This window comes from Centruroides sculpturatus, unplaced genomic scaffold (genome assembly GCF_000671375.1).
Source record: "Centruroides sculpturatus isolate CEXI.00-Female unplaced genomic scaffold, Cexi_2.0 scaffold994, whole genome shotgun sequence".
Classification (NCBI taxonomy): Eukaryota; Metazoa; Arthropoda; class Arachnida; order Scorpiones; family Buthidae; genus Centruroides; species Centruroides sculpturatus.
In genome coordinates, this window is record NW_019385346.1 from 125896 (window position 1) to 194704 (window position 68809).

At 32.4% G+C, this 68809-nt stretch overlaps 2 protein-coding genes across 2 annotated transcripts; both read right to left on the bottom strand.

Annotated features, from left to right (window-relative positions):
- Window positions 1–33234: 33234 nt before the first annotated feature.
- LOC111637921 lies at window positions 33235–37064 on the bottom strand. Its single transcript, XM_023383530.1, has 6 exons — window positions 36857–37064; window positions 36620–36706; window positions 36398–36560; window positions 35383–35465; window positions 33455–33574; window positions 33235–33367 (listed from the first exon to the last, which is right to left on the bottom strand). Exons 1-6 carry the CDS (start codon window positions 36922–36924, stop codon window positions 33235–33237), a joined length of 654 nt encoding a protein of 217 aa, XP_023239298.1. The 5' UTR covers window positions 36925–37064.
- Window positions 37065–37084: 20 nt separating this feature from the next.
- On the bottom strand, window positions 37085–60683 carry LOC111637922. The gene is made up of 7 exons (XM_023383531.1): window positions 60398–60683; window positions 43509–43759; window positions 43283–43406; window positions 42538–42625; window positions 38711–38805; window positions 38444–38617; window positions 37085–37104 (listed from the first exon to the last, which is right to left on the bottom strand). The coding sequence occupies exons 1-7, from the start codon at window positions 60681–60683 to the stop codon at window positions 37085–37087; spliced, it is 1038 nt and encodes a 345-aa protein (XP_023239299.1).
- Between the last annotated feature and the right edge of the window lie 8126 nt (window positions 60684–68809).

Genomic DNA, 68809 nt, shown 5'->3' on the forward strand with positions numbered 1-68809 from the left:
ACGAGAGCTAAAATATGAGCCACAAAAGATTTAGATTACGTCAATCATTTTAAATTATAATTTAAAATGATTGACGTAATCTAAATAATACAAAATATATGAGAAAGATTTTATAGTAAAATTTGTAAAAAAAAATGTTTTTTTACAAAATAGTGCATCTTCAATTATTTCAAATTTTTGTTGGTGTTTTTCCTGTAAAGCACCTCAGATCAGCATATAATAAAACTACAATCTATTATAGAATATATATATTTATGCAAACATGACAGCCCTCCTTGACTCAATCAATTATGCTTGAGTACAAATGGAAAATATATGGCAATCTAAATGTCATCTCTGTACTCTTAGGAATGCAACTAGGGTACACTAAATACTGTTGCTTTTTATGTATGTGGGACAGTAGGGATATGAAATCACATTATATTCAAGCGGAATAGCCTGCAAGAAATCTTGACTCTACCGAGAAAAATATTGTTGCCGAGCCTCTCATGGACCCAAAAGATTTTCTTCTTCCACCACTTCATATCAAGGTAGGTTTTGTCAAAAGATTAAACCAGAAAGGACAGGCATTTAAGTACTTAAGAGACAAATTTCCTAGATTGAGTGATGCAAAGGTTAAGGAAGGTATTTTTGTTGGGCCACAAATTCAAAAATTTGTAAAGGATCCTGCATTTGACCAAGTTTTGGAGGGAAAAGAAAANGTGAGGCAGTATGTTGAGCCGTTGGAAGGTGGCAATGGACCAACAATATCAATATGAATGTTTAAAAATCTAGCGTCTGGAATAGGAAAGGTTCCCAAAGGGCTAGCGACATGTCTCTGGATTTTCGACCGCTGACAAGAAATGCAGGTGCGAGACCATGTCTGGCAGTCTTTACTGATGGACGGCGAAACAAATTTTGCTTTTACTAATCTGGTTGAGCCCCTTACACCTGGATGGGACAGGTTATGGACAGTGTTGAAAGCAGTGCGACGATCTCTGGCGCTGGCGGCCACAACTTCTTTGCACCATTCTTTGATCTTTCCGTACTTTGCGTTATGTTATAAGAGCCAAGATATAACATAATTAATGCTATCACTTTTCAACTTTCCCTTCACCAGTGTATGAAAATTGAATGACTCTGCTTTCTTTTCTGTTATAACATAAAGTATTGATATGAGTCTCTTTATAATTCTTTGTAAAACTCCACGATTTCGGACCTCCCGAGCCCGGTTTTTCAAAAAACTTGACCTTGCGTTATAAGAGGGTTACCTAAGTTGTAATAATTTATAACATTGAAAGTTACTTACTTCGAAGAGGCCATTCTTTCAGTTTTATCAAGTCTTTCAGGAAGAGAACGGAAGACTTCGTGCAAGGTGAAGATACGTTCACTTCTTCGAAAATTTTCATCATATAAGGAAGACTCCGCTTGAAGACAGACTTCAAAGCGGTTTTGATTCGCATCTCCGCATTTTATAAGATCATTGACGTTTGTCGGAAATCATCGCCGTCCTCGGGATTTGTATTGTTGCATTTCGCGTAACACAAAAAAAGCGTCATGATTAAGAAGTAATTAAGAAATCTTTCGTACTGCATTTCTGAAGCTTTCTCTGTCTCGATGAACAACTTGTAAGTCTCTTTGCATTTACTCTCGTCATAATTTATCAGAAAATTTATAAAAAATGGTTACAAAAACTGGCTAATCAATGACAACTACATTCCTGAAACTTATTTAAAAATTATTTGTTCTCTCCAATACAAATAAATAAATAATTTTTGGATGTTTTAATTATTCTCGGTGTTGAAGTGAGTCGATTATTGTTTAAATATTAAAAGGAAAATTATAAACATTGATTTCATAATTCTAAAATAATATATTCTAAAATATTAGTTTATTTCACTATCCAAGGGCAAAGTGATTGGCTGGCAAATGTAATGTGTCGAATTGCGTGACAAAAATTTGTAAATAAAGTACTTCCTACTCTATTTTTTCAAAAGTTATTTGCAAAAAATAAATTACCGCACAATAAAATAATTTTCTCGAGTAAATGCTCTTTTAGGCAGATATTTTACACTAAATGCGTATTTAATATACACTATCTCTTTTTCTCTTAAAAATTGTTTGTGCAGGTAGTAAAATCTTGGAATTAAATAAGCAGATTTAGTGAATTTTACTTTAAATGGCGAGAGTTACACTGTTAGCCTAATGCCTAACGCGTAAATTCAAATTTCACTTCTCAAATTTATCAACAGAAAAACTTTCGATCATTGTCTCTTTCCTACTTCTTATTTAAAGACTTCATTACCGATCAAATATGCATTTGATTTGATGAATGAGTATAGGCTCGTGTGACCGAAGGGTCGGCATTTCTTTGATGCTTGGTAACCACCGACACGTCAGTGTCTGACGCGACAGCAATTGTTTTGGATTAGAAAGTTGGTGACGCGAGCGGCCGCGTATGGAGCGATTGGATTCGGCTGGAGGCGAGTGAGACAGCTTTGGAAGCAAAACACTCAGATACTAGGTTAATCAACCAAATACCCGTTCATTTTTCATACCAGATGTACAGGCTAACGGTAGGAAGACAATTAGACATTGAATTTGAGAGTGTCATGGACGCGTTCGCGAGAGAGAGAGTTTACATCGTTGTTATAAATGCATCCAATCTACAGAGAGTCTCTTTTATACGACATTATCGTTCAAACGTATTTTATACGTGAAAGTTCGGAACACACTGGAAACAGTTCGAAAAAAAATGTATCAAGAACAGGAGTAGAAAATTTCCTTGGGCAGAAAACCTGACAGAGGCGAACCGGAAAAGATGATAATTAGTTATCGGCAGAAAATCGTATTCTGTGTTCCTATAGAGAGACACGGGGTTTTTATAACGGGCAACAACCGCTTCATTACGCAAAATTTCAGAAATTATCGACCAAAACACAAGAGTTATAAAATTATAATTAGATGAACAATAACATCCCCCGCCCAACACACTAATTTATTTAAAATAACTTTCCTTTTTCATTTCTCTATGCATCAAAGACTGCCGAGTTCGTAAATATAAAAACCTTGACGAGGACGTTATCTGATCCATGTTCATTTTTTACCACTGTTTTATATAAACGCCGAAAGATTAAACAATAATATTTTAGTGAAAATAAATAATTAAAATTAATTATATGAAAATATTCTAGATCTTATCTTCTTCTTCGTCTGGCATTATGAGCCTTGGAGGTCCTTAACCACAGTCACAATCTTTCTCCATCTCATTTGGTTTATAGCCTGCCTCTGCCAATCTTCGATTTTGAGGTCTTGAAGATCTTCAGTGACTCAATCTATCCATTTTTTTCTGGGACGGCCTCTTGGCCTCTTTCCTTTTCCCTCATAGTGGAGCACTCGTGAAGCTGTTGCCATTATAGGAAGCCTTTCGACATGGCCTAGCCACTGTAATCTGGTTTTAATCCGGCAATCAGCAAATGTATTTATTTAATACTGGAGAAGTGACATACTTCCATGCCCCAACAAGAACATTCACTGCCATTGATCTATCATTAGCAACTCCGAATCTGTTTTCAGCATTTTCATGGGAGGTTGGATCTAATCCACTCTCTAGCGACCACTTCCCAATATTTTTAAAATATCAAGGCAGAAAAAGCTGTGAAACAGCTCGTCCTCCACGCTGGAAACTTGAAATGGCAGATTGGCCTGCATTCTCCTCTTTGGTTGACATCACTGAGGAAATACTGCAGATATCAATATGCAGTTGAAGTTGTCACTTCCAGTATTATTCAGGCAGCTGAAAAACAATGGGAAAAACATCAACTAGATATCCAAAACATCCAAAACCAAGGTGGGACCAAAATTGCAAGGCATCATTTAAAGCACAAAAGAAAGCATGGGAGATTTTCAGAAGATACCCCACTAGTAACAATTTGATTGCTTTTCAAAAAGTGAAGGCAAATGACAGAAGAATAAGAAGGCAAAGCCAAAGGGATTCTTGGAGGAAGTATGTTTCTAGTATAACATCTTCCACTAGCTCAAAAGCAGTCTGGGATAAAATCCATAAAATCAATGGGAAATATGCTTCTCACTCTCTGTCCATGCTAGAAAATAATGGCACAATAATCAGCAATATACAGGGTATTGCTGATATGTTGGGTGAAACATTTTCGTCTTCATCCAGCAATATTATGTATCCAAGGAATTTTTTGGCTTATAAAGCCCAAAGTGAGAAAGAATATTTAAATTTCCATTCTTCATCTAATGAGGAATATAATGTGCCATTCACTAGAATTGAATTACATACAGCGATCTTTCGCTCAGGGAATAGTTCTGTAGGCCCAGATAAAATCCACTACAGCATGATTAAAGATCTGTCAAACAATTCCCTTTCTAATCTCCTTTGTCTGTTTAACAGAATATGGTCAGAACATACTTTTCCTGACTTTTGGAGGCTATCTATCATCATTCCATTCCAAAGCCTGGTAAAGATCACAAGAATCCCTCTAATTACAGACCAATCTCTCTGACAGGTTGCCTGTGTAAACTCTTTGAGAGGATGGTAAACAGACGTCTGATGTATCTCTTAGAGAAAAATGAACACTTTTCACCACATCAGAGTGGTTTTCGTAGGAACAGAAGTACCATTGATAACTTAGTAAACCTTGAAACATCTATTTGTGAAGCGTTTGTTAGACGACAGCACTTAGTGTCTGTGTTTTTTGATGTAGAGAAGGCCTATGATCGCTGTTGGTGATACGGGATACTCCATGATCTGTACCAATTTGGATTGCGGGGTAATTTGCCAATTTTTATAAAAAACTTCTTACAGAATCGAAGATTCCAAGTCAGGATGGGCAACACTTTATCTAGGCCTTTTACANGAGAGTTTACATGAAATTGCGCCTTGTTATAAACACTATAAACACATCGAATCTATATGAATACCGAAAGAGTAAACAATAATATTTTAGTGAAAATAAATAATTAAAATTAATTATATGAAAATAAATGTTATAAAGAATTACAGAAACGTTATAATTAAAGAAATAACTCCACAAATATAATTTTATTTATTGCTAAAGTGTCTGAGATTTTAAAATTCGATAATAATTTACGTAACACGTTCCAAAGCAGATTATTAATTCAAAACAGGTGTTTTACTTTTTTATCAAAAACTCCGATATATTAAAAACTTTTGCATGAAGGAAATTTTTATTTTTTATATTCATAACATTTAATCAGACCTTGTAACAGTCGTTTCACGCAATCTACAGTGTAGTGCAGTTTTTCGTCGTTATACCAATTTTTACTAATTTTGTAATCTAATCTGTTATAACTTATATATATATATATGTGTATATGAGATATGGCCGGCTAGTCTTTACCTATAGCAACGAAAACATTAGTTGAACGTCATCTTTATATATTATTTATATTGTTACTTTATATGCAACTCAATTCTCAACGTTTATCCAGTGCAGTGCAATTAAATGCAGTGAAAATTTCATCAACTTCATCTTATTTATTTCAATAAATTAGTTTTTATTTTTGCAGCAATTATACAGAGGGAAATTGTAAAATCGGTAATAAAATTACCCCCAAGATACATTCATTTTTTGGTCTATCACATGTTAATGTTGAGAAATGAAGAAACAATAAGTAAATTGGTGTTTTCAATATACATGTATATGAGAGGGACGATTTTGTTTACCCGTTTTGAAGCTTAATAGCTCCCGTTCCTTTTTTATCGATAATTTTTAAAAATTGACAGGGAAATTTGTGTATTAAGTAGATTGATGTCATTAAATTTTGGTAGTTAAAGGTGGAAGGAATGGGGAAATGTAGGAAGCCACTTATTACATCTTGAAGAAATTTACTCGTTATAACTCTTGCAATTTTGTATAAAACTCGTCTCCACTCTGAAAATCAAGAATTTATTAGTAATTAGGCGTTTAAGAATTAATCTTTCGAAAGAGAGGAAGAAAAGGAATTAATTCATCGCAAATCGAAAGGTGAAGAGAAAAAGTCGTAGAGTGTCTCATTATATTAATGCCTACTTTAACACAGAATATTAATGATGATGACTATAACGATGAATTGACTTTAATATTTTTATTGTTTCCGTCATAAATGATGTCAACTTTTGTTTAAAATAAAATAAAAAGTTATAAACTGAAGTAGTAATTGAAAATTAAACAACTGGATGTCCTTGAATACTGAATGTTTACAAAACATAGAAGTCCACTCCCTTTATCAAATTTTATCTTTCGTCAGAAGAAAATAAATACAAGAGCAAGAGTTAAATTTTACTCACAGTTAATTTATTTTTATACGTTTTAAAAACAAATTATTTTTCATTTAGTTTAATTAATTTTACTCAGTGTTTCGATAAAAATAACCTGCTTCAGAAAATTTTTGTTTTAAATTTCTCGTTATAATTCGTTTTGTCTGAGAACTGAAGGATCTATTTTACCAACGCTCGATATCCTTCATTTACAGATTTAGAAATTCGCTGCGTCACACCGGTACATGTTCAACGCTAATTAAATACGTAAAGGTTGAACATTTAAATCACTCCATGAAACGTTAAATTACGTAAAATTATTTTTAAAAAAATAAGGCAAAAAAGTAAAAATTCTGTTTACTGTAGTCATTTTTAAAAACAATTTGTCTTTATTTTTATATTTTTTTCGAATAATGGCTCAATCCGTTGTGTGTTTGCGTGCAACTGAATGTGACGTAACAATATTCTTGATGTAAAACAATTTTCGGAATTTACGTAAAGTCTTATAGTTTTTGTTTATATTAAATTTAATTTGTTGATATTATAAAAGTGATATTTTAAATAATAAGAAGAGAGATAACACAGTTCACGTTACAGAGAGAACTTGAGTTATGACTTCTTATTAAAAACGGAAACGCTTTTATCTTATAAATGTAATGACAGATCTGCGTAATCGAGTAATACACGCGGAATAAATTAGAGTTTTGATATAAAACTAACACGAATAACTATAACACAAGGTTGAACGAACAAGAAGTTTTTTCATTTCGAAATAATCTTACGATTCCATTGATATAACGAACGAACGAATGAACAGGGGTTGGTCATGCAATTATTGTTTAAAAACGAATTTTACTACCTTTTTTATGTTGTAAATTATCTAGTACTACTTTAGACAACATATAAATGTAATGTAAATGACAGTAATAATTTTTATTATAGTAATTGTTTTTAAATATAGCTGTTATATTTATTACTGAATTAATTACTATTATATAAACTTATTAACCCTGCAGCAAATGGCATTGAAAAATTGACAGAGATAATTACCTTTAGTTTGACAAACCCACGCGAGTAAACTTGTTCGTATTTTTTCTAATGGTTTTTAAATTAGCAAAACGTATCAATTTTATTTACAAAAGATGTTTTATAAATATATAAGGTTTCTTTCGATAATCTCAACTTTTTCCTTGTATGAAAAATCATTTATTGAATTTTAATACAGCTGCAGCAAAATATAAATGCCTGATAAAGAGGTAAAAAAAACGTATGAAATTTATATAATTGTTTACTAGATTATAAGTATAAATTACGTAAAGAAAAAGCTGAAATAAAACTTACATACATATACAAAGCACAAAAAAACAATTACACGAATAAATGGCCTAGGTCTGTCAGATACAAATTGTCTGCTAGCCACGTCAGACAAGAATTTTTTTATTTAAATGCTACGTGAGTTTCTAGTAGCACCTTGAGTAGGAAGTCATGTGTAATATGAATTGTCTACCTTTATAAAAACAAAACAAATATACACTGCAAATGTCATGTGGGTCTGTGAGACCAAGACCTTTCTTTGCAGGAATAAATCACAAATACATGTTAAGAAAAAACACCTGTTAAAAATATACATTTCCGTGTAACCTAAAACAATTAACGGGCGTATCTTACACCTCTGTATTTAGTATGGGTGCCTTTTTGTTCTTTTCATGATTTGTAAACGCTAAGCTTGTAAATAGAGAGGTTGCAGCCGAAGTTTTTATATCTAAAATGTGAACGTCAAACGTCGAGCGCCACAATCTTGTAATCCTAGAAGTTCGAAAATGGCGTTTCAAACGTCGAGCATGGCGAGTAGAAGTTTGACTCAACCGTCTGCATTTTTCTGTGTTTTGGGTTAAAATTATGATGTATTTTGTAAATATAATTTAAGCATTCGTGAAAAATATTGTAATGAAACAGACGATTTTAATACAAGAATTATTTAATTTTTTAATATTTTTGCAAGTGATGCGAAGTGCTTATAGAATTTTTATACATTTTTGTTCATAACAGCTTGTCACAATACTGTAGAAGTAGATTTGTTCTTTCACGGCATCTTCTACCATGAACACCATAATACGTTTGTAAATTTTTAAAAGTAATTTCCTAAGCTGCATATGGATTTATTTAACAAGTAGGCCACTATTTTCCTCAACAAAAGTATATCGTGAGAACAGTAGCGTAGTGTAGTGGGGGCGGCAGGGGCTGCACGTCCCGGTCAGCACTTTTTACGGGGCGGCAAAATTTCACAATAAATAATATCAATAATATCTTGTAAGAATGAATCATTTTATTTCATACTTTCGTCCACCTACGACTCGGACCGATTGAAATGAGCACGGAATAGTGTTACCATCCATCCGGATAGTCCTGGGATACCGTGCGCAACCTGTTGACTATTTTAATTCTTTGCTTGTACGATTTATTCGTATATATATATATATATGAGGGCCCGGATTTAAGATTCGAATATTTTTATTAATTAGATTAAAAGTTAGGGTTAACACAAAAAGGGAAAAACAACCGACAAATTTTCTCATAAAAATCGCTCATAAAAACTCCGTTCCCACGACAATACTTCCCTGTAGAAGATGAGTTAACTGTTGTGTCATAAGTTTGTCACTTCGCCCACCATTGGTCAACGAAGATCATCACTTGTGACGTACATGGGGAAATCTCGAAAAGAGAGCCCCCATATAAAAGACAAGTGCGATGACGACACAGGGGGGAAAAGTTATTTTCTATACTGTGTGTGTGTGGATTACCTGCCTCTCGTCGCCACCGTCTTCAACAGACTTTGAACTTTGGACTATATTCCGAATCCAGGAGAACAAGAAACTACATCCACGGTTTAACTCGAGGTATTTATCCTACACGCGATGATATGTAAGTTCTCTCTCGCTATTCGACTATTCGAACCTCGCGGTTAGGGGCGCGACTACTTTATACTTTGCCGTTACTTTATGAACTATACGGATTGAACCTCCCAGAGGGATTTGTATTCCAACTATTAACCATGTATAAATGTACGGAATAAACGGGCATTTTGTTAACGAACGATTGGAGTACATTTCTTCCACCATTATCTCCTCCATACTGAACCCGAAGTCCTCGACGAGATCGCTCGTGATAATTCTCCCCATCTATCCGCGTATCTATCCGCGATAAATTGATAGATTGGTGTCAGATCCTGACAGGTGAAAGAATCTAACGATTCTTTCTCCTAACCCTTTTTTCTCCCATCCTTTAGACAAGCGAGACCGGACCTCAAGGTCTTGAGTCGAGTAAGTGGTAGGAGAGGCATCATCCTCGTAAACATCCTACACCCGATTAGTCTCACATATACACCTCCAATATCCAATGTAGCTAAGTCATACGTTACTCCTATCCAAGTCTCCCTAGTCGCTACCTGTAACTAATTAGTCTAACTTAGAACCGGCGTGCACCACACATTATTCTTCGCATTGCAAAATGACATACGCATGCGTCAGGAACTTCTATTCCAACAAACCTCACCTGCCGTCCGGGTCAGCGATTTTAATAAGGTTGCAACACTAGCACGGAATTTTTCATTACTTATTCTGTGACGAAACTGAATTTTAGTCTTTTAAACTCAGACATTTAAATAAGGGGGGCGAAATTTTTCTCCGTCCCGGGCGGCTGACACCCACGCTACGCTACTGCGTGAGAACAATCAAAATACATTGGAATTGCCCTACTACTATGTCGAACTATAGGAGACAAAACGTTAATTGAAGTCAAAAATAATTATTTGGTGTTATTAAACATCTTCTAAATATTTTGAAATGGTTTAATTTGTTTATTTACGTTCGCTGCTAACTTTCGTCGTTCTTAAATGTTTCTGCCATTTTTCAACAATGTCCCATGAATTAGAGCGCGACGTGAACGTGTGGCGCAACGTGTTTTACTTGGAGTTCAAACGTCGAACGTCTACATCTGCTTGCCGTAGAAGTTTAAATTTTAAACTTTGACATCTGTAATGTTTTGCAAATCTGCAAATCACTCTCACTTTTACATACAACTCAAAATTTGCATAACGACAGCTATTCCTAATTCAATTGCTCCTCAGTGTATATCAGTAAAAATATAAAAATTGCATTAAAATAACGCTGTTTAATTAGCGTCTAAAATAAAAGAGTAATTGAATCGAGTCCAGCATCCATATTTTCTGTGGCGCGTTAAATATATTAAAAATAAAACTTTCAAAAATAATGAAGTTTCTATGGTAAAAAGTGAGGTATGAGATCACGTAAGGCCCGTCTCTCCACCTTGTGTAACCAAAGGGATCCGTGTTGAAATAAAAGTATAAACTCCAGTAAAAGAAATAACGAACATTGGCTCAAGTTTACGACAATAAACTTGTACGGGAGCGAAGATGAAACATGATACCTTGTAATTTATGTTATTATTATATGTTACTACTTTCGGTTCGATAGAAAGAAGGGAATGTTGCGGAAGGACCGCAAAAGTCCGTTCTTTGTATCGGACCAGCGGTACGGTTACAATCGAATAGGAAAATTACATAATTTGAGGTTACCAGTGAGCACTAAATATGATTTAAGTGGTTTTACGAGAATGTCGAGTTGAAATATTTGGTATGTTTTTTCCGAAATTTAATTCGTTGACAGATCACCATTTTATATTCGGCTGTGAATGGTACTATTTCTTATTTATTTATTTAATTAGATATACTAGGCAGAGCCCATGATGCGGGGTATACAATAATTCGTTACATGCACATTACACACCAAAAAATATCATAATCCATCCATTATTACAGAGAAAATTAACATATACATAAATCAAAACGAAACAAATTATACAAGTATTATTATAAACAGCAAAATAAATATCTGAAAAATAAATATATAGAAACCAAATATCCAAATATAAACATATATCATAATAACAAAAAATCATGGGGAGAACTATCCAACCAAAATCATCATTATGTAAAGAAAAAAACATTAATTACACCAACCTATAAAAGAAAAAGGATTCAATTATCTTATCCAAAATGTGGATCCCAACACTTCTTAGCCACAAGCACACTTTTAAGGAAAAAACAAATGCCACCTTTCGGCAAAAACGAATACTCCAATATGCAAAATAAACAACGATGTACGTCACTCCGTACAAGGGATCACTAAAACAAAATAAAAAATCAACAAAGATTACCTAAAAAATAATTTAATCTTTTGAACATAATTGATTAAATCTAAATTACTTATATTAGTAATAAGTTCCAAAAAATTCTCCAACGTAAAACTTTTATTATTCCAATAGAAGTTCCAAACACACTTTCCCGAATTTTTTGTAACTTAGAGCATTAAGCAATCACGTGAAAAGCATCCAATAGCTGATCATCCTTACAATACATGCAAATTTCTTTGCGATAATTCTGTAAAAACTTAAGGGCATTACATCTGATTTGCATTACTGTGGCACCAATATTAGGAGAAAAATTATTGTTATAAAGCGAACAGTCAAAAAAAAATTTATTTAAGTGCTTGTACCAATCATTATAAGAGCTTGCATTAACTCGTTGATTCAAATTCAGAATAAAATTATCAAAATAATTTAATTTCAAAATAGAACAACTATCATGCTTATTTAATAATTCCTCAAAATTAATACCATTATTAACACAAATTTCCCTTAGACTTTTAGACCACAGAAAGTCTTTCTTATTAAGCACATAACACAAACAAATTCTACTCCATCGTTTTTCATCCAATGCAATAGTCCTAAAAGTCCAGTTCAAGCATTTATTCAATAATGTAAAAGACAAAGGTAATAACGAACATTCCATAAAGATCAAATAATTTGGGGTGCAACGAGACAAACCAAATAACTTTTTTATAAAATTAACCAGAACCGGATCCAATTCGTCATATTGGTATCCCCAAACCTCAGATGCATATAACATAGATGATTTAACAATTGAATTGAAAATCCTTAGACAATCTTTCAAATTTCGCAATTTCGCCGATCTACACATTTGAATAACTTTATCAGTTTTAACAAAGGCATTCTTTTTAACAGTCTGAATATGATATTTAAATTTACCATTAAATCTGAATACAACACCCAGATATTTATATTGGGAAACTATCTGTATTACATCATTCCTAAACCACCATTTATCCAATTTAGCAAGTTTACCACCATTACGGAAAACAACAACTTTAGATTTCATAATATTCAAGCTCATATTATTTTCTAGTAAATATTTATCCAAAATATTAATAAATCCTTGTAAGCCTCTAACTGAGTCGGCAATTAAAACTATATCATCTGCATAGGCCAATATTTTAATGTTAATGCCATTCACCTCGATACCTTCATAGTCAGAATTAGTTATTTGTTCAATTAAATCATTTAAATATACACTAAACAAAACAGGACTTAAAACACAGCCCTGTTTAACACCAGTAACAGTGAAAAAAGACCTAGAACATAGACGACCCCATTTAATCTTCACATTAGACTCTTTATATAATTCAGTAAGCAAGGAAACAAATTTAAAACTAATACCATATTTCAAGAGTTTTTTCCACATTAAATTCCTATCTACAGTATCGAAAGCTGAGGACAAGTCAACAAAAAATGCATAAACTTTTCTCCTTTTTTTCATTAATGTCTTAGTAATAAGAGTATGCAGAATAAAAATATTGTCCAGCGTAGAATATTTTTCACGAAATCCGGCCTGATTCTCAAATAAAACATCGTTTAAATTTAACCAGGTAATCAACCTATAATACAATATATTACAAAATATCTTTGACACACAGTTCAGCAAAGAAATTCCTCTGTAATTACTCGGGATCAACTTAGATCCATTTTTATATACTGGACATAAAATAGCACTACTCCAATCTTTTGGGACTTCCCCAGATCTTAAGATCCTATCAAAGCTTCTAAGCAATATCGGAAAAACAGAATCCATTCTCCAAAATTCAGAAGGTATCCCATCATCCCCAGGCGCAGTACCAACTTTAATTTTATTTAAAACATAACTCAATTCAGAGTTCGAAATAGCTGCATCCAAAATTTCATTAGACCAAGTTAAACATTCATTAAAAACAGACAAATCTACAATATAAGGAAGTGAAGAACCATATAAGGAGTAAAAATAAATAAACCATTCCTCCAAAGAGATGTTCACTCTACTACTATAATTTCAAATTTTACATAGGTTCCAGAACCATTTATTATTTTTACGGAAGATCCCAGAATTCTGAACCGTATACAAAAACTTTTCCTTCTTAGCTAAACAATTCTTTTTAACTAAGCCACGAAATAACACAAATACAAGTAATTTACGGTACGATTCCAAACCATTTTTCTTAAAAGCTCTCCAAACTCTGTTTCTGTTACGAATCATTAAACGACAATCTAAATCAAACCAATTATTAGTATTTATATAATCCTTTGGTTTTACATTCATATTATTAGCACTAACTATCTCAACAATTAACTTACTAACATCTGATAAAGAAACAGAATCACAGCCTAACAGACACTTCTCCAACTCAAACATATAACTATTTATAGACTCATCATTCCAAAAAATTCTTTCATGCCAGCTCCCATTATTATTCACCTTAGATTGACCAGATTTATTCAAACATAATACCATAGGAAAGTGATCCGAAAAACAACAATTATCATTCACAGAAAACGACTTAACACAACCCCATACAGAAAAAGTTGTTAAACCAAAATCAATAACTGAAGAACCCAAGCTGGACACAATTGTATATTCCCCAGCTTCATCGCTAGACGTTCTACCATTTAATATTAATAAATTTTTATCTGCACAAAATTGAAGCATCTTTCTCCCTCTGCTGTTTACAATCACATCTTTAGATTTCCTTTTTCTTTTAACCAAATCAATATCATAAACATTACCAATGTAGTCAGGAATAACATTTCCCTCGCCCATCCGAGCATTAAAATCACCCAAAATAATTAAATTTAAATCTTCATTGAAATCAAAATTATTTAGTGTCTCAAATATTTCCTGCCAACTATGTTCTTGCATATATACAAAACGTAACAAAAATTCCCCCACAGGGAATATAATATTAACCAAAACCACGAAATCATCTTTATAAAGTACTTTATAACAAAAGCAGATTTTTATAAATAGCAACCATCCAGCCTGAAATCTACCCCTACAACCGTCTCTAAAAGCATTACCAATAATACAATTATAATCCGATAAAACTTCCAGATTATTTTTATTACTTTTAGAAGAATACCAGGTTTCAGACAAAAAAACTAAATCAAATTGCGATGTATACCTCCAAAATGAATACGGTTTATTTTTAATACCAGCACAATTCAATATCATTATAGAGGTACACTGGGACTGTGGTTGCTATGAAGAAACAACAATAATTTTACCCGAATTCTCATCATATCCGTATTTCACTCCATCAATAAATATTTTATCATAAGTTAAACGGATTTTCTGAGCACCTTCAGATTTCTTCTGTTTTCCAAACATCCTTAACTTATACCTTATATCTCTTATTCGTTGAGAAAAGTCATCATTAACAAATACATTCAAATTACGGGACTCAAAAACAGCTTTTTTAAAAGATAATTTATCATTAAGAGACCCAAACTGACAAATTATTATTCTAGGCCTATCACCAAATTTCTTTCCAACTCTCCTAGCATCAACATATCTCAACACAGGCAAATTCAGCTTATTCATAGCAAAGAGTTTAACTGCCTCTAAAGTATCATTAGCCGATTCTCCAGCCCCTTCCTCCAAACCATGTATTATTACATTATTAATTCTTCGCTGATTATCCATGTAATCTATCTCTCGTTCCATTTTCGAGACTTTCGTACTAATATTATCAATAAGAGAAGAACTCACCGACTCCGATCCGCCCGAACCAATCCTGGCCTCAATATCCACTAATCTAACCTCAAAATCAACAAGTGCCTCATCCACATTCTTAAGCCATTCCGTAAGATGGTCGAGTCGCTTTATAAAATCCTCCACCTTGCCATTAAGAGCAGCATGCATACGTAATAATAAACGAACACCTTCTGATACATCAAAATTCGAATCTTGCAGTAATTCTGTAACCTCCTCCTCCTGACCTAAACTACTCCTTCTAGGTCTACTTGGTGTTCTCTCCGGTATAGTCGGTGAATAAGTCTTCCTCTTTCTGCCTTGAGACATAACAAAACAAGCAAACTTACCTATAAAAGAAAAAGGATTCAATTATCTTATGCAAAATGTGGATAGTCTCCCAACACTTCTTAGCCACAAGCACACTTTTAAGGAAAAAACAAATGCCATCTTTCGGCAAAAACGAATACTCTTATATTAGTAATAAGTTCCAAAAAATTCTCCAACGGAACAATAGAAGTTCCAAACACACTTTCCCGAATTTCTTCTAACTTAAAGCATTTAGCAATCACGTGAAAAGCATCCAATAGCTGATCATCCTTACAATACATGCAAATTTCTCTGCGATAATTCTATAAAAGAAAAAGGATTCAATTATCTTATTCAAAATGTGGATAGTCTCCCCTGGTACTATTTCTTATAGTTAACATTAGAAAATATTATGACATCTGAAAAGTTTAAGATATATTTTCAGTTCCCGTTTACTTGACCATTAAATTTCTGCCATTTCCTACCATCCGAGTATTGGCATAAACGGCAATACTTGGATGGCCGAAATAACCAAACTCTTTATATGGTTTTCGTTTTCGTGTTCGTTATAATATACTGCAGCGGTGACCAGCCTTTATGGAAGCAAGGGCGCAATTAAAAATTTTCACGAACGTTGCGGGCGCAACTATATGTAATGGCATCATATCTGTTTATTGTTAAAGTTATTTTTTTATTGTTAAAGTTATTAATTATTGTGAGATCCGAAAGGCCCCTGGGTCTAAATTAATATTTTATTATTTACGTTAAAATAATGTCACCAAATATTATTTCATTTTTGGTGAGAAAAATACTGTTTTAACGTGGGAAAAGGCAGATAACAGATGTTACTTCCTTTCACAGAAGAGAACATCCTCTGACTTTCCCTTATCTGGTTAAAATCCAGCTCAGATGGGAAATGGTTACCCCTCATTCATCCCTCCTTTCATCCGTTCTCACGAAAGAGTTACGGGCCGATGATTGGTCGATATTCCGAAGATATACAGGGAACTTAGCAGAATTCGAGGAGTTCAGCGACAGATCCGAAAGCATACAAACTCCACATACGTTTCCCTCTTGATGACCAACATCCTTAGACGAGTCCCATACAAAATAAGTCTAGAGTCTGCACGTAGGAAATATACTTTTATATGTGTGCACGTATTGATCTTCCATACGAAGAAGTAAATGAACTTGCATACAGAGAAGAAGACGAACGACATCTGAAACAGGTCGTATGTTTTATAACGATTTTTGTGAGCTCTCTCTCGATCGCGAATGGGATATAATATAAGCTTAATTATCTCCTGATTGTATATTATTGGTAGTGGTTCTGTCTTTTGTTTATCCACCTTTTGTATGATTTAATTTTTTGTTCTATTAAATTTATTATTTCGTTTTAGTTAAAAATGTCTTTTAATTGCGTGACCGAATCAGATCACATACGCGTGTTAATCCGCGTATAATAAGATTGATTAACTGGTGTCAAGGAATCCTGACGAGCATCTGAACTTCGCAGTTCGGATCAACTTTGATAACGCTCTCCTATTAAAGTTAGAGAACTGGTCTTACCGACTAGTGCCCGTAAGTGGCGTAGATTGAGACCTACGTCCTTGGCTACTCTCACATTATACCTTCTTAAAATTTTTTTTCATTTAATTTTTGTCATTTTTAATTTTGCTTTTTCTTTTTATTTTATTTTATAGGTTAAAATAATAATAAAAATTTGTAATAACAATTTTACTGAACGACATTTATTACATAATACGTAAAAAATTATTATTCGTAAATGAGAAGGTTGAGACTGTATTTATTGACGTAATTTTTCAAAATTAGGAGAGTAATTTGATACCGCGACTTGTCATTCTTAAACTGTCATTCTAATTTTCATCCGTAAGACGTCATTTAAACGTATTTTTGATAAATTGCATTGAAGAAAATGTGGCTACACTTAAGTAAGTCGATCTAAAAAATGATTTTATAAAACTTACCATATCTACTAAATCTTTATATTCACCTTGTAGTTGAAGATTTACCTAATTTAATTTTTGACAAATATCAGATTAAAAAGCCAAGTCACCTAGCCAATTAAGATCTTATAGTTCGTTATAAATTTCCCCTTTTCGCTCAAAAAATTCTTTTATTCAGTAATCAGATTAAGAAACCGGTCGAATATTTTGCCTTTGCTAAGCCACCTCACTTTTCTGTAAGTTATTAAATCTGAGAAATCTGCATTGTCATCTTCCAATAACTTTTTAAAAGTCTGTGCTGTAACGGAGCAGCTCTTATAAAATTTATAATTTTTGTTACGAGGTCCGAAACGTGCCTAAATGAAAAAAACCTTTAGTACGCAGAATTTGCTGACGTGTTATGCAATGGTAAGAAAAGTGATTTAGAAGTGATTCAACTTTTCTACATAAAGTTATAAATCCTCTATTTTTGTCGATCATCGCTGGAGCTCCGTCAGTTGTAATTGAAGATAATTTATGTAAGGGAAGTTCCGATTGCAAAATATAATTTTTAAAAAACTTGATAAATATCTTCACCTCTCGTTCTTTCTTTCATTGGTAAAAGGCACAGTATTTCTTCCTTCACAAAGTAGTCATCGAAAAACATTCTTGTTATTACTATTAATTGAGATGTCCCCGTTAGATCCAAAGAATCGCCCATTTGAAGTAAATACCAAGACCACCTATTCGTATCAGCTTCGAGTCGATTTTTAATATAGGTAGATATTGCCGCAGTCCTTTTTTTATTGTCTTGAGTGACAACTATAAATCGTTTATTGCCCTAATTATTTCTGGCTTATTAGAAAAAGTATCAAGGAGTGAATCGGCACCAATAAGTAAAGCTTCTTTAAATAATTCCCCATTTGAATATAATCTCTTGTTCTTCGCAAAAAATGTGCTATTTTAAACAATGCCATAGTTATATTTGTTTATTTATCTGTTATCTTTTTGAACAATAATTGTTGGTTCAACAATCACTTCTCTAAACTATTTATTTCTTCAGTTCGAATAGCACTATCAGGCATACATTTTTTATCAAAGTTTTCGTGTTCTAATTTAAAATATCTTTCAGTATTGTATTTTTTTAGTAGTTACGATGCGATTGCACAGAAGATATACACTATTTCCTTTTACTTCCACAAAGAACTTAGTTCTCTGTTACCAAATACTAAATGAAAAATTTATAAATGATTTTTCTTGGTGTCATATTTTAAAATATCAAAACTTAAACCGGAAATATATTATTGAAAATTCGCTGAATTTACTACTTCACTTCCTTCTAGATATTTGTAAACTCTTGACAATATGAGAGATAAAATAAAAAACCTTGGAAAATAATTAATACATTAAACTAAAAAGAATATGTAATATGAATTTACTGTATGTTTTTAAATATCCATATTGTATGTAAAATTTTAATTATTTTTCATACAGAAAACAATAATATCTGTTTTTGTACGAAGGACTTTTACTTATCAATTTTTCGTACTGACAGAACGAAGAATTAATTCAACTATCGTCATTATTTTATTTGTCCTTTTAAAATAATTAATAACAAATACACTGAAAAACGTTTTCAAAGAAGCCAACGTTTTGTTTTTATTGTTACGATAGAATTGCCATTAAAATTGATATTTCGTCGCAGCTTTTTTATAATAATTTCACATATCTTTAGGTACTAGTAATGGTAACAAAATTGCCCCTTCAATCCGATAAAAAAAATATTTTACATTCCTCATGCAACAAAATCTGTCATGGCTTGTAGTTCTAATTTGTGAATTATGCTTCCATTGTTACTCTTGAATCTCGAAATGGTCTTGATACTTTTCTCACAATATAACTGTATTTTAAAATATCTACAAATGTAAACTATTTACATTAACATATAATTTGTTTCACGTGTATACAGATTACATTTGTTAATTTTTTATATCTTATACTATACATCCACCATGGGCAAATGCGGCTCCGAGAGCAGCATGAAACTCTTTTTGAGTTACATGCGGCTCTTGCTTAAAGTGTTGATTTCTGCTTTTTATTATTATTTTTTACAATTTTATTTCCACAATTTTGTGAAAATACATTTACTAAAAAATCCAATATTTGTTTTATATAATATTTATATTATATAATAAAATCGCAGTACAAAATTAAAAAGTACAGAACTGCAGCTCCCATGCGTTTTGCAAAACCAACATTACAGATTCCACTGACCTCTTGCTTGCCCACTCCTGCTATACAAAGGTCTACGGATAAGACAAGTGATACTTAGCTTCGATGGAGAATTACATACTTTAACGTACAGTACATACATATATATTTTTACGCTTATAATCCAAAAAGAGTGATCAACAGGCAAAAGTAGACTAGTCCTATGAAGCACCCATTCATCAACTTTGTCCACACCTTCCTGAGCAGGCACACTTTTTTTACGGTCACACTCGTGCCTTTTCAAGCACACTTCTTAACATACTTTTTTTGACTCGACATAATCCGTTCTTTCAAATTTTTTGTTCAAACTATTTGTTGAAACCAAGTCTTTTTTCGGCTTTCCCCAACCAGGTTTACCATCCACCTTTTTCAATTATGCATTATGACGGTTGAAATATGTAAAAAAATCATATAAGTATATGAAAGCAGCAATAAAGGTCAATCAGATCTTCATGCCGCTAGCAAGACAAGTGATATTATCATAATAAATCATATACTAAATATATTTAAAGTTGTTTAATTAACAGTGTCTTATATTATAGACAGATATAATATTAATATAATTTGCAAAGTTTATCACACAACAAAAATTTTTGAATACTTGTCTGTCTTCATTTCTGTAATGTTTTGATTGAGAATTACTGTTTCTTGCGATGTTCTATTTCTTAGCACGTTGGACAGAAGACTGCTCAATGGGGACTCGAAGAATACAAAAAAGAACAAAGCAGCAATCAGTGACAAGAGCATAACAAAGGAATGTCCCATCCACTGTAAAAAAATAAACGTAATTAATTATGAATAACTTCTCAAAAGTGAAAACTCAAAGCCTTAAAAAAGCATTTTAAATGAGCAACAAAAATCGCAATGTTTTGCTGCTCAATTCAAGCAGACTTGGCATTGGTTCGAAAAAATTTTGGAGATATTCTAAATTTTATTGCTAAATTAGAGTCACTCAATATAAGCATTGGGCTCATCTGCCTGGTTGTAGCAGGAGCTTAGTACCCTGGTCATCACTCGGTGCCATATCTTTGGGAAGTGAACTTGGGTAGCTAATGATGTGGCGGCATTCGCGTAAACTATGATGAGAAGCATTTAGTTAAGATCTAAATGGAACCTAGGCGACTTATAAATTTTAGTGTCATGAACGATCTCATGTGTGACCTGGCAAAAAGTTCGTTGTATTTTAGTCTCGCTCCAGAACAGGAGGTCTCAGAGTCAATCGTTTATCTTCTTCCAGTACATTCTCGAGTATGGATTCCAACTCAATTTTCACTAAATCTAAAAGTAAGGTGAGAGATAGAGGAGGTGAAAAGGTAATGTTGGATGATCCTCTTTGGAACCGATTTAAGAGGATATGTTACTATTTAGTACTCAGGGTGTTATATCCGGTAGTGTTAAATGAGGTAGACAAGATGCATCAAATGATGCTACATATAAGTAAATTCTGCTGTGAACAAGTTAGCAGAAAAACATCAGAGCTTATTGAAGTTCAATGGCACTCCATTTTTTGTTAGATTAAAAATGTTTACGTTGCACAGGTTAAATGTGTGGGAAACATTAAAAAATAGCTGGTGAGTAAATAAATAAATGTACTAGCTTATCTGAATTGGCTACAGTCAATCTTCCCATATGCGATGAAGTACAATATGTAATACGTTGTAGACCCCCTATAACAAGGGTTCCTATAATTACGATTCCTATAAGACGGCGGGAAAATTGCGACGGTATCCGTACAAACCTGGTAAAAAACCTCCTATAATTCGGTAAAACGTCATCGGGCAGCCGAACTACTTTCCTTCGTCCAGCGCCACACTACGGAGAGTTTAGGCGAGTAAGTTGAGTTTACTATCATCTGTACAGTATGTAAATTAGGTACCATAAGTCGAATACGGCACTAATTTTATACATTTCTTGTGAAAGAAACATTTCTTATTAAACGGCCATAAAAATTATTTATATTAATGATGTCTCCAAAGTTCAACGAAGTTTTCGCGGAAAAATAACTTATCAGAAATCGCGGCCGCGGTTTGGTGTGTTGCTCTGGGACAAAAACAAGCTTAAGCAATGGCGACGTCGAACGGTGAACACTCGGTAAGTAATCATACAATTTTTGTTTATAGCATAGTTTATACGGATTATTCCCGAAAAATTATACTTATTTTGGAAATGTTAAGTCGAATTAGTCTAGGAATCGATTAATTTTATGGAGGAAAACCTTTCAAACAGCTGTAGTCCGTAAAGTGCAAACGTGTTGGGCTGTGATTGGCAAGGGCTCGTACGAAATCGATTCATAAAGAACGAAACGTATTTACCGTGTTATGGGGGGGCCGACTATAATATGAATATAGGTAAGGAAACTAGGCTGTTCTGTTAGTCAAAGGAAAGACTGACATAGGCAGCGATTTAAAAAAAAATCTCTTAAAAGAAAAATTTAGATACTAGAAAGATTAAAGTAAGATTAGGTAGCATATATAAGATGAAGAGATCAGGGATTATTGTGACCCTAGCTTCGAAATGTGACGTTGATAAGATTTTAATTAATATAATTATAAGGGTTTTATATTATGTACACGCCCGTCCATAATGCTTGTCTAACAGCCGATCGACAGCGCATGGGCNCGCGAAGCTAGCATTGATGAGCTACTAGTTATGTCAACCCGTAGCACGCTTGACTGCACACATTAGTCCCTCCCGCTCGATTTCCTCGCCCCCATTACGGCGCAAATCGGACCAGTCCACTGTAAACGCCTTTGATAACAGGTAGGATGTCCTGGATTATCAAGTGATCTTCTTCCGCCCATGCGCTGTCGATCGGCCGTTAGACAAGCATTATGGACGGACGTGTACGTTTCATATATAGTTTAACTGTACATAGTTTTTAAGAGAGGTTCTATAGAGTTTTATGATTTTCTCTCTTGCTCAGGAAAGGCACACTAAGAACAGCAGTGGCGTCCATAAACGTCGTGCTGAAATATTAACTTATTATATAGAGCGCACCATGCTCAGTATCTGGAGTGGCGTATAATACATCTGGTATGTGAATACCACTAATCTATAGGTTGACCTTTATCCGTGGGACTTGTTTGTATGCTCCTACAGATACACCAACAGTTCAGTAGCGTGCCATGACATTTGATGATAGGGAAGCTGTGTTTCTGTAAGAAGCCGATTAGCCGTACTATCTTGTTATCACTTTCAATATTTATTTTATATTGTTTATTAATGTTAATAGATTGTTCGTCATTTGTTTTTTAACTAATTTGTTTTACCACCAGGTGGTGACCACGGAAATTTCCAAAATTTACAACTTTTCGATCACTGTGATTGAACTGGAAAATTTTCTGTTTATTAGATCTAATATTACGAAAGAACCAGTTCCCACTGTACTCAGTTAGGTATTGGTTCAGTTAAGCTTTTAAGTAAAAATTCCTGCTCTTTCAGCCGGATTTTATTTATGTCCCTGATTCCATCATATTTTAATTATTTCACAACTTATTAAGTAGAAATAAGTTGAAACTGGTTGCTTTGAACTTAAATATTTTTAGTGTTGGGAAAGAAGTGGAAAGACAAATTTTTATGACAACGGATACATAAATTCTAGCGCGTTTTTTTTGGTACTTTGTGCGTCTCATTCATTAAATTTAGTTGTAAATGATGCTGCCAAAGTAATAGTTAATTTTTTCACATTGTGCAAGAATTGTACACGTTTCTTTCTGCTTCCCCTTATAGATGGGACATACTAAATTCTAATATATCTAATTTAACATTGAAATCTTTAAGTTATACAAAATGAGAGTGCAGAATAAATACAGTAGATTCTCTATAAAACGGGTTCATATAATACGGATTCGTATAACACGGAGAAAAAATTGCGATCGTATTCGTATACATATGCTAAAAGAGACGTGTATGATACGGTAAAACGTCATCGCCGACTCTTCTCACGACAGGATCGGTCGAATCTAGACCAATAGCTGATATTGCACAAACCGTTGAGTTTAAACGAGAAACCAACTTATTAAAAACCATTTATAATTTAACGGCCATAAAAATTATATTTATATTGATAATGTCTCCAAAGTTCAGCGAATTTTTTGTAGAAAAATGACTTATCAGGAAACACGCGCCCGGCGTTCGATGCGTCCCTCCACGACGAAAACAAGCGTAAGCAATGGCGTCCTCGAACGGTGCACACTCTGTAAGTAATCCTGCAATTTATTGTTTACAGCATAGTTTATACGGATTAATCTCAAAACATTATACGAGTACTTGAAAGGTTGAGTCAAATTATTCTAGAATCGAATAATTTTATGGAAGAAAAACTTTCAAACAGGTGTAGTCCCTAAACTGCACACTTGCCGCGCTGTAATTGGCTCATGTACTTAAGTGACTCGTAAAACACAAAATTCATATAATATGGAACGTATCTACCGTGTCATAGGGGTTCTATTTATAACAAATATTTTAATGAATTTTTTTAAGACTCTTGCCAACTATACACAATTAGCATAAAAACATACCAGTAAACTCCTATCGTTTGGGATAAGTTATAAATCTACTCGCGATTAACATAATGGGGCGAAGGCGGCCAAATATCTAGCAGGCAAGCGGCTAACAGCCCGGAACCACTCCTGAATAGAATCATTGAAAGCGTTATGGTGTGTAGCTTCCACCTGCTAAACCGTCATATATTGGTTCTCCGTATAGCGCATGCGCAAATACCTTTAATCTGGCTGCTTTACACCTTTCAAATATTTTCGCCCTGTAGGCTGTTCGATATTCGACAGTAAAGAGCTTCCGTTGAGAATATGCATATACGAATTTGTATTCGAATACAATAGCAATCTTATTGTTTTTCTCACATATAGTATAGAAATTTGTGATAAGATAAATAATTCAGTTATAATAAAATATTAATTTTAATTAATCTAAAATACGTTAAAATATGAAAATAATCGCAAATATGTATTTATTTTTTAGAAAATACAAGGGAAGCGGAGCTTCCATCGCTTCCAATTTGGGCGCGCCACTGCAACGTTTGGTGGTGGGACGACCAGGGACAACTACAGCTGACTATCCACTTGGAGCTGTAGTTCAGCTCCAAGTGGAATCGGTGCAATTAAGCACATCGTGCAGTGTTTATAGTCATTTTTTCTAATTTAAACACCAATGAAAAAAATGACCATTTCTACAAACTAATGTTGCAGCCGAAAGTGAACTTCTCATCACCATCGGAAGACTCGTAACAGAATATAAAAAGCCCTTTCAAACACGTGCGCAGCAAAGTTTTCATCAAATTTTTCAGTAAGGGTGGCCGCAACGATTGCGAATTCTGAAGTTTTTGTTGGCGAACTGCGTCACACTAATTTAGAGAAATTACCTGTGGTTTGTCGCAAAAACGATTTCGAAAGAGTTGTAATAAAATATAAGAAGTTTCTTTTGTCTGTTTCTTTGCTTAATTTAATAATTATGCAATATGCCGAAAATTCTATGAATAAATAATAGATAAAACAAATAATTGCTGCTTTCAGTATTAGCGTGTACTGATTTGTCTATTTTTAACTTTTATGTACTGTACCTATTGTTTACCTGTTTGTACCTATTTTTCACCCTTACACAAACTTTTACGCCTATATGTCCTACTCTTAAGAATAAGTAAAATTATCACGGGAATGAAAGTGCATTGGTCAGCTTGCGAATTATTAAAGGTCAGATTACTAAGTCTATTTCGTAACATAAAAATTTTCAACTTTACCAAATTAAACTGTGAAACAACTTCCGCCTTTCTCATAGTGCCACCAACGTAAAAGATAATTGAAAAATGAAGCAGATATATCCAAACATACAGACTGTTTAACACCACAAAAATACGAAGAGATAACAAACGATTGAGAGTTCCTGAAAATAAATAAACAACGGTAAAGTGATTATTTAATATTTTTCCAGTGACAAGTAAATAAAAATTTGTAAATAAATAGTCAGATTATTTTTGTTAAAACAGTTTCAACTATTTCGAAAATTAAACTGAAGTAAGTACAACTTCCAGGCTATAAATTTTAATTAACTACTAATATCCGTAAAAACTGTATCGGTAAAGTAAGTGAACTTGTTCATGTAATATAATATAGATTGGCTACAATATAAATATAGTTTACAATATTAAAGTAATAATTATCTAAATAACTCTAATTAATTCACTTGCCGTATTTATTTACTTAAATATAGTATATAAACTATGTATCATTTAAGAAATTGTATTTTACTTCAGCAAAAGGTTTAAACTAAGTTAACAAGGGCAATTAAAAATATTATAAATGTTAATATAAATTGTTAATATTATAATTTACAGTAGATTAAACAGAAAATAAAAAAGTACCGTATATGTATTTATTCATATCTATATTTAGATGAAAAAAATCGACCGTAAACACTAGTGTGAGATTCTGGACACCCCCCGAATTAATCGAAAATCGATGTCAAATACATAAATTTTTATAAGTAATATTTCTGATATAAATGAAAAACTTTTCAGTTAAAACGAAGGAAACTGGTAAAATTCACTTCCTTCTCAACGGAAGTTCTACATCCTTTTTGGTTTCCCTTACCTTTACAAATTTCGAGTCACATACAGTCCAGTTACCCCTCTGTAAACCCCACTCATCCTAAACACTTTGGAATAATACAATACTCTCATTGAAGAAAATCATAAAAAAAGGATTTTTTAGTATCATTCGGGTAGTACAAGATTCCACAAGATTCCATAGGAGTCTTTCTCCTATGGAATCTTATGGCGTACTACCCGAAGACGTATTCCATATGAGCTCCCTACGGCCAACGCCCATATTCGACTCCCATAGTTCATACAAAGTTTGTTAAAAACTTCCTTCTAAGTTATAGAAAAGGTCGATTGAAGTACCGCCAAAGAGTTAACTAAAGATAAGAACTTTCGTATTAATCAAAAATAAAGAAGATGAAAGAATATACTTTGAGGTAGTATGATTTTAGCTGAAATTGTAACCTCTCACTCCGCGATAAATATATATATTTGAAGGTCCATTTTGTATAATTTCTTTTCTGTTATTAAATATTCGTTTTTATTTTAAAGTAAGGTCTAAAATGTCTGAATCAAAATATTTCACAATCTCCATAACTATTCGTAAACGTGTGTTAGTCCGCGTGAAATAAAACTGATTAACTGGTGTCATCATTTTGACGTGGATCTGAATCAGTGTTGCCGTTCCTAGTACATTTGTACTTTTCTGGTACATTTTGACCTTTCCAGTAAATTGAAAGTACATTTAGGTTTTTAGTACATTATAATATTTCAAGTACCATTTACGGTACAAAATAATATTTCACGCCTTAACGAAAAAATTAGAAAAATTAGTTTAATAAAGTCTCATTAGTGTCACTGCTTGCTAATTTAAATTATCCAATCACAACATACAAATGGTGTGTGTCCGTCGATGTCAGCAACATAGATAGTTGCACGTGTAAACCGTCTTGACTCAGTGGTCTTCTTTCATACATTCAGTTGTCTGCACATTTTCATCAGGACCTTGACAAAATTTTTCATGCCACGTGGTCCAAACAATTCAACTCCGTCAAAAAAATAATGGACAGGTAAGGAAATCAATGATTTTTAAACTTTTGTCGTCAATAATATCAAAATATCCGTTAAGTCAAAAACAAATTATTACGAAAATAGTTTTGAAATTGTGCGAGTATAAATATTATAAATACTTATATATTATTTTCTACCACTATAATTTAATTCTTAAATTATGAACTTCAATTTTAGTAATCGTAGTAAAAGAAATAAGAATTAATGTTACGTATGGTTCCAAAATGGCCGCGCTTCCGACTGTTCCAAGGTCTATATAAGAAGGTCAGGACACGCGTGATCTACTTCTTGAGCTGCCATTTTGGGGTTTTTTCAGTTGCATGTTTTAAGCAAACTTGTACGAGCAGTCAGTTTTATATGACATTAATTAAACTAAAATTGCATAAATTCTGTAATTTCCAGTCAAAAATATAATAATAATTTCGGATGATTATGCAATCCTAATTTTATGTAACGTTTTCATCAAATAGTTTAAAAGAAACAAGCATCCTTATCTTTTGCTGTCATGATTGAAATTAATTAAATAGACACTAAAACTGATGCAATTACGTATATACTACTTCGTAAAGTGATGCAATAACATCAAAAAAATTTAAAGTATAATAAAGAATAAAATAATATAATATAACAAATTTATAATTATTTTTTTAAAGCACGATTGGTTATAAAATTAAGATGAAATTCAATAGTATTATTAATAAATGTTGTCAATGTAATGCTCATTTTATAATAAGTAATAGATGTGTAGATATATTTTTAATTTTAAATAGCTTTCAAAAAATTCCAAAAATAAGATTTAAAATTAAATTATTTGACAATAAACTATATATATATATATAAATTACGTGCCTATATATATTTATATATAGGTACGTAAACAAAGTATTCATAGAACTAGTACATTTTGAAGGAATATAGTACATTTTTTGAAGGCGCTTCAGTACGTTTTGAAATTTCATTGCTGCAACACTGATCTGAATCTCGAAATTTGCATTACTTTTAAACGCCCTTAAGGCCATTTTTCGACTAGAGACCGGATCTCCCGATCCGTGAACTCCCGGGTACAGATTTTATTTAATCTGTGCCGATTAAGTGGTACAAATTCTACGGATCTGTCCCTGGCTAACTCACACTAGATAATGAGAACTTCCTTACCTCCGTGACCTGTGACACAAGCCACTGTCAACCAAGCAAATCCCACGGTCCAAGCAAATGGAGCAATGCACTGAAAGGCGATGATTATAATTTCGTTGGCCATAATATTTTTCTTGTAACTATGCACTCCAAAAACTGATAATGTCATTAAGACAATGCATCCGGTCCAACAAAGTAAAATGGTAATCTAAGAATTTAAACGGGAAATTCTTAATAAACGGACTACCTAAAAAGTTTAATTTTAGTTTTGGTGATATTACTTTCTGTGAATTAAAAACTAAATGTTTAGAAATTTAAAGAAAGAACGTCTTAAATGAAAATTTTAATATTTACTAACATCACGAGTAACACTCCCGTGAACAGCAATATATCACGCTAGCAGCCTGCAGTTTATTAAATATTAAATATTTATTGAATGTAAATCTATCTGTTCTCTTCTATGCCATGAATTGTTATACAACGATTAATTCTATTCGTAAGATTTTACTATACGTTACGGGAAATGTGTAAGTGTAGCAATTGATTACGTGGAAAAGACGTCATATGCACGAATCTATCATATACGAAAAAAAGGACAGTTGCAAAATATAAGGTTATACCATTTTTTTATTACTGTTTATTAAATTAAAAAAATGAATAATTTATTTTCAATCAATATTTAACTAACAGTCACAATAAAAGGTACGCATTAATATTAATTTAGCTAAACCAGCAATTTTTTATACAGAATTTGTGTTGCAATGCCGAATTGTTCGAACTGGGAACAGTTCGAGTACCGCGACATCGCTGTATTTCGTTAGTTATTTTTACGAAAGATTTTTTACCTACGGCTAAAAAAAACTTTTTTAAAAATTTTTAAATGAATACAAAGAATAATCCATAAAATCAAAACACAGTGACAGACTTAGAGGCTAAAATTTGAAAGCAATGACAACAACCCTGGTTATAGGAAAGCAAAGAGGTAAAAAATCGTATGATTAATTTTTATTAAAGTAAACATAAAAAAAAACACATAATAAATTCAAAATGTCGATATTCCGAAATCCGTAGGCAAATTTTAGACAATATACGAGTACATCCTCATTTTAATAAAATATATCGATTAACGAAGTTTGCAGTTAAAATTGTCGAAGTTAACCAAATTCTCAAACCGTGTAAGAGCGAATCAATTGAATAAAACCTGTGTTGAGGGAGTAAAATCTGTATTGGAATAATGTCGAATTTGAGCATGCGGGTGTGTTTGCAAAAGTCTACATTTTCAGACTCAGAACCCAACAAATAAACAAGATAATTGGGATAATGTTATGTGAATATTTGTGTTGGAGTATTCGTGTGTATTGGCACAATTTCCTTTAATATCTCAGGATAGAATAAATATTAAGAAACGAAATTCGCCACAGTAACTTGTATATAAAGCTGATGTTTTTAAATTCTAATGGTTAAAAAAAAACGATAGAATGGAAAGATGGAAAGAAGTCAACTTATTGAGCTTTTTTTTTTTTTTTATAAAACTCGTCACTATTTTGAAAACTAAGCTTTTTGTCTTTTCAGTAATAATAATAAATGGTATAAATGCTATTTTTATAGCTTATTTTATCTTATTTTTATGAAACCAAAGATAAAGATTTCTAATTTGAGAATAAGTGTATGTTGGTCGTAAATTGGACAATGATACATCATATGGTCGACGGTGTCTGGGTTTACTGTAGAGCAAAAGCAAGAGACAGTTTCTGCCCGGTTATACATCGCCAGGTAGATTCTAAAATTACCATGCTCAGTAAGTAGTTGAGCAGTAGCAAATGTTAAATCTCTAAGTGGTGATAAGAACCTGCATTCAACACTAGGAGAATAGTCTTGTTAATGGTTCATCAGTGAAACTGCTCAACCATTGTTGATTCCATTTTCTCATAGCGTTGTCGTGAATATAATTTTTAAGGCTGCTACGTGAGAGAGGGATGCGAGTGTAGTCCAAGTGAATGTCTTTTGCAGCTGACTAAGCCTCAAAGTCGACTTTTTCATTTCTAAGTATGCCAGAATGGCCAGGAAAATATATAAAAGTTATCTTATTTACAAGGTTTAATACGGTGCTGGATATATGTGATTCTATTGCCATTGCAATCGGAATTTAATAGAGCTTTTAGGACAGACTGAGAATCGCTGTAAATGTCAATAGAGTTTTGTTTGGTAGTAAAGTGGCCCACTGAACATCTTGGTAGTCGTCATTTTCTTCAGCTTGATAGATGGAGGTATGTGGGAAGTACTCGTACCTTCTAACATATTTTTGGAAAAATATGTCAGTTAGGAGAAAGATACAGTTACTTGAGCCGAGACAAAGGGAGCTTTTAGAGCTATCTGTGTAGATATTAATGTCTGCATGGTTATCCATGGAGGAAGCAGATGACACTAAATGTACCATGGCGATAACCTTGTTTACAGGGTGGTGATCACAGATAGTAGGGTAATTGCAATGTGGTAGCATATGAACAGCTGTATATAGGAGTAGATACTGTTGTTGATCTTTAATGTTTGTAGTTGTGATGTAGTAGTTTAGAATATTTTCTACAATACATACTGGGGAAGAAGCGACGCTAGTATCAGAGGCATTAGTAGAAACAGTTATGCAGCGAATGAAATTCTGATAGCAAACTGTCTTTAAATAGAGTAATTTACTTACTACTGAATTTTTACTAGTTTCATGATTACAGCTAGAGGCTGCGTAAAGTAGCATTGGTTGCATTGTCCTATTATAAAGAGTTTTACAAGCTTTACGATTTAGTCCCGGGTGCGCCTAACACATTTTAGTTTATTTTATTGACCTTATACAAGATGTAGTTAATACGGCAATGGAATGTGGTTTTTATTCTCTGTTGTTTTATTTTGCATGACGTTTCTGTTTACACGTGCACTAGTAGTCGATCTGTGAAAGTTTTTGCGTCCTTTTGTGAAAATTAAAATTAATATAAAAATGAATATTATGATGTTGATTAATGAGAACAATAACAATAAAAAAATTGTTAATAATTAAAAAATAAACGTCTTACAATATCAATAAATTGTTCATTCGAATTCATAAAATTTTTTTTTTAAATCTTTCTAGAAAATCATGCCTAAATGTTACGTAAGAAAGAAAAGGGAAGGGGGATCAAAGAAAATATTACGGTTTCTTACACAGGGGTGGGTGGGGTCTAGAATGACCAAAATCTCCTTTACGGACGGCTTCAAACATCGGTTAATCGAAAACGTTCCAGTCGTAGTGTGACGTGCTGAATTTTTGTTTTTATATTTATTTTTATATTTTTTATATTTTATATTTACTTTGTTTGTAGAAAATAAAAAATAATTTTTAACGATACNCTGCATTATAATTCATTATGGAAAAATTTTAATAAGGCTTAATATCGATGAAAATTCAACGCGAAGGGACACACAGCGGATGAAAATTTAAACTTTAATATATGCCCATCAGGTACAGTAGATTACCCTATAACGCGGGTTTATATAACGTAGATTTCTATAACGCGACGAAAAAATTGCGATGGTATTCGTATAAAGACGCTAAAAGGGGCTCGTAAAACGCGGTAAAACGTCATCGCCAACTTGTCATCGTAAACGAGCAGCCGAACTACTTTCCGCCGTCCAGCTTCAGGATAAGGAGAGTTTAGGCGGATAAGTTAAGTTTACTGTCGTCTGTATAGTATGTAAATTAGGTACCGTAATTCTAATAGAGCACTAATTTTATGCATTTTTTGCGAAAGAACCATTTCTTATTCAACGGCCATAAAAATTATTTATATTAATGATGTCTCCAAAGTTCAACGAATTTTTCGCAGAAAAATAACATCAGAAATGCGGCCGCCGTTTGGTGTGCTGCTCCGCGACGAACACAAGCTTAAGCAATGGCGACGTCGGACGATGCACACTCGGTAAGTAATCCTTCAATTTTTTGTTTATAGCATAGTTTATACGGATTATTGCCAAAAAAATTATACGTATTTTGGAAATGTTGCGTCGAATTAGTCTAGGAATCGATTAATTTTATGGAAAAAACCCTTTCAAACAGCCGTAGTCCGTAAACTTCACACGTGTCAGGCTGCGATTGGCTCCTTTATTTAAATTAAGGATTCCAACAACGCGAAATTCGTATAACGAGAAACGTATTTACCGCGTTATAGGAGGTCTACTGTATATTAAAATTATGTATTTTTTCGTACATAATCGGTTATCAAAAAAATCGATTTTCCGACCAACTTCAGTCCCCAATTGATTCGGATAATAGACGATCTACTGTAATGATAAATAATATAATATTAGTATACCTTTCCAAATGTGACCTGCTTCTTCTTCCTTAATATATCTCCAATTAAAGCACCGAAACAATAAGTACCAAGATGAGAATAATATGGTTTAATGTAATTATAAGCAAAATATTTATAGGTTTCCCTAGAATAATAAATAAAATTCTAAAAATATGTTTATTTTACTAACAACCATCCATTATCAAATAAAAAATAAGTTAAAAGTTTATACTCAAAAACTGCAGGTATTCCAAGCATCATGTAATATCTGTTCGAAACTACATCAACTATATACATGATAATCCCTGTTAACATNAAAATTATGTATTTTTTCGTACATAATCGGTTATCAAAAAAATCGATTTTCCGACCAACTTCAGTCCCCAATTGATTCGGATAATAGACGATCTACTGTAATGATAAATAATATAATATTAGTATACCTTTCCAAATGTGACCTGCTTCTTCTTCCTTAATATATCTCCAATTAAAGCACCGAAACAATAAGTACCAAGATGAGAATAATATGGTTTAATGTAATTATAAGCAAAATATTTATAGGTTTCCCTAGAATAATAAATAAAATTCTAAAAATATGTTTATTTTACTAACAACCATCCATTATCAAATAAAAAATAAGTTAAAAGTTTATACTCAAAAACTGCAGGTATTCCAAGCATCATGTAATATCTGTTCGAAACTACATCAACTATATACATGATAATCCCTGTTAACATTGATGCAATTATGGCGAGTCTTCCAAATTTGGACAATCTGCAAAATAATATTCAACAAGAAGTAAAGGAAATCAAAATATCGAGTATTTGTTAAATAATAATATCTTAAACTTTTATTAATACCGAAGGAATAAAGTATTATTATCCAACTCCATCTAGACAAATCTTTAGGGTTTTAAATGCGACCAAGTTTACTTTGGTGTAAGATTTAGTAACAAACTAAAAACAATTCTTTAAAAAATTAGTATCAAATTTTACCACTATTGAGCTTTTGGCGCTAAAAGCAAAAAACATTATATTTGAGCCCAACATTCATGCAAACACACAGGCGATAACGCTGCAAAAGATACTGCTCAATATGTCTCCATTCTGAAGACGTAAAACTTAAAGAAAATGAATGACGTGTGTAATGGCCGAGCCTAATTTATCTGCCATTTATGATCGACAGTTTGGTACTATGTAAGCTGCCAAATTTTACAACTGGAATTCGATAAATTTCACTTTTCGAATATTACCACAACCTAAAATTACACGAATTAAGAACCGAAAACCCAAAAATGTACGCGACTTTGAGATTACACTCTTTAAAATCTACCACTTCAAAGAGAATCCATTTCAGATTTTTATGAAATAATTCCATACGTCCGATATTCTTGTAATTATTCACCAGCATCATTTATACCTAAACACGTTTCTTTGGGTATTCACAAGAACCTTCGTGACGAGTTACAGAGATGAACCGCTCAAAAATTTTCCTGGTCCATACAGCTGATCCGAAGTAGGATATTCCTATCGTGCCAATTTTAAACAGAAAAAAAAAACAGTTAGGATCTCTGGCGATTACAAAAATATTTTGAATAAAGACGTGAAATTAGTTTCTTATTCCATGAGAATCATAAGAGTTAGTTTAAACTTCATCTGCGAGGCTGCAAGTTTTTCAAATTTCACTTCGTGCAGGCTTGTCGGCTACATAGGGTAGATGGCGAAACAGCAATAGAACAAACAATACTAGCCAATGGTGGTGCTTTTAAAATTTATTGCTACTCTAGCAGTGCTCTAGCTGTTTTCGGAACGCCCAGCATGATTACACTGAGGTTCCAAACACCATTGTCAAACTTCTAGGTTTACAGGTAAACGGCGCTAAGTGTCCGACTTACACGTTTTCGCTTTGAAAACGTCTGCCGCAAGTTTTCTATTAAATCATACATTTTTGTTCGCATTTTAAAAAAGTACATACAATATTAAATATTCTTTACTTTATAAATCTTATAACAATCCATTTATTCAATGGATGGTGTAAAGCAGAAAGATTGTAGGCATGGGACAATGCCTACAATCTGTCTGCTTTACACCATTCAAATATTTTTGCTGTGGAAGCTGTTCCGTATTCGACAATACGGCGTTTTATTGTAAATTCGCATACACAAATTTATACTCGAATATACAATAGCAATCTTATTGTTTTTCGTTTATGAATTTTTAATAAAATATATAATGCGGTTATAATAAATTATTAATTTTAAGCAATTGAATATGCAATTAAATATGAGTTTTTTGTAAAACACGACAAACCAAAAATGAAATTTTGAGTTTGTCGTGTTTGTAAATAGTAAACAAATACATTGTGTAAGTCTGTACAGATGCATTTTACGAACCTAGGAGCGACCTGTACTGCCACTTTATGGACCAATTAAAATCATCCCATATAGATTAAACACGCCCAAAATAGTTGAAACACTTTATTAATGCTTATCTGATCGATTTAGCATTATATCACGGAATCATATTACAAAAATAAAGATACATTTTTATCTATTTATAAAAAATAAATTGTAGAATTCTTACCTGTCAACAATATATAATAACAGTGACATTAAGATGGAAAGTTGCAGCAACGCACTGATGAACCATATTACGTCGATAAACACCTAAAATTTTTTTATAAATTAGCCGAATTAAAAATTATAAAAGTACTAATATTCTATTCGATTTACTTACGAATGTGTCATACACACAAATACAAGTAATATCCATAAACTTGCATAAATAACAGAACTTTACATTGGCGTATCCTTATATTATAAACCTCATTGATAAAAGCAATTTCTTCTAATTATTCTGCAGCACTTTTTGAACCAATTACGAGAGAATTTTTCTAAACGATCTCTTAGTAACCATTAAATTAACTGACGGTTTTGGTGTTTCAATATCACTGCTCTCTTTTTACATAATATTACTATTCGATCTGTTTTATAGGCAGTGTAAACAGTGCTTTTTTCATTAACGTGCAACAAAGATATAGGAATTGCAGAAGCAACAGCAACCTCTACTAGAAATACGCTGGTGTTGATCTGCATTATAATTCATTATGGAAAAATTTTAATAATATTTAATTGATTAAAATTATTTCGTAATAGATGTTTTTATTTATAAATAAACTGTTAAAAATTAAATAAAACAGTTAACTTTAAACGAAACAAATTGAAATAAAATTTTAGACATTTTTCGTATCACCAAAACACCACATTTACAGGACTACTGAGTATTTCCACTCTTACAAGTTGCAAAATTTATAGCGAGTTCCGTTTCTTTTAACAGACAATTGACATTAGGATAATCAAATGGAAACATCCTGAACGATACATAGTTATAGAACAGTTTAAAGAAAAGAAAAGTTCACAGAAATTTCAAATTTCCTAAGACGTTACACATTAAAAACATTTGTGCCTGAACGATAAATAGCATATATCTAATACAATGGTTTGTTCAAAACAGCTCGAGTAAATGCAAATTATCACGCAATCATTCGTAATGTCTAAAACTTAAATCAAAAACTGAACTTTAACTTTTATACATTTACCATCGATCCAGCGAGCGAGTAAATATGAATATGGCTGATATATTTCCACCATTCGTTTTCCATGTGTTTTCCCTGTCTAATAATATAATCCCAACGAGGACCTTCTCCAAGAAGAGGCAGAAGAATTACGAAGCCCAAAACGAAGAATATCGGAAGTGTATATCTGCAAGACGAACAAAATATAATACACGAAGCAGTGACAGTAAGAGTTAAATGTTATACCTGATAACTCGCTTGACTAAACACATGACATAGTATTTCGCAGAGTTTCGTCCACTTTTTTGTTTCAGATACATTACCATAAACCCGCTAGGCAAAAATATTATTCATTATTAATTTTAAAAGCAAAAGTATTTTTGCGATAATTCTATAAATGTTACTATTATTATTATGATAGCAAATGTAAATATTTTTCCAAAATTGTATATATATGTAACATTTAAATTAAAGTGATCTTACCTGTAAAAGAAAAATGATTCTATTATAGTGAGGCCTTGGAGAATAATTTCGTATAAAAAAAGATCCATTTTCTTGAATAAGTTGGTATATTTAACTGTAAAATATAAGTATTTTTATTTTTAAAAAAAATAGATAAATAGATAATTCATTGCTCTTATTTTTCCAAATTTTTTCCGTTGCTTTTACATTTATCGTAGCTTTGGCCAAGCAAATTATTAATTTTTTGCATCAAGGATACGATTGATTTTCTGCCACAAATAAGCAGTGTAAAGTTTTATTTTCAATTATCATAAATTAAGTGGAGAACTTTCTCGGTAAGGAAATTTTGTCCTCGTGTTCAACTAGAAAAAGTGTTTTAAAAAGAGTAGCGGACACTTGAAAAAATAACTTAGATTGTCTATTTTCAAACGATTAATTTAAATTTTTAACGTAATTCGTTATTAAATTTATATAATAGGTTGTACCTTTTTCGGTACACGCCGTGACCACTATTCGGTTCTGTAGTTTTTCATGTTCTTCAGCTGAACACACACGTCCTTTTCTTTTCACTATTAAATTTTAGTCCGTATCTTAGTTTCAGCAGCATACAAATTAAAACATGTAGTTTCCAATTCCTTTTGCTTGAACAAAGTTTTCCATCCATGTTTTTACATCTATCACTAAGTTTAGCAAAGATGTTTAACAAGTGAACATATGCGTATGACCTTTGCAAACACTTTGCAAGTATTTGCAGATTAACTTAACAAAAGATTTGAAGGTAGAAAATAGACACTGACAATTTGAACCAATGAAAAACAATCGTGACAAAATTTATCGAATATATTGCACGTATTATCGATAAGAAGGATTTAACCGGCCACGAACGGCATGGCATAAAACACAACACATTGTGCAGTATTAGAGAAAACGATTTCCACACTTTCGTACAATGATTTCGCCTAATTACGGAGAAATTAGTATGTCGCTTCAGCGAACAATTATTCTATTTTTTATTGCGAAATATGTAAAGTTTCGTGTAACAGAAGATCGAGATGTTCTGTAAATATTTTTCTTTGTATCGTATCGTAGTTGACAAGTCAAATAAAAAGCGGAGATACAACCCGAAAGAAGAACAATGAATACAGTAAGACTATAATATAGCGCTTTATGCCTTTATGATCTCAAGATTTGGATCAAAGTATAGTAATTATACAAGAAGTTTTAATAACATTAAAATTCTGCGCAGAAAATTGTCAATAAATTAATAAGGTGTGAGAGAAGGATTTACAAGTTATATAAATATAAAGAAACTATTTTCAAATCGAGCATCGTATGTTCGTAACAAAATAAATAAAGATTAACGTACAGATTTCTTGTTTCATAAAACAATAGTCTACATTTTTAAACATTAATTAAAAGTGATATATAATTATAATTACAGTGTTACATATATAATTACATTTTTTATATTAATTGTGACAGTAAACTAATTGAACAATAGAACAATTAAAATTGTGTTACGGTAGCAAGCCTTTTGCATACATTGTGGCATAAATATTTATAAATAATAAATATTATATCTTACATTAAAAAAAAAAAAAACAATACCTGCTGTTGTGGGGTAAAATAATGCTGCAAAAGATACATGTCCCAACACCACAATATTTATTAGAAGAAATTTTACACCACACATCGATTTCGTACTTTCGTCAAGATTCGTCGAATATAATTGATGTAGAGATTTACAAGGTGATGCTCCGAGAATATACTCGAAAAATTTACCTAAATATAATAAACATTAATAAATTATTATTTCCGTGCAGTTCTCATTCTTAATTATGTTAAAAGTATGTTTTGATAATCTTAAAGACTTACCTTTACTCGCCTTCAAAGGAATAATATGAAGTCTCATTAATATTTCTGTTAACGTTGCCAATCCTACCCATGCAATAAATATGCCGAGAACAATTCTAAATTAAGGCAATTAATATTTTCACATCAATTTACTTAAATATAATTCGTATCATTTAATTAACAATCAATTAAGTAATTATTATTGTATTTATATCTGCTTGAATGTAAGAATATAAATAACATTTCTGTGTTCATAATCACTTAAGAGCTATGTTAAAATTGCATTATTTGAAAAATGTGTTAAATACTTGCTTAATAAAGACTTTTCACTTGTGAAGCTTCGGACTTTAGTTGAGCTTAGTTTATAGGAAGAGAGCTGTTGTGAAACGTAGCCCATGTAGGAAAATAAGGAAAGAAGGCGAGGAAAGAATTACGTAAAGAATGAAAATTGAAAGCTTTGAAAAATGAAAACAGGTAAAATAATTGACTCACATCGCAATGATTAAAATAATCCTGACACAATTATACAGTACAAAGTACCATTTTGGCTGATTGACAGTTATATATACAGAAATCGCATTGTTGATCCATATAAAACAATATATCACAGTAAAATTAAATAGCAGGAAGCATTGCGGCTTGGTGGCTTGTGACGACGTTGTTGACTTGGTAGTTCGTCGTTGGAGGATTGTTGCTTGGGGAGAGTAGGCCACACTTCTCGGAAAATGTGAAAGGTAGTTTGAAGCTCCGGACTGGGTCCGAATCGCTATCAAAATTTGTCTCACAGAAGTTCTAGATCTAAATCACCAAAAATCATTAAACAATTCCTATATAAAGATACACAATGATGGGGACAGACAAACATTTAAGTCCTATCAATATTGGAATTTGGTGTCGAATCGAACGTTGACGTTTAACTTTCCGAAGTTATGAACTAATACTGAATTTTCCTTATAACATCGACGACTTGAAATGACTAACAAGAAAAACACGTGACAATAGGACAAATTGTATTTTGATATCCCAATTCCTTTTTTAGCAGATAGCTATTGAACTGTTATCAAAATATCTTGTCTCTTGTACGTAAGTGTTCTCGAAGGTCTCATCGATTCATTATGTATCTTTCGTAACTCATTCAACAGATTATTCCGTTCGTGTGCCGCCGTCTCTCTTTTTGAACATTCCAATCGATCCGTCGTGTCGAGAAACGTACTACTCAGGTTTTCCCGATAAATTTATATTCTAGAAAATACTGAATCTTAGGATACAAAACGACATTATCCGCTATAGATCGAATAGCGGAAGAAAACTCGCTATTTGTTCGGCTGGAGACCCAGATGTTCGATGTTGACCATGACATTGGACAAGCAAAGATACAACTATCCTGTCGTAATCAAATCACTCGTAGACCTCTGGATGTTGCCCGCATTGAACACTAAAAGTGAGACAATTAAGATTAAAAAGGACTGTACTTTTCTATATTAACTGTAAACCTGGAAGACCTATCGAAAAATCTTGTGAGACTTTAATTTCTCTCTATGTCTAATAAACGGATTATCGCATTTCAACTCCAACAGTTGCAGTGTCAATGAACACGCGCACATACTGACTATTGTCCGTCTTTAGAAATTTTTGTTAGTCAATAATAAAGAACGTTGATACCAGATTGCTATTTCCAGATCATAGTACTGACATAATTAATGTTTTGCTAAATGTTTATTTTTAAACAAGTTTTCTGTGCAATTTTCAAGCAATATTCTGTTGTCAGTTGAGAAGACGTTTACCTGCCTGTTGCATTAACATTATCGAAAAAGTATGACGAAAATTTCTGCTTCGAAGACATACAACTAAGATTTAAAACTGTTTGGAATTGTCGTATATATCACTTTTGATTTATGTTCATATTTTATATTTATACGTCTTTTTTCAATTCTCAATTCTTTTTCTTTCAGTAATATGAAAACCTAGAATGAAACTTCAGTGTTGACACCTTTTAATGTATTTACGACTATTCAACCAAACAAGAGATTCTTTGTTTATTAATGTTCATAAAATATTTAATTTAATTTCATATATTCTATAGCTCATTAACGTTAGTGACTTAAATTCTTATTTTAAAGAATTAATTAATTCAAATTGTATATCTGTGTTCACTTTTCTGTAAAGGATAACACGCAATCATCTGCTGTACATCGAAGACCGGAGGAAAACTTCCTATTATTCGTTTTTATTACTAAATATATTCTGTAATTGTTTTAATTAATTTAAATCTATTTTTGTACTTTTTAAATATGTATAGCGATTTAATATTTATATTTATATATTTCAATAAAGTTGGATATTTTAATAATATTTATTTACTCTTTGTTTTAAATATGTTGTGTATATCTAAAAATTGTATAAACATTTATAATCAATTCGGAGATTAGGTGTTGCACCGAATTTGACAATAAGATCGATTATTTCAGAGAATCAACGAAGCCAAATATGTAGTAACGGTAAATAATCCTAGAAAATCGATTACAGCGACATTAAAACAGTTGTAATGCGATCAAAACTGTATTTTATAATTTTGTTTTATCTTCAACGATAATCTGTGTTGCACCCGTGTCGATAACAAATTGGTAAGAGGTGTGCGATTTTTCGTTTTCACGCTTTTTGGCATAATTTAACCGAGAGATTTTACAAACGAACACATTCGAATCTTTATTTCAGAAACAATTTGTAACTATTTCAGGATTATTTTACACGAGTGTTCTAGTCGAAAAATCAATGGACTAATTGCAGCAACGGGAACATTTATCGCAAATACCGTCTAAGAGACTTTTACCTTCAATCTATGGCTTAGCAAGAAATAAAATATCATATGCAGAATAAACAAGAAAAATCCAATAATTTCACGAAATAATTTCTCCTAAATACGACCATATTAATATGTTGCTTTGGGAAAAATTACTCTAATTTTTTCAGTTTTGTCATGTGTAAAGTCTAATGTGGCAGTTGTTTCGTGACTTTTTTTACGTATATTTTACGGTGTCATACCAGACAGTTCCGAGTCAAGTAAAAAAAGATTCAATTGAAAGAACAGACAGTAAATTATCGCTTATTTTATTAAGCGATTGAGTGAATGATAAAAAAAAAAGGTTAAAGGTCGACCGATAACGGAATATTCCATTATAGTAAAAAGCAGAACACATAAAGCAGAAGCAGAAACGGTTGATAATTTATATTAAACACAAAAATCAAAATAAACGATGCGCATTCAAATAGAAAATAAATTTCTCTTTAATATCATGTAATGTGCTTCAGAACAAAATAGATTCGATTTGCAATTTTCCTTGTTAAATTTATTTTTGTCTTAAGTTTATTGATTAAAATAGTCTTTAATCAATTTATTATCGCATTATTCACGAAAATTTTATTATCTATTTATATTTTCTATTGCATCGTTAATTTGCCTTAAGCAATTTGAAGTCATTTTCATAGTTTTCATGTTCTTAATTTAATATAATCAGTTTAATAAAGCTTTACATCAACTAAAGCCGAAAAAAATCGTCCCGGCAAGCAGGAGTTGCGGGTTCCGGTTCCGCTTCGGGTCAATTCTTTTCTATCAATAATTCTAAAATTATTATTTAAATTTATTTAAATTATAATTATTAAATGTATAAAGAAAACATTAGAGTTAGGCGCCTAACTCTAATGTTCTCTATAATGTTTCTCAAGTTGTCTATTAAATTATTAGTATTATAGCCGTTTCTAACCCGATAATTCGGCTTTGGTTGATGTACAGCTTTCAACGTATCGGGTATAGTAAGGATGTTTCATTACTTCAATAAAAATATACTTACAACGATATCAATTGTCCGTTACTGTATTCAATGCGTTCATCTTTGATTTTGCAATATTCGACATTAAAGTCTACCGCTGTCCCGAATACTAAAAAGTAAAATAATGAAAGTAATTAAACATTTAAACAATTACATAAATTAATTTTCCAAAGTTACGGTTCAATTTATCGCTTATTTTATTTTTAATTTATCAGAAAAAATGACGTTCAAATGCATTTTTTCTAAAATCAAATTTAACTAAAAGAAAAAAAGTATTTTAAGTAAGAAAAGTCGATCTACCAATATCATTCCTTCCTGCAGTGGAAGGAATTTTAATTGCAACTTTTTTCTTTAAACACATTTGAAACATTCTTTACAAATTATTAACAGAATCTGCCATTGATGGGCACTCCACGCATTACGGTTACTATTTCCTCATAAAACATAGCATAAAAATAGTCTTTTTTTCTAAATTATACAATTAACTCTCGCTAATCCGAACTATTTATAATAAACTGTTTACAGATTATTGAGGGGTAATTTTAAAAATTCTTTATACTGAATTACATATTTATATCTACGATAAAATACATACTGTATATAAGTACTGTATTAATTTTACAAAGTTATTATGCTTTATTAGAGTGATTTTGCGTTGTTTCGGCTCTGTATAATAGAATGAATTAAGTTCCTACGTACAGTTAATTTAAACGTATTCCGATTTACAAGAGAATTTCATATAATTACAAAATATCAAACGACTTACTCCAATTCCCGACGTGTTTTAAGTCTTTATTACTGCATGTACTCGGAATGCAAACATCCAAACGTATTCTCATTCTTGTATAGACTAACTCTGTTTTCACTATGTCTTCAAACTTCACTGGTTTCTAAAAAATTCGTTAATTCCTTGTAGAAATAAATTTAACTGACAAATTACACTAAACTGTATTAATCCATCGCAAAATTTTTCTTTTAACTTTAATACTTACAATAATTTCTTTTGCTAGTTTAATCAATGAATTATTTTTCAAATTATGAATCGACTTTGCAATACGTTTCAGTGATTCTTGCATTCCAATTGTCAGGGCACAGTATTTGCCTCGAACCTGTTCCTTTCCTTTATCGGTAATCACTTTTTTATTTTGAGGAATTTTTATGTCCAAACACTGGTCATAATCTCCCGACATCCATAGTGTTACTCCGAACATTCCTGCCGGTAATTTTCCAAAAGAATCAATCACTGGAAATAGTAAATGCATACAATTAATTAAAGTTATCTTTATGTATATCATGTTTTCAAAAAAACAAATCGAAACAGAAAACAATTACATCTTTCCGTGAAGACTCGCAGTACAGAAATTCCAAATGTGGTGCTAAAAACCAACCGAAAATAAATGAATTTTTAAACGTGTTTGAAACCGTAATTTGTACATTTAAATTCGACTGGGAAAAGAGAAAACAATTGACTGCGGATTCCGCAGTCAATTGTTGCTATGTGTTGCTTTCTAGGGACTTTCAATCCATATAATTCATAGATTTCGGTTTTAAATAGCGGAGAAAATATATGTTAGTCGCGACCCTAATCGCGAGTTGGAAATAATCGAGAAAGAGTTATAGACGTTGATGTCTATTTGATCCAAATTCTCCTTCTTCCCGGGTTCGTAATTCAGTCCAAAGTCGTAATCAAAGTCGTAATTGTAAAGTCTATCGAAGACTGTGGCGACGAGAGGCAGGTAACCAAACACACACACACATAATTCTCTCAGATGAGAAAAAGTTTAAACCTGGATGGCCCGGATGGGCAAGCATATTATTGGCATGATACAAGAAAGAATCCCAGGGTAAAATTCAGTAGACAACAAGGTGCAGGTTTAGTAATGATCTGGGCAGCAATCGGATATAAAGAGAAACAGATTTGGCATTTATTGAAACCTCCCATTGAAAACCTTTGGAGTCAACTTGTGGCATTAGTTTATTGCCGTGAAAAACAATACAGCACATCCGATGAGCTTAAAGTTGCATTGTGTAATGCGTAAGACAAAATTAAACTAAGTGACATTCAAAACCTGCTTGATTTAATGCCTAAACAAGTTGTGAAAGTAATTGATAACAAGGGAGGGTCCACAAAGTATTAAAAACCTACTAAATCATCCCTGAGTTTATAAATTGTTTACAACAAAAAACTGTAACAGTTCAAATTTTTGATTGTTTATTAACATGATACAATTGTTGATTTTATTATACATTCTTGACTAATTAAAATTATCTCTTATAGCAACAATTGACTGTGGATGAAAAGATATTAAAACAGATAAAATTTTTTGTACACATACGACCGGTATAGTACAACAACAGAAAAAAAATTTTATAAACGTCGTAAAATATTTATTTAGCGTGACCCTCACTGTAGCTGCCCCTACAGTTTCGAGTAAAAGTTAAAGAATTAAAACAGAAACTACACTTAATATGAATATAAACATACTAAAAAAGATTACTGCGCGAAAACACTAAGTTTCACATTCACTCGTAACCAACGTTGAAAATGAGTAAACAGAGGTTATTAATTTATAATTGCCGTGTCGAAATGATAACGTTTAACCTACCTGCAAACGATGCGCATTAACCGAATCGGCATTGATCGAAACCGCATATATCGAGGGTCAAGGTTATTGTAAATCAAACGGGTCGATAAAATTAATGTAGTAAGTGTATGGAATACCTAAATAATGTGGGTTTGTTCAGAATGTATACGGCGAAAAATTATTAATGTGAGGTCCCCAAAAACGGGGTTTAATTAAACATTTATAGTAGAAATTTATTAATTAAAACTAGAAAAGGAAAAGAACCTGCATTGATAAAAACCGATCAAAGATATAATTCAGTTGTCACATGATACCGAGACGAGAAAAAAATACTTAAATAAGTTTATATTTAAATACTTAAAATACTTAAAATACAACATAAAAAGTTTTGGACAAGGGAAAAGGTTAATAAAAAAGCTAAACATCAGTTCAAATACTTAAAATACTTAAATAAGAACATAAAAAGTTTTGGACAAGGGAAAAGGTTAATAAAAAAGCTAAACATCAGTTCAAATCGTTAGAATTTTAAGACGTAATAGACTAGATAACAATGAAGTAAAATGAGTGCAAGTTCAAAGTCCCATCTACCCCTTCCTTCCAAAGTTAATGGATAGTGTCGGGTAAATTCTCCCATGCGAATCTTTTCGGGACCCGAACAGATCTCGTATTTCGCTTAGGGACAAACGTGGAGTCAATGAAGATAGACAAAAAGGGGAGAACGGAGAACGATGTAATCCCCGATCTTTACAGACACGAGGGACTCGGCAAGACGTACTCTGCGAGTCAACACAAAGGAGTGAAAATCGGAAGGCTGTGTCAGCACACTGGGGACGAATCTTTCCTACTGTAAATCTGATTTTATGCTAAAATAAACGGATTTTTGTAAGATACTTGTCATCTCTGTCTCTTCCTCCACACCCACTCTCGAACCACCCTAGATCATCCTGACGGGGGATTAACGATCCCCGAAGAGTCGGAAAAGTTACACTGGTAAGAGAAGTGGGATGCTAAGTCCCCAATCTCCGTCAACTCAGCGAACTCACATTAAGAGTTAATAAGAAATTAGGCCTAATCATCTCATTTTAAAGCTATATAAATGAGGCCCACTATGTATTAAAGTAATTAATTTCTATACAACGAAGAAATGGAATGCACGCTTTAGGGATAGAGTAGGAGTGTTTGTAGAGTTGACTCACTGTTGATGCTTATGTAAAATGCTTTTTTTCTTTTAACCCGTATTTCTTTCTGCACGTTATATTATTATTTTCGATCAGATTTTATTCAATAATTTGTTTAATAATAGAGATAAATTTCAATTAAACTTCCAAACATAATTATTCCATACATTGTATATTTTTTTATAAATTAGTTTAAAAATATGAGTTGGTAATTTTACCTGCCGGACATTAAAACTGCATGAGGCACCAACTGTTACGATATTTTTAAACTGACAAACTTTTAATATAAATTATTATAAAATGACGAAAAGCTGAATTTTGAAGATATCCATCGAAATCCATATCGAAATCCAAAACACGAAATAATTGCGACTTCGAATTAACGAGAATTTTTTGTATACGAAAATCCTGTGTGTTTTCTTTGTCTATCTTTCTACGTTTCATGGTTGTTTGTGTCCAAAAATTAATTCAGGGTCATTTTGTGACAAATCGCAGTACTTTTCCTCTTTATTTATAACAGCCGGAGGGTAAAAAACTAGATTGTATTACTACCATTTTTCGTAACATAATATGTGTACGCAATAAACGTAACATTTTTCGTAACATAACGTAAAGTGACGTAATAATTTCGAATATCTTTTTGCTGGTACTTGTCGCGTTGTCACTCTCTCGAAACTAGCATCAGTTGGAGCAAAATCTCGCGATAAAAAAAATAAACCTGTCCAAAACTGAACCTGCTTAAAAAAATTCTTCGAGACTTTCTATTTTAAAATGAACCCGTTTAAACAGTAAACCTGCCAAATCAAAAAAAAAAAAATAAANTGAAAAATAATAATTTTTTTAAAAACCAAACGAGCGATTTAGAGACAAACTGATATAATGTGACACAATAATTTCGAATATATTTTTGCTGGTAGTTGTCGCGACACAATAATTTCGAACATATTTTTTCTGGTACTTGTCACGTTGTCACTCACTCGAAACTAGTCCAAAACTGAACCTGCTTAAAAAAATTCTTCGAGACTTTCTATTTTAAAATGAACCCGTTTAAACAGTAAACCTGCCAAATCAAAAAAAAAAAAAAAAAATATTCGAACCCTGAGATTTCGGTATACACAGATTTTACTGCAACATTGAGAAGTAAGTATTCAGGTGAGTTTTTATGTGATTCATTAGAAAGTTTTAACATCATTTGTATTATTGACGTACATTTAATTATTTTGTAAGAGCTCGAACTGGATAAAAAAAATAAACCTGACCAAACCTGAACCTGCTTTTAAAGAATAACGCTTAAATTTCTTTTATATATTAATATTAAAAAATATTCTTTCCAACATTTAATAAAATATGAAATGATGTAATCCTATCTTTTTCCAAATTCTCTTCCTTTCAACAGTGACACATCTTCCGAATGTGTGTATCGCCATGAACTTTCGACTAAAATTCATCTAGTGGTCGAAAAAGTGAAATTAATTACGTAAATGAGGCATCAAATTCAAGGGTAACGACACTCGAAATAAAAGAATAGCATCGAGGACGACAATGAGATTTCGCCGATCCACTTCCTTTAAGAAAGATATTCGAGTTTGCTCATCGCCGATCCCTTCCTCCGCCGCCGTTCGCAGAAACTTAGCTGCTTTGTACTGAACGTTCGAACTATACCACCTAAGAACCCTACTTGGCCTGACTCAACAAACTTGAATCTCTTCACCCGTTCATCGATTGATCTACGATAGTCCGACCTCAATTTCGACTTATCAATCAAGTTTGTCAAGGTATTTATCGTCGTGTGCAGAAATGTAAACTCTTTCTCTCTCTCACGAGTCAGGTCTGATTTCGATTTTAGTAATTACTTATTCTGCCGTATAGAAAATGCATTAAATATCTTACGCTATGTTAAGCCCTATCAATTCAATACGCTATATACAACCTATATAGGAAATGCTATGCGCTATCCTATGTATATCTATATCTAAATGTAAATAAATAAACGGGTGCCGACCTTCGGTCACAATTTTAAAAATTGTTGTTAATCAATATTTCACATATTTAATGTATTAAATAGAGTAATATATTATAAAAAATAAATTCGGTTTGTTTAATTTAATTAAATGAACTACTTTTAACCTACTTTTAAACGATTAGGCAGTAATAATAAATCCTAATGAATTGCGTATGTTTTAACATATTGCATTTAGCATACATATTTGAATTTTAAAACAAAAATTAATACATTTTTAGTTTAATTAAATATACAGTTTTACTCAAGATATATTCTTAATATTACTTTTTTGCACCATTCTTTGATCTTTTAGACTCTATCTTTAGTTATAAACAGCCAGGATATAACGTAATTAACGCTACCACTTTTCAACTTTCCCTTCACCAGTGTCATCACAAAAAAGGTAGAATTTCATGACTGCATTTTTGTCTGTCATAATAAAATAAAGTAATTATATCGTGAAAAATTTCTTTGTGACTTTTGTAAATCTCCACGTTCTCAAACTCTCGAAGCCGATTTTTAAGGAACCTTCCTCCGCGTTATACGAGGAATACATGTGTATAGAAATCCTAGCTTAGAATTTCTTATTTAGGATTTCTTATTTCTTATTAGGATTATTTATTTCTAATAATTTCATACAGTAAAGATTACTTACTTCGAAGAGGCCACTCTTTTAGTTTCATCAAGTCTTTCAGGAAGAGAACGGAAGACTTCGTGCAAGGTAAAGATACGTTCACTTCTTCGGAAATTCTCATCAGATAAGGAAGACTCGGCTTTAAGACAGACTTCAAAGCGGTTTTGATTCTCATCTCCGCATTTTCTAACATCATCGACGTTTGTCGGAAATCATCTTCGACCCCCTCGAAATTTGTATCGTTGCATTTTGCGTAACACAAAAATATCGTCAAGAGTAATAAGTAATTAAGAAACCTTTCGTTCTGCATTTTCGGAGCTTTTTCTGTGTCGATGAACAACTTGTAAGTCTCTTTGCATTTACTCTCGTCACAAAAATGTATTTTCCTTGTTACAAAATACTGACTCATCAACTAACTACTTTCCTGGAACTTATTCAAAAATTATTTATTTTCTATAATACGAATACCAAATAATTTTTAGGTGTTCTAATTATTCCCGGTGTTAAAATAACTCGACTTTTGTTTATATATTAAAAGAAAAATTATAGACATCGTTTTTATAATTTCTAAAATATAATTTTTTATTTCACTATCCAAGAACGGTGTTTGATTGGCAAATGTAATGCTTCTAATTGCGTGACAACTGTAATTAATTAAAGCTGTGGCGGCCCGCCCCGGGCGGCGCTTTTTAGAGGCGGCAAAATTTCACAATAAATAAAAATATCTTGTAAAAATTTGAACCATTTGATTTCATATTTTCGTCGCACCTACGATTCGGACCGATTGAAATAACCACTGTCCGGACAAACTATTAATTTTAACTGGGGGATATCGTGCGCAACCCGTTTACCTTTTTTTTCTTTATTTGTTTTCTTGTACGATTTATTCGTATTCATATACACCTTCAATATGCAATAGAGCTAAGTCATGTAGGTTTTACATTTAGTTAAACCTACATGATTTATTTCTATTACATGGTAATGTAAAAGTAAATGTAAATGTAATGTAAGTCATGTAGGTTACTTACGTTACTCCTACCCAACTCTCCCTAGTCGCTAACTGTAACTGATTTAGAACCGGCATGCACTGCACATTATTGTTCGCATTGCAATATGACTTACGCACGTGTCAGAAACTTCCGTTCGAACAAACCTCACCCGCCGTTCGGGTCAGTGATTTTTTAAAGGTGACAACACTAGCACGGACTTTTTCATTACTTATTCCGTGACGAAACTGAATTTTAGTCTTTTAAATTCAGATACCTAAATAAGGGGACGGCGAAATTTTCCTTTGCCCCGGGCGGCCGACACCAACGCTACGCAACTGAATTAAAATACGTTTTACCCTGTATTTTTTCAAAAGTTATTTGCGAAAAATAAATCATTGCACAATGAAATAATTTTCTGGAGTAAATATTCTTTCAGACAGTTATTTTAGACTAAATGAGTATTTAATATACACTATCTCTTTTTCTCTTATAACTTGTTTGTGCAGGTAGTAAAAACTTGGAATTAAGTAAGCAGATTTATAGTATTTTACTTTAAATTGCGAGAGTTAAACTGTCAACCTAATTCCTGGTGCGTAAATTCAAATTTAACTTCCACAATTTATCAACAGAAAAAGTTTCGAGCATTGTCTCTTTCCTACTTCTTATTTAAAGACTTCATTATCAATCAAATATGTATTTGATTTGAGGAATGAGTATACATCGTGTGACCGGAGGGTCGGCACTTCTTTAATGTCTGGTCGCGTATGGAGCGATCGAATTGGGAAGGAGGCGAGCGCGACAGCGTTGGAAGCAAAACACTCGGATGCCAGGTTAACCAACCAAATACCCTGTTTATTTTTCATACCAGATCTACAGGCTAAAGGTAGCAACACATTGGACATTGGATATGACAGAATCATAAACGCGTTGGCGAGAGAGAGAGTTTACATGAAATCGCGCGTTGTTATAAACACATCGAATCCGAATATACGACATGATCGTTCAACCGTTCTTAAAGTATTCTGTACGCGACAGTTCGGAACACACTGCAAACAGTTCGAAAAAAGTGCATCAAGAACAGGAGTAGAGAATGTTTTTAGGCGGAGGACGAGACAGAGGCGAACGGAGGAGATAATCAGTAATCGACAGGAGATAGTATTCATCAAAACAGGTTATTAAAATCAGGTTCCAAAGCAGGTTTTTAAAATATTTATCGCGTGAATTGCTATTATGTCTGTTAGAAATTTCACCAACTTCACCTAATTTATGTCATTAAATTAGTTTTTATTGTTGCAGCAGTTTTACACAGGAAAAGTATGAAATCGGCAATAAAATGACCCTCAAGATTTATTCATTTTTGGACCTAGCACGTGTTAATGTTGAGAAATGAAGAAACAACAAATTAAATTTCGTGTTTTCTATATACAGTATAGAAATATCGTGTTTTCTGTATATATGAGGGACGATTTTCTTCACTCCTTTTAAAGCTTAATAGCTCCTGTTCCTTTTTCACCGATAATTACTGAAAGATGACAGGGAGATTTGTGTATTAGGGGATTGATGTCATTAAATTTTAGTAGTTAAATGTGGAAGGAATAAAGAAATACAGGGAGCCACTTATTCCATGTTGAAGAAATTTACTCGTTATCTGCTTTTGCAATTTTGTATGAAACTCGTCTCCACTTTGGAAGTTAAGATTTCGTCATTTCGAAATAATTAGATATAAAAAATTTTAATATAATATTATAACAGACAACGCCATACACAAATTTTACGTTTTTGTTAAAAAAAGTCGTTCAAGTCGATGATGTATTTTTACACTTGACATAAATCGTAAAATTGATTTTATTAGTAATTACACGTTTAAGAATTGATCTTCCGAAAAAAAGGAAAAAACAGAATTAACTCACCGATGATCTAAAGGTTGAATGGATCGTGAGGAAACGGACGAAATGGCAAGAAATATCTGGAGAAAGTCGTAGAGTTCTCATTATATTAACCACGGTTAGGCGCGTGGGTTCACCTGCTTTCGACGAACAATATTGATGATGATGAGTACAACGATGAACTGAATTTAATATTTTTATTGTTTCCGTCATAAATCACGTCAACCTTCGTTTAAAGTAAAAGAAAAAGTTATAAACTGAGATAGTAATTGAAAATTGAACAAGACGGTCAGCGGGGTTCTTTTCCCTAAAAAGAGGGAACCCAGTTTAGCGCGTCCACTAGGCTTGTAGATCGAATATATCTATGATTTTTCCCATCAAATCCTTTAGTTTCTTTACGTTTCCTTTACCAGCTGCTAGCTTTCGAAGTGCTTGTTTAGGGAGCTTGTGCCAATCAACCGTCTGTGATACACTAGGAATTGATGGAAATTCACGACAAATTGTTATTCTTGCATGAAGGAATTGTTATCTTTAACAATTCCTTCATGCAAATTCTCTTTGACAGCTTTGGCACCACCATTGATACCACCGCCATTAGATGGTGGCACCATGTAATGTCGGTGGTATATAGAATATTCTAGGAAGTAGTTGGTTAAAATTCTGTTTCGTGGTGGAAGGGGTTGTAGCTGTAGGCATTCACTTAAATTTCTTATGGTTTCGTTTACTTTGCTTTATCTTGTAGGAGTTTTTGTTATAGAAAACTTTTTACATTATTGATTATTATAAAATGCCAAAATGATTAATGTTAACGATATTGATGAGTTGTATAAAAATTATAAATGTTAATTCATCAAGTTTGAACAATGTGCAGATAAGACACGTGATTACTACCTCCCCATCTCTTCGATTTTAACTACCAAAATATAATAGTATCTATGCGTTTTACACACAAGCAACCGTCCCAAATTAAAAAACAATAACCTCATGCTGAGATAATAGTAGACGAACTAGACTTTAATTCACGCCACAGTGACACAGAATTTTTTTTACTTTTTGTTTCAGGAAGTCTCTAAACGTGGAGTTTTGCAAACAACCAAAAACTCACGTTTGGCACGATTCCAAATACTTTCTCTTGTTATGTACATAGTTAGGGTAACATACATTGGCCGCACTCAGTGGTATACAGCCGATGGGGAGGGAAGGAAAAAGCAGCAGAGGATAGATGGAGGAGAAGAGAGAAAAGGTTAAAGGGAAAAAGGGGAAGAACGTCGAGCTTCTCGTTACATTTATTCAGACATATATTTAGTTACGCTAACCTATAAGTAGGGTTAACTTAAACCAACCAGATTTAAAACGAAAAGAGGACGGAAAATAAGAATTAAAATACAAAGTTGAAAGCAACTATATACTGACAGTTGAAACAAAGCAAAGAAAATCTAATTGCCATCCGCGCTTTCAGATAGAGTGCTCCAAGAACCACACTAAGGGATATGAATGCGAGTAGATGATGGAACATTGCACGCGTTTGAATAAGATGGCGCGGGTTGCGAGGCCAGTTGTACCCTTCAAGAATTGCAGCTCTCATTAAATTATCCCTAATGTGACTGTAACTATTGTAGAGAAAAACTAGGTGAAGTGGTGTTTGATCCTCCTGAATACCACAATCGCATCGTGGTTTGTCCTCAAGGTTAAATCTATGCAAGTGTTGCTTAAAAAGCCGAAATAAAAGAACAACAACTAAAAGACCCCTTTTTAAAGCAAGTCAGACAACAATTAATGGGAAATCCGTTTTCCCAGAGAACAAATTTAGACATCGCCAATAATTACGTAGACGCTAACAAAAAACACACTATCACCGGAATGAATATCTTGAAAGAAAGTTAAGTTCCGCACAGGGGTAAATATTATCAGAGGGTGTACACTAAGAAATACTATTACACAAATAATGCTTGTATACTCAGAAAGATAAACAACAAATACCCCAGTGTATGCTTAACTAACATTGATTACTTTATTATTGCAGTTTTTGTGGGAACGAAGGTTCACTCGATGCTAGTGGTAGTTTCAAGAAGTCCGGATGTAGGAATTCTTCGGAGTTTTAACAAAGTTTATCCTAACCTTGTAAATGTGATTTATTAGTAGATAGTCTGGATGATATGGCCATGATGTCCTTCTTTTATAATTGTAGTTATTAGTTTCAGCTATGAATCTTCGAATTTTGTGCGATGAAATATGATATGCAACGAAGTCCCGGCCTCCTGATTTTGGCAGGAGCAGTTACTGTCGCTGATGTAAAGGAACCTTTTGAGCTATGAGTTTAAGCATGGATTTCACGTAATCATCTGAGATAGGTGGAAATTGGCAGTACAATGCTTTATGTTCCTGCTGACGAGAACGTTCGGAAGAAACATGTGTGTCAGCCTTTCGTTGTTGCTTGAATCCCACTCTTTTTGCCATATTTTGATTGAATCTATTTTCAGCCGGTTTTCGATTCAAAACGGTGGTATTGCAGTGTAAGCATAATTTACGGTTTAACTGGGCGCTCTCTTTGCATAGAAATCAGCTCTGTCGTTCCAGATATTGTTGGAATATCCTCTTACCCAATAAAATTAAATACAGTAGATCCCCCTATAAGACGGTAGATACGTTCCGTTCTTTATGAATCAATTTTGTAGGAATCATAGTTTACGGACTACGGCTGTTTGAAAGGTTTTCTTTCATAAAATTAATCGATTCTAGAGTAATTCGACTCAACATTTCCAAAATACGTATATTTTTTTGAAAATAATCCGTATAAACTACGTTATAAACAAAAAATTGTAGGNGAATCTTGCGAATGGTTTACACTCGGGTATCGCCAAGGTTTTTGGCAAAATTTGATGTAATATCGCTGCTCACGCTGTTCAGTCATTTTCCAGCTTAGTGGAATCCGACGAGAGCGCACTACATGACCTCACTCATAGGCCGATTGCCAACGACTGACGCTTCCTGCAGGCGGGAGAAAATTCAGGGCTGTGCATGACTGTCCCCTCCACAACTCCACCGAAGGAGGCCTCTCGCGCATCATTGGTTTACGCGAAAAAAATAAAGGTCCGATACTTTTTGAACAGACCTTGTAAGTTTTGTAGTTCGTTCTTGGCACTAAGCCAGAACGATCTGAAGTATTGTTCTCTACGATTTTTGTTTTAAAAATATCACAGATTATATCAATCCTTTGTTTGAAATCAGAACTTCAATCTGCTACAAACTGACATAAAAACTAATATACTGTAAGGTCTCGTTCTATGCGGTGGATACGTTCTACAGAAAAGCTCATATAAAAAATTCGCATTAAAAAAGACTTTACTTGCCTTGAAAAAGTAGGGATACGTTCCGTAATTTTTTAAAATCGCATAAAACCAAAACAGCGAGTTAAAATTAACTTAAAACCGCATAAAAAAGTTTGCAGAAATTAAAAGAATTAGGCTGCTTAATAAATTACTTCGAATGTCTGAAAGAAATTCATATAAACGCTTAAAATAAACTTGTATTTAAACTTAATTCAGTTTATTTTATTGAAAAGTAATACAAGGGGAATCCCCGAATTGCAAAAGCTCACTGTAAAAACAAATCACTGACATCTGGATGTGAAGAGTTAATTAAAACACTTTTAGTTCCTCGTCCGAGTTAACTCGGGCAGGATACATAGCGTTACATAAAACACGGTCCTTAAGGCGGAAATTTTTTTGGAATTTTTGGAATGTCTTTTGTCTCCAAATTTTTTAAAAATATTTAAAAATATAAGGCCAGCTAATGTTCACCCTACTTTAAACCCTTGTCCTCCCGCGACGTCTATGAGAATGCCCCAAAAAATCCAACTCCAGCTGTGCTCAAGGTCATCCAGATGTGTAAACAATGACTCATTGGTGTTAAATTTCACAGAAGGGCGAGACAAAGGAAGTTAAAGTTTGAAGCTTTTTCTTGAAAATTAACTCATTTCTTTCGTTTTTTTCAGTTTTAAGTATTTTTTATGTTTAATTTAATTACATTTAAATCAAATGTTGCTAGGAACTAAAGTGATTAAGGTAGATCTAGCTGTCCTTTACATCCATAAACGTTATACGTCAGTTGAACAAATGGAGTGAGCTTTGAGCGTTCCACGATTTTTGGAGAATGTCTATACGTGGGCTTCCTAAACAAGCCTATATGAATGTCTGTTCAAGAAATTTTTGGATGAAATACAAACCGCACAACTTCAAAATCGCATAAAAATGATCCGCATAAAAAGGGACCTTACAGTATAATGTTTACTTTATATCGAACGATAATATAAATTTTTGTAATAAACATATTATTACTAGTAGTAATACTTTTGACATTGCTAATATTTTAAATTAAATTGAAAAACAAAAAATAAAAAAATATATANATAATTTATATAATACTGTCCAGACGATATAAATCTCTCCGTAGCGTGGCGCTACGGACGGAGGGTAAGTAGTTCGGCTGCCCGATGACGTTTTACGTATTATAGGAGTTATTTTTACCGTTGTTTACGGATAATGCCACAATTTTTATAGGAATCATAACTATAGGAAACGGTTTTATAGGGGGATCTACTGTACTGCCACAATTTTTATAGGAATCATAACTATAGGAAACGGTTTTATAGGGGGATCTACTGTACTAAGGAGGATTTGATTCTTTACTGATATTTGAACAGACTCATTGATAACAGGGAGTTTTAGATTTTCCCCATTATTTTCTCAATCGACGGAGTGCTACCTGACTGTCTGAAATTATTTTTATGATTCTGCCCATTAGGGTTGACGATGAGAGTGGACAAATTCAAAGGCCTTCAAATATGTCGTGCGATTCGGTCTAATTTATAGTGCAATGACTGTGGAGCTTATAAATGCTTTTATTATATATATTTTTTCTCATCCGCTATTACGAAAAAACATTCCATTCTATCGTTAGACTTAGACTTGTCTGAATGTATATTGAAGCTATTCTATTTATTTTCACACTCTAAGTAGAATTGGGGGATGTAGATGTCTTCGTCCTACTCTCAGGCCCATAGAATGCCGAGATACCACTTTAGATATATAAAAAGATAAAAACATTTTTTATAATTTCAGTTTGTAATTTATACTTCACTTAATTGTATAAATCGCACTTAGTAATGGCATCATTCGAATACCGAACGTCAATTACATTTCGAATCATATACCAGTTCTTATTAAAAATTAATATGCAATCTAAACGAGTACATTAATTTAAGTACATTAAAATTAAAAGTTGAAAAAAGTATAGAAATATAGCCTAATAAATTTTGACATTTAGGTTTGTGTTTCGATTTCGGTCTATCTGTATTCACCAACTCTGTGACAAGGGAAAAACTCCCGAAATTTTTTATAGGAATCTTATTTCTATTCAGGTTTAACTTTGCCCAAGAAAATCTGAAAAAATCGTGGCCATCCTGTTCAGCGGTTGAAAACTCATGTTTTTTACATTTAACATTTATGCAGCGGGTGTTTGTGTACAAAATATACACAAGCAGTTTTGTGTTTGCGCCTTACCAACGGCTGCCAACGTAGAGTTTTACAGGTTTTTCTCACATTAGTAACAGCTAAATTAGAGCCAGATTCCCACAAAGACCCTCCGGCAGGCATTTCCTTTTTGGCAGATCGTTCATGTGTCAAGTTGCCTTTAAATTAAGTTGCTTTTTAACGCATGTTATTTTGACGTTATTCCGTATAAAAAGTCCTAAAGTTCTACATTTTATGTACTTCATTACATTCGAAGTTAAAAAAAAAATAACAGTTTTTTAGTTTTCTAGCACCAAAAGCCTAAAAATAAAAAAAGTTTTTATCAAAAGTTACTCACGACAGCCAAAATCATTTCGAAACTTAAAAATAACTTATTAGAAGAAAGTTAAATAAAAAATATATGAACTATTACAAAAGATACTCGGCCTACAATGGTAGTCGGTGCCAGATCACTGTTGCAGAAAATCATGAGATTGTGCACAGTTATAAATACAGCTAAACGATTTTTTAATTTAGCTATTAATGCCGATATAATTTTTGAATCGAAATTCTTCCAGTATCTCCCTATGGAAAACATTACTTGTTTTATATCGGTTTCGCCATATTTTACTTATACTTTTTCTATTCACCTCTATTTAATATTGTCTAATTATATTTAAAATATAAAAGTATCTACCGACGAATGAATTTGCTAATAAAGAGACTACTTGCTATTAGAACTCTGTATTCTTCTATGATATTGTTCTGAGTAAGATCAATAAGTAGAGATTCTAAATAACACGCTTATAAACACAAAGAAAAAACAAATGTTTTGAAATAACTACTAGATATATGTGCAAATAAAGAAGTATAATACATACCTGTTTTACCACACCGAGTGACAAATCTAGCACATTTAAAATTCTTTATTCCTCTACCGTACCCAATTAAAAAAAAATTAAATGTGTTAGATTGGTAACTCGGTGTGATAAACCATTACGTAAGATATTCTTTGTAATTATACATCAAATACTATAATATAATATAATATAAAGTTTAAAAGGACGAAATAATCTTAAACTTTGCTCTTATTTTATTCCCGGGCAACGTCAGACTCGTCTGCTAGTTATAGAATAAATAACCTTTATTATTCAAGGTGAAAATTTTTATTTCTGAATTAAATAATTTCAAATATAAATAGTTTACAATTCTCNATTGCGACTTCGAATTAACGAGGATTTCCTGTATACGAAAATCCTGTGTGTTTTCTTTGTCTATCTTTCTACGTTTTATGGTTGTTTGTGTCCGAAAATTAATTCAGAGACATTTTGTGACAAATCGCAGTACTTTTCCTCTGTATTTATAACAGCCGGAGGGTAAAAAAGTGGATTGCACTACTACCATCTTTCGTAACATAAATAAGCATTTAAATCTTACAATATGGTCATAGTCCACATTGAAAAATAATAATTTTTTTAAAAACCAAACGAGCGATTAAGAGACAAACTGATATAATGTGACACAATAATTTCGAATATATTTTTGCTAGCACTTGTCGCGTTGTCACTCTCTCGAAACTAGCATCAGTTAAAGCAAAATCTCGCAATAAAAAAATAAACCTGACCAAACCTGAACCTGCTTAAAAAAATTCTTCAAGACTTTCTATTTTAAAATGAACCCGTTTAAACAGTAAACCTGCCAAATAAAAAAAATATATATATATATTCGAACCGTGAGATTTCGGTATACACGGATTTTACTGCAACATTCAGAAGTAAGAATTCAGGTGAGTTTTTATGTGATTCATTAGGACGTTTTAACATCATTTGTATTATTGAGGTACATTTAATTACTGTGTGAGACATTTAATTATTGTGTGTCACTATGAACTTTCGACCAAAATTCATCTAGTGGTCGAAAAAGTTAATTAATTGCCTAAATAAGGCATCAAATTCAAGGGTAACGACCCTCGAAATAAAAGAATAGCATCGAGGACGACAATGAGATTTCGCCGATCCACTTCCTTTAAAAAAATATTCGAGTTTGCTTACCCAACGCCGATCCTTTCCTCCGCCGCCGTTCGCAGGAGCTTAGCTGTTTTGTACCAAACGTTCGAACTATACCAGATAAGAACACTACTTGGCCCGACCCGACAAACTCGAATCTCTTGACCCGTTTATCGAGTGATCCACGATAGTCCGTCCTCAATTTCGACTTATTAATCAAGTTTGTCAAGGGATTTATCGTCGTATAAAGAAATGTAAACTCTTTCTCACGATTCAGGTCCGATTTCGATTTTACTTATTCCGCCGTATAGAAAATGCATTAAATATCTTACGGTATGTAAAGCCCTATCAACTCAATACGCTATATACAAGCTATAATGGAAATGCTATGCGTTATCCTATGTATATCTATATCTAAATGTAAATATGCAAACGGGTGCCGACCTTCGGTCACAATTTAAAAAAATGATGTTAATGAATATTTCACATATTCAATTTATTAAATACAGTAATATATTATAAAAAATAAATTCGGTTTGTTTAATTTAATTAAATGAACTACTTTTAACCTGGTAAATATTAAAGTAAATGATTAGGTAATAATAATAACTCTTAATGAATTACGTATATTTTAACATATTGCATTTAGCTTACATATTTTAATTTTAAAACAAAAATTAATACATTTTTAGTTCAATTAAATATACAATTTTACTCAAGATATATTCTTAATATTACTTCTTTGCACCATTCTTTGATCTTTTAAAATCTATCCTTGGTTATAACATGATACAGTTATGCATTATGTTAAAACAGCCAGGATATAACGTAATTAACGCTGCCACTTTTCAACTTTCCCTTCACCAGTGTCATCACAAAAAGGTAAAATTTCATGACTGCATTTTTGTCTGTCATAATAAAATAAAGTAATTATATCGTGAGAAATTTCTCCGTGACTTTTGTAAATCTCCACGATCTCAAACTCTCGAAGCCGATTTTTAAGGAACATTCCTCCGCGTTATACGAGGAATACATGTGTATAGAAATCCTAGCTTAAGTTCTAATTATTTCATACAGTAAAGATTACTTACTTCGAAGAGGCCACTCTTTTAGTTTCATCAAGTCTTTCAGGAAGAGAACGGAAGACTTCGTGCAAGGTGAAGATACGTTCACTTCTTCGAAAATTCTCATCAGATAAGGAAGACTCGGCTTTAAGACAGACTTCAAAGCGGTTTTGATTTTCATCTCCGCATTTTCTAATATCATCGACGTTTGTCGGAAATCATCGACGTCCTCGAAATTTGTATCGTTGCATTCGGCGTAACACAAGAATATCGTCAAGAGTAAGATGAAATGAAGAAACCTTTCGTACTGCATTTTCGGAGCTTTCTCTGTGTCGATGAACAACTTGTAAGTCTCTTTGCATCTACTCTCGTCACAAAAATGTATTTTCCTTGTTACAAAAACTGACTCATCAATAATAACTATTTTCCTGGAACTTATTCAATAATTATTTATTGTTTATAATACGAATACCAAATAATTTTTAGGTGTTCTAATTATTCCCGGTGTTAAAGTGACTCGATTTTCGTTTATATATTAAAAGAAAAATTATAGATAACGTTTTTATAATATCTAAAATAAAATTTTTTATTTCACCATCCAAAGACAGTGTTTGCTTGGCAAATGTAATGTTTTTAATTGCGTAACAACTGTAATTAATTAAAGCTGTGGCGGCCCGCCCCGGGCGGCACTTTTAAGAGGCGGCAAAATTTCACAATAAATAAAATATCTTTTAAAAATTTGAACAATTTGATTTCATATTTTCGTCGCACCTACGATTCGAACCGATTGAAATAAACACCGTCCGGTCAAACTATTAACTTTAACCAGGGGATATCGTGCGCAACCTGTTTACCTTTTTTTTGTATTCTTGTACGATTCATTCGTATTCATATACACCTCCAATATGCAATAGAGATAAGTCATGTAGGTTACTTACGTTACTCTAACCCAAATCTCCCTAGTCGCTAACTGTAACTGATTTAGAACCGGCATGCACTGCACATTATTGTTCGCATTACAAAATGACTTACGCACGTGTCAGGAACTTCCGTTCGAACAAATCTCACCCGCCGTTCGGGTCAGTGATTTTTTAAAGGTGACAACATAGCACGGACTTTTTCATTACTTATTCCGTGACGAAATTGAATTTTAGTCTTTTAAATTCAGATACCTAAATAAGGGGACGGCGAAATTTTCCTTTGCCTCGGGCGGCCGACACCAACGCTACGCTACTGACTTAAAGTACGTTTTACTCTGTATTTTTTCAAAAGTTATTTGCGAAAAATAAATCACTGCACAATGAAATAATTTTCTGGAGTAAATATTCTTTCAGACTATTTTATTACTTATTTTAGACTAAATGAGTATTTAATATACACTATCTCTTTTTCTCTTAAAACTTGTTTGCGCAGGTAGTAAAAACTTGGAATTAAATAAGCGGATTTAGAGTATTTTACTATAAATTGCGAGAGTTATATTGTCAGCCTAATTCCTGGTGCGTAAATTCAAATTCAACTTCCACAATTTATCAACAGAAAAAGCTTCGAGCATTGTCTCTTTCCAATTTTTGAAGAAATGAAGAAACAACAAATTAAATTCGTGTTTTCTATATACAGTATAAAAATATCGTGTTTTCTGTATATATGAATGACGATTTTCTTCACTCCTTTTAAAGCTTAATAGCTCCTGTTCCTTTTTTACCGATAATTACTGAAAGATGACAGGGAGATTTGTGTATTAGGGGATTTATGTCATTAAATTTTAGTAGTTAAAGGTGGAAGGAATGAAGAAATACAGGGAGCCACTTATTCCATGTTGAAGAAATTTACTCGTTATCTGCTTTTGCAGTTTTGTATGAAACTCGTCTCCACTTTGGAAGTTAAGATTTTGCTACTTCGAAATAATTAGATATAAAAAATTTTAATACAATATTATAACAGACGACGCCATACACAAATTTTACGTTTTTGTTAAAAAAGTCGTTCAAGTCGATGATGTATTTTTACACTGAATCTGAAAAAAATCGTGGCCATCCTGTTGAGCGGGTAAGAACTAGTGTTTTTTACATTTAACATTTATGCAGCGAGTGTTTGTGTACAGAATATACACAAGCAGTTTTAGGTTTGCGCCTCACCAACGGCTGCCAACGTAAAGTTTTACAGGTTTTCCTCACATTGGTGACAGCTAAATTGGAGCCAGTTTCCCACGAAGACCCTCCGGCAGGCATTTCCTTTCTGGCAGATCGTTCATGTGTCAAGTTGCCTTTAAATTAAGTTGCTTTTTAACGCATGTTATTTTGACGTTATTCCGTATAAAATGTCCTAAAGTTCTACATTTTATGTACTTCATTACATTCAAAGTTAAAAAAATAACAGTTTTTCAGTTTTCTAGCACCAAAAGCCTAAAAATAAAATAATGTTTATCAAAAGTTACTGACGACAGCCAAAATTATTTCGAAACTTAAAAATATCTTATTAGAAGAAAGCTAAATTAGAAATATATGAAATATTACAAAAGATACTTGGCCTACAATGGCAGTCGGTGCCAGATCACTGTTGCAGAAAATCACGAGATTATCGCACAGTCATGAATATAGCTGAACGATTTTCTAATAAAGCTATTAATGCCGATATAATTAGAAGAAATTTATGAATCAAAATTTTTCCAGTATCTTCGTATTGGGTAACATTACTTGTTTTATATCGGTTTCGCCATATTTTACTTATACTTTTTTTATTCACCTCTATTTAATATTGTCTAATTATATTTAAAATATAAAAGTATCTACCGACGAATGAATTTGCTAATAAAGAGACTACTTGCTAATAGAACTCTGTATTCTTCTATGATATTGTTCTGAGTAAGATCAATAAGTAGAGATTCTAAATAACACGCTTATAAACACTACGAATAAACAAATGTTTTGAAATAACTACTAGATATATGTGCAAATAAAGATGTATAATACCTACCTGTTTTACCACACCGAGTGACAAATCTAGCACATTTAAAATTCTTTATTCTTCTCCCGTATCCAATTTAAAAAATAATTAAATGTGTTAGATTGGTAACTCAGTGTGATAAACAATTACGTAAGATATCCTTTGTTATTATACATCAAATACTATAATATAATATAATTTAAAGATTAAAAAGACGAAATAATCTTAAACTTTGGTCTTATTTTATACCCGGGCAACGTCAGACTCGTCTGCTAGTTATAGAATAAATAACCTTTATTATTAAAGGTGAAAATTTTTATTTCTGAATTAAATAATTTTAAATATAACTAGTTTACAATTCTCTGAGATATAATATAAGCATTAAATCATAAAAATACTTCAAAATTTTAATGAAATAATTACTATTTTCAGAAAACATTTTAAAATAAATAATGTGGAAATCTTGACAAGTTCAAAATGGGTTTGCAACACGCCAACGTCATAAACAAAAGAGAAATTCTATGTAATTTCCATAATTTATTATAAAGGAAAATTTAATTTATCTTCTATTCGATATTTTATAAAAAGAAAAATAATTACTCGAATTCACGCGAATATTTAACTACGCACTTTCTGTATTTTAAACGTCTCGACTTAAATATTTAACAGTTTAGTTAAGCCGAATCACATTCGATGACCCGAGAAGTCTCTCGCCAACGAATGCTTTTTGTAATTACTTCGAATAATAAACTCGCTTAACGATTTGTTCGAGCGAGTAGCGACAATGGTTCCTCTTTTTGCTACACGATTGATTTTTCTAATAAAGCAAATAACTGTTGGATATAAATAATATTAAAGTTAAACATTAAAACTCTACTTTTGTAACGCTGAGAAGTATAAAATAGCAACGTTCTTTTGTTAAATCAATCGAAAAATAGTAATTTCTTTTTTATAAATTATCGAACTTGATAGAACCGGTTTGGTAAAATAATTTTTGAAATTTTGCGTTAAAGTTACAATTAATTTCGTGATTAATGTTGTTATTTTCTTGTGTTGCCAATAAAATCCAAGTTATGGTAACGAGTTTAGGTAAATTGTAGTTTTAGCTTCGAGAACAATAGCTGACAATTGTCTTGTCGTTAGGAAGTTCGACGTTACGTCGTAACGGCCGAACAACTTTTGTGTTTAGAACACAATACAACTTTCACTTCAGAAATACGTAATATAAGTAGAATATAATTTATTACGTTTTAGCTAGCGTTACGAACTTTTCCTCGTTCAATCATTTATTACTTTATACACGCAACTTTCAGATGATAATGCAATAGTTTATTTGAAATTTTTACTTTTTATTGCGCAATTTGAAGTTAGAAATTGCCTGAGTAATATATTTTGTCTGAGAACTGAAGGACCTTTATTACCAACACTCGACTTCCTCCATTTACAGATTTAGAAACGCGCTGCGTCACACCGGTACGTCTTCAAGGATAATTAAAAACCTAAAGATTGAATATTGCAAAAGCAATCACGTGTTTTGTATATCTCTCTTATAATCTTGGTCCTCGTCTTTAATTTAAAAAATACATAAATAGATGATAACTTTGACATAAACTTTGCCGCTCTCGAAAAGTTTTGGCAGTACGCTTTCATGCGATCACAACATAAAAAAGCTGAGTCAGAAAGTACTCGGATAGTCGCGGATGAAGCAATAAAACCCGTCCAAATCGAACCTGTTTAAAACGGAAATTTATTCGGAACGAAGCCAAGTCTTGTATTAAAATTAACTTTTTGTTTCCCAGGAGTACCGCCCCCGTACTTTATTTTACTTATCTTGACGACTAAGAGCAATTTAGGTCATTCAAGGTCAGTCAGGTTATATTATTTTAAAAATTCGCCAGAAATCAAGTTATTGTTATATTCATATCAAAAATCACATTACATTTACTAATATTTCTAGTTTTAAATACGATATTTTTAAATAAAATTAAAAAATAAATTCGAAAGAAAAGAAATTACATATATCANAGTTTATCTTATAGTCGATAATTTATATAAAGAAAAATAATTATTCGAATTCACTCGAATATTTATCTACGCACTTTCTGTATTTTAAACGTCTCGACTTAAATATTTAACCATTTAGTTAAACTGAATCACATTCGACGACCCTCGCCGACGAATGCTTTTTGTAATTACTTCGGATAATAAACTCGCTTAACGATTTGTTCGAGCGAGTAGCGACAATGGTTCCTCTTTTTGCTACTCGATTGATTTTTCTAATAAGGCAAATAACTGTTGGATATAAATAATATTAAAGTTAAACATTAAAACTCCTATTTTTGTAACGCTGAGAAGTATAAAATTGCTACATTCTTGTGTTAAATCAATCGTAAAAGAGTAATTTCCTTTTTATAAAATCGAACCTGATAGAACCGGTTTGGTAAAATAATTTTGTAAATTTTGAGTTAAAGTTACAATTAATTTCATGATTAATGTTCTTATTTTTTTGTGTTGTCAATAAAATTCAAGTTATGGTAACGAGTTTAAGTAAATTCTAGTTTTAGTTTCGAGAACAATAGCTGACAATTGTCTTGTCGTTAGGAAGTTCGACGTTAGGTCGTAACGGCCGAACAACTTTTGTGTTTACAACACAATACAACTTTCACTTCAGAAATACGTAACATAAGTAGAATATAATTTATTACGTTTTAGCTAGCGTTAGGAACTTTTCCTCGTTCAATCATTTATTACTTTATACACGCAACTTTCAGATGATAATGCAATAGTTTATGTGAAATTTTTACTTTTTATTGTGCAATTTGAAGTTAGAAATTGCCTGAGTAATATATTTTGTCTGAGAACTAAAGGACCTTTATTACCAACACTCCACTTCCTCCATTTACAGATTTAGAAACACGCTGCGTCACACCGGTATGTCTTCAAGGATAAGTGAAAACCTAAAGGTTAAATATTGCAAGGACAATCACGTTTTTTGTATATCTTCCTTATAATCTTGGTCCTCATATTTAATTTAAAAAATACATAGGGGAGACCGGGGCAAGATCGGCATGTTAAGCTTTACTTAAATTTTGTGTAATAAATACTGCTGTAAACTGAAAAAAAAGCTTTGCATATTGTCTATTGGAATGTTACCTTACTATAGAACTNATAAAGGAAAATTTAGTTTATCTTCTATTCGATAATTTATATAAAGAAAAATAATTACTCGAATTCACGCGAATATTTAACTACGCACTTTCTGTATTTTAAACGTCTCGACTTAAATATTTAACCGTTTAGTTAAGCCGAATCACATTCGACGACCCTCGCCGACGAATGCTTTTTGTAATTACTTCGGAGAATAAATTCGCTTAACGATTTGTTCTAGCGAGTAGCGACAATGGTTCTTCTTTTTGCTACTCAATTGATTTTTCTAACGAGGCAAATAACTGTTGAATATAAATAATATTAAAGTTAAACATTAAAATTCGTATTTTTGTAACGCTGAGAAGTATAAAATAGCTACATTCTTGTGTTAAATCAATCGTAAAATAGTAATTTCCTTTTTATAAATTATCGAAGTTGATAAAACCGGTTTGGTAAAATAATTTTTGAAATTTTGCGTTAAAGTTACAATTAATTTCGTGATTAATGTCGTTATTTCCTTGTGTTGCCAATATAATCCAGATTATGGTAACGAGTTTAGGTGAATTGTAGTTTTAGCTTCGAGAACAATATCTGACAATTGTCTTGTCGTTAGGAAGTTCGACGTTAGGCCGTAACGGCCGATCTTCTAGTGTATAGAACACAATACAACTTTTACTTCAGAAATACGTAACACAAGTAGAATATAATTTATCACGTTTTAGCTAGCGTTATGAACTTTTCCTCGTTCAATCATTTATTACTTCATACACGCAACTTTCAGATGATAATGCAATAGTTTATGTGAAAATTTTACTTCTTATTGCACAATGTTAAAGTTAGTAATTGCCAGAGTAATATATTTTGTCTGAGAACTGAAGGACCTTTATTACCAATACTCGACTTTTTCCATTTACAGATTTAGAAACGCGCTGCGTCACACCGGTACGTCTTCAAGGATAATTAAAAACCTAAAGGTTGAATATTGCAAGGACAATCACGTTTTTTGTATATCTCCCTTATAATCTTGGTCCTCGTCTTTAATTAAAAAAATTCATAAATAGATGATAACTTCGACATAAACTTTGCCGCTCTCGAACAGTTTCGGCAATACGTTTTCATAAGATCGCAACATAAAAAAGCTGAGTCAGAAAGTACTCGGATAGTCGCGGGTGAAACAATAAAATCCGTGCAAAACGAACCTGTTTAAAACGGAAATTTATTCGGAACGAAGCCAAGTCTTGTATTAAAAATAATTATCCCGTTCAGAACGGAAACTTGCTAATTCGGCACTGTTGTTTGGTACCATGTCAATCCGGTTTACAGATGTTTAAATGTACAGAACATTTTAATTAATGTGTTAAATACATTGATATATTTTAAGAATTATACTTGTTGACTGAAATTAAACAAAACAGGTTTAACGTACTAAATTAATAAATAAGTAAATGCCTACGTAATAAAAATAAATTTAATGAGTTACTTGTGTTGTATTACACAAACTTTATATTAAATATTATTTATTGGGATGCAATTGGAAAAATTGTACATGTATAAATCCCACTATCGTTTGATTTTCCTTACTCTCGACAACGGTGTTGGATAGATAAAATATGAGACCAGAGCTGAAAAGAGACGGGTCAAATTGACGATACAAGAATGTTCCATACTAACTAGAAGTGACAATCTATAATTCAAAAATTTCACGCCTTAATTAACTCTTTGTTGCCCAGGAGTACCGCCCCCGTACTTTATTTTACTTTCCTTAACGACCAAGAGCCATTTAGGTCATTCAAGGTCAGTCAGGTTATATTATTTTAAAAATTCGCCAAAAATCAAGTTATTGTTATATTCATATGAAAAAAATCATATTACATTTACTAATATTTGTAGTTTTAAATACGATATTTCTAAATAAAATTAAAAAATAAATTCGAAAGAAAAAAATTACATATATCAGAACTGACATAAATGTGAAAATTTGTAACATTCTGTTAAAATTAACATTCTTACAAGGTCTGTTCAAAAAGTATCGGACCTTTGGAGGGCAAAAATAAATTTATTGACTTTGAGGTACAAAACCCTAATCCCCTTCAAAGTAGTCTCCTTGGTAATGTATACACTTCTCCCAGCGTTCCTGCCATTGCTGGAAACACTGCTGGAACGCATCTTTTGGAATGGCCATCAGCCGGTCCGTCGCATTCCGCACGATGTCTTCTCTCGACTAAATTCGGGTTTCTTTTAGCGGCATTTTCAGCTTGGGAAATAGCCAAAGGTCCCACGGAGCCATGTGGGGAGAGTACGGAGCATGACGAACCACAGGAGTATTGTGTTTGGCGACGAAAGCCCGAA

Bases quoted from the DNA above. Each gene is read 5' to 3' on its own strand.
- LOC111637921 (XM_023383530.1), bottom strand. From the start codon at position 36,924: ATGGATCTTTTTTTATACGAAATTATTCTCCAAGGCCTCACTATAATA. The intron at 36,561-36,619 runs GTATAACATTTA...TTCGTCTTGCAG, and splicing joins TTAGTCAAGCGAGTTATCAG to ATATACACTTCCGATATTCT. The intron at 33,368-33,454 runs GTATAAACTTTT...TTATTATTCTAG, and splicing joins GGAATACCTGCAGTTTTTGA to GGAAACCTATAAATATTTTG.
- LOC111637922 (XM_023383531.1), bottom strand. From the start codon at position 60,683: ATGCAGTACGAAAGGTTTCTTCATTTCATCTTACTCTTGACGATATTC. The intron at 43,760-60,397 runs GTAAGTAATCTT...TACTATTTCCAG, and splicing joins AAAAGAGTGGCCTCTTCGAA to TGATTGATTCTTTTGGAAAA. The intron at 42,626-43,282 runs GTAAGTCGTTTG...TTTACTTTTTAG, and splicing joins AAAACACGTCGGGAATTGGA to TATTCGGGACAGCGGTAGAC.